At 41.4% G+C, this 60,948-nt stretch overlaps 2 protein-coding genes across 6 annotated transcripts; one reads left to right on the top strand and one right to left on the bottom strand.

Annotated features, from left to right (window-relative positions):
• Nucleotides 1–9,063: 9,063 nt before the first annotated feature.
• Nucleotides 9,064–44,643, bottom strand: LOC133140657 (uncharacterized). Of its 4 annotated transcripts, XM_061260752.1 has the most exons (16): nucleotides 44,454–44,643; nucleotides 42,428–42,775; nucleotides 41,786–41,908; nucleotides 36,597–36,692; nucleotides 34,608–34,694; nucleotides 33,486–33,560; nucleotides 26,928–27,026; nucleotides 25,681–25,764; nucleotides 25,141–25,233; nucleotides 23,870–23,953; nucleotides 23,468–23,560; nucleotides 18,463–18,478; nucleotides 18,084–18,162; nucleotides 16,508–16,567; nucleotides 14,249–14,315; nucleotides 9,064–13,700 (listed from the first exon to the last, which is right to left on the bottom strand). In XM_061260752.1, exons 1-16 carry the CDS (start codon nucleotides 44,518–44,520, stop codon nucleotides 13,693–13,695), a joined length of 1,479 nt encoding a protein of 492 aa, XP_061116736.1. In that variant the 5' UTR covers nucleotides 44,521–44,643; the 3' UTR covers nucleotides 9,064–13,692. The 4 variants fall into 4 exon arrangements, 1 of the variants encoding a protein (XP_061116736.1); XR_009710022.1 differs by having other exon boundaries at nucleotides 14,249–16,567; XR_009710021.1 differs by having other exon boundaries at nucleotides 14,249–16,567; nucleotides 18,463–18,737.
• Nucleotides 44,644–50,424: 5,781 nt separating this feature from the next.
• Nucleotides 50,425–60,740, top strand: rchy1 (ring finger and CHY zinc finger domain containing 1). 2 transcript variants are annotated; one of them, XM_061260891.1, is made up of 9 exons: nucleotides 50,425–50,563; nucleotides 52,651–52,770; nucleotides 55,959–56,074; nucleotides 56,196–56,274; nucleotides 56,460–56,504; nucleotides 57,399–57,457; nucleotides 58,566–58,595; nucleotides 59,190–59,310; nucleotides 60,584–60,740. In XM_061260891.1, exons 2-9 carry the CDS (start codon nucleotides 52,714–52,716, stop codon nucleotides 60,719–60,721), a joined length of 645 nt encoding a protein of 214 aa, XP_061116875.1. In that variant the 5' UTR covers nucleotides 50,425–50,563; nucleotides 52,651–52,713; the 3' UTR covers nucleotides 60,722–60,740. The 2 variants fall into 2 exon arrangements, with proteins under 2 accessions (XP_061116875.1, XP_061116874.1); XM_061260890.1 differs by lacking the exon at nucleotides 50,425–50,563 and adding an exon at nucleotides 51,059–51,134.
• Nucleotides 60,741–60,948: the final 208 nt, after the last annotated feature.

A 60,948-nucleotide genomic window follows, 5' to 3' on the forward strand; every position in this document is an offset into this window, starting at 1 on the left:
ACAACACTTCAAGAAATGAGAGAATCAGTAGAGGTGAGAGTTGGGAGATTGTAAACATTTATTAGTGTTTTTCTTTTTTGTTCTTTCTTCTTTCTTTCTTTCTTTCTCTCATTTCCTTATTTACTTATTCTTGGATAAGAAACTAGAATATATGTATACTAATGCATTTGCACATATATACACATAATACATGTGTGTACACTGTGTACATGTATAATGTATATGAGTATAAGTAGTTAGGTGTGTGCACATTACATGTGCTGGTTTCTGTTTGTGGAGCTGTGATGGCAATAAGGCTCCTAACCACTGCTTCCTGTCCACTGCCCACTGCTTCCTGTTCTACCTATCTTTTAGGGGCTGGGGCTGGTTAGGGGGACATTCACTATTAGTGGTTTAGGCAGAAAGACTTTTGAAAGGTACTTCTGTTTTTTTACTTGTGGTTTTGCACTTTTTAACCCATATCTTCCTTCCTTGTAATCCATCTTGCTTATTATTCTGTTCACTGCCTTTCTTGTATCTCGTTAAATAAAGAGGTTCTCCGATGAGGGGTGGTGTGGTGTTGGGTTAAAAAAAGAAAAGCAGCTCTACACCGATAACTTCCAGCTCCACTTCCAGAACAGCCTGCCTGTGAGAGTAAGTGTATTCAGGAATGTTTAGAAATGTGGAGTTTGAGTTTTACTTCATTATAACATCGATGCCGGAATTGATAATCCCAGGAATTATGCTTGTAAACATAATTGTAATTATGCCTAAATAAAAATAAAAATAAAACAACATACAAAATAATCACAATTACATATGATTCTGCTGAAGAGAGAAGAGCTCTTCCTGTCCGCCTCGGACACTGCCTCTCCTTTCAGATCTTTTCCTCTGCCCCAGTGTTTACTGCTGCTGCAGGACAGCCTGTAGCCTACTGTTTACTGCTGCAGGACAGCCTGTAGTCTAGTGTTTACTGTTTCTGCAGGACAGCCTGTAGTCTCGTGTTTACTGCTGCTGCAGAACAGCCTGTAGCCTAGTGTTTACTGCTGCAGGACAGCCTGTAGTCTAGTGTTTACTGCTGCAGGACAGCCTGTAGTCTAGTGTTTACTGCTGCAGGACAGCCTGTAGTCTAGTGTTTACTGCTGCTGCAGGACAGCCTGTAGCCTAGTGTTTACTGCTGCAGGACAGCCTGTAGTCTAGTGTTTACTGCTGCAGGACAGCCTGTAGTCTAGTGTTTACTGCTGCAGGACAGCCTGTAGTCTAGTGTTTACTGCTGCTGCAGGACAGCATGTAGTCTAGTGTTTACTGCTACTGCAGGACAGCATATAGTCTAGTGTTTACTGCTGCTGCAGGACAGCCTGTAGTCTAGTGTTTACTGCTGCAGAACAGCCTGTAGTCTAGTGTTTACTGCTGCAGGACAGCCTGTAGTCTAGTGTTTACTGCTGCTGCAGAACAGCCTGTAGTCTAGTGTTTACTGCTGCAGGACAGCCTGTAGTCCAGTGTTTACTGCTGCTGCAGGACAGCCTGTAGTCTAGTGTTTACTGCTGCTGCAGAACAGCCTGTAGCCTAGTGTTTACTGCTGCTGCAGAATAGCCTGTAGCCTAGTGTTTACTGCTGCAGGACAGCCTGTAGTCTAGTGTTTACTGCTGCTGCAGGACAGCCTGTAGTCTTGTGTTTACTGCTGCAGGACAGCCTGTAGTCTAGTGTTTACTGCTGCAGAACAGCCTGTATTCTAGTGTTTACTGCTGCAGAACAGCCTGTATTCTAGTGTTTACTGCTGCAGGACAGCCTGTAGTCTAGTGTTTACTGCTGCAGGACAGCCTGTAGTCTAGTGTTTACTGCTGCTGCAGAACAGCCTGTAGTCTAGTGTTTACTGCTGCTGCAGGACAGCCTGTAGTCTAGTGTTTACTGCTGCAGGACAGCCTGTAGTCTAGTGTTTACTGCTGCTGCAGGACAGCTAAATACCTGGAATAAAATCCTACTACTTCTGCTACTGCTACTACTACTACTACTACTACTAATAATATTACTACCTCCTCAGGGAAAATGCAGTCTTTGTTTAAACAGAAATGCTGTTAATTTGATTGACTGATGTGAGAGCCATAGATGAAGGGTCTTGTCTTGAATAATAATAAAAACCTTTTCTGCCACAAAGTGAGCAAAGAATTAAGGATAAATGATACCTCTGTACTGTTTGGATGGCTGTACTCTGAAGGTGTTTTATTCTGTGCATTCATTTTATGAAACAGCGTAAGTAAGGTGGGACTACAGCAGCCGGAAGCTGAGGTCATTCTATAGTTGTATTTAGTGTGAATCCTTTCTTCTCACCTTCAGTCCTGCTGCTCTGTCTTTCATTGAGCAAACCACTGAGCCGTGATCCACAAACCCCCAAACCTCTCTCCTGGTAAGTGTTTTATCACATCATTGAATTTCATCTAAATTATGTTCTAATATATTTTGGTACAAGAATTTTAAACTTGGATCAAACTTAAAAAGAATGTTCATTTTCTGGTGAGAAATGATTGCTGTTTATTCCAGACAAATATCAGTGTATTTATGTAAGGTCTTCATTAAGGCCAGAGCATTAACTCACTGTGTGCTCTTGTGTAGCATCTGTTACAATGAGAATATAGAGAATACTCTGACAATGTACCAGCACAGTAACTCATTGTGTAGCATCTGCTACAATGAGAATATAGAGAATACTCAGTGTCGTTCTTTGCCATTTATTTTTACATTGTAAAGAAGAATAATATCTATATTTATATGAATATTTTCAGTCTGATGCAGCCATGGCCTTCAGCACCTTGTTGGTAACCCTCTTGACTGTGTCAGGTAAAATTATATGTTTTTGTTTTTTTCTTCTATTGGGTGCCAAATGTGACAAAACACTATCATTCCCCCCCGCCCCCCCACATTTAAGCAAAATGTAATTTCTTTCTCACATTTAACAAAAAAATCTTTGAAATGAGCTTTGAAATCACAGGTGCAAATGGTAAGTGTGCTATCCACAAATGATATAATGTGAGTTTAATTATTTAGTAGTCTTTATTATTTATCTCAATGTATGAAACATTGAGCGAAACGGTTATACATTTAGCTAAATAATAAAAGCTAAACAATTAAACATTATTATCAGAGAGGTATCCGATAGAATGTCTTTATTCAGTTCACAGCAGGTCAGGCAGGCAATGGTCAGATACAAGCAGGCGGGAATATCACAGGTAACCAAGTGTTGTGGTGATTAACACAGGTGAAGGTTTGAAACCGGGGGTTTCAGACACAGCAGAGATATTCCAAGACATAGTCAGAGTCACAGGCAAGAGTTTGTAAACAGGCAGGCAGTCAGATTGTCGAGGACCCGGCCCTAGGCCCCCCTGATGAGAGATTGACGGGGGATGGGTTAGGAAGGAATGCATTGTTAACCCCTCGAACACGCCATTGAGGTGGTAGCAAGAACGCCCGTAAGAGGAAAAATATGCGGTTCAGAGATAATGAGCAGCCCTACTTGTCAGCGGAGGAGTCTGAAGTCGGGGGACTTAGATTTAGAGTACTAAGGAGCAAGGTTAAAGTTCTGACTGAGGCCATGCATAGAATGAGTTCCAGCATAACCTTGGAGGAGATTCAACATGCTGAGCGAGCAGTCGGGGAATACCCCAACCCTACAGGGGAGGAGCACAATGCCTGGCTAAAGCAAAAAGATAAGGAAAACGGAAGGGATGTCAATACCGAAAGAATATTAAGAGGCTTTAAGGGCCTTCCTGATTATAATCTGATAATTTATTGGATAGATTCAAAGGACGGACTGTAGAGGAGTTGGGGGATGATTTACACTCAGCTATTAGCTGGATGTCCTTTGTAGATCCCTTAAGGAGCCGCGGAGAGGGGCACCTGAAGAGTGTGTTGAGATGGTGGAGGGCACTAACTTCTGGCTTGTATGAAGTCAAAGTTTGGAGAGAGTCCAAGGAGAGATTATGACAGGGAGACAAATACCAGTGATGAATAGGTTCATTGAAAAATTACATAAGAGCTAGTGTTTTTCCACTCGTATACTGAGATGGTGGAAACTCCCAACTGGAGGGGCACATGAGATAAAGTATTGGGGAAACTTCCTTTGAGGTATGAGAAAATGACAGTGAGACAAACAATAGTGATGAATATGTTCATTAAAAAAGTTGCATAAGAGATAAATGTCTTCCCACTCGGTATACTGGGGACATTTTCTATCAAAAAAAGGTACACTTTTATACGAGCGAAGGATATATAAGGAGTGAGCTTTTAGATGTTAAAAAAGCAGGAAAAGGAGAAGAAAGAAGCATCTTAGAATTTTGCTTCAGAAGATATCTAAGGGCTGTTGAGGAGAGAGCAACGCAAGACAGCTGTAGTCAAGCTGGAGTGGCGCGCTCCCTCTGCGCGCCACTCCAGGATATGGATATGGAGAACGGAGTGACGTACGCGGTGCAGACTTAGCCCAAGAGTTGTGGCAACAGGACTGATGTCGAAAGAGCAACGCAGAACAACTATAATCAAGCTTGAGTGGTAATTATAATCTATATTACTTGTAGAAGTAGGAAAAGTAGCACATAGAAGTTCAACGTTATAAGTTTCCTTTTATTTTTATGTCTTTTATTTTTCATTAAGGTACTATATAAGGTAGAAAAATGTAGAGAAGTTTTTAGAGTTTAGATAAACATAATATTCTAGGAATAGTTTCTTTTAAATGTCCAGAGCTATAGGATAAGGCTAAGGCCAAAGAGGATGGGTATTTCAGGGGTGTACCTTGAATTTTAACATCATGGTGGAAAGGTAAATTAGAAAGAGCTAAAGGGGTATATGTAACTTGCATGTGATCAGCAAACTGAAAGATGATATATATCCTGTAAGCTGTATAACTCTATTCTTTTGATTGATTATAATAAAGTATATCTTACTATAATCATATGTGATAAAGGTTCTTTTAGAGGAATACAGTGAATACAGGACATCGTATACCAGATTTGCATCACACCCTTCACTTCGAGACTGGGCTGGAAGTTCAGTAGAACTTACCAGGGCTCCAAGACGTTCGGAGTACTTAAAGAAAAAGAGAGTTTGTCCCTGAGACACCTCCTGGTGAGGTACTGCTCGTGGGAACGTGAGGTCTGAGCTCGGCAAGGGGTCCGTGGCTCATGACAAGATCTAATGCAAAACAAAATCCAGATGACAGTCCAACCCAAATCAGAAAACAACGGTTCCAACACAGAAAGAAGGGTAATCCAGAAGATGGTAGTCGGGTAAAACAAAACAAACTGCTGCAATAAATGGCGGAAGCATATTACAATCAGGCAATGAACAGAAGACGGAAGTGGGTTAAAATAGACAGATAACAAGGAGTAATGACAAACAGGTGGGCAGAATCAGGAAACAATGAACAGGTGACACGAATAATGACAGAAAACAGAACTACAGAAAGCAAAGTGGGATAGTAAAAGGTGAAAAACACAGATCATTACAGTTCAGTTCAGTTCAGTTCAGTTTATTCTTTGTCCCAAATGGGCAATTTGTTTGCAGCAGGACCACACACATACCACACAACAATAGGCATAACACAATACAGACAGACAGACAGATTCTGCACAAGAAGCATAATAAATAGTTCAGTTGTGATAAATATTGGCAGTGCATTAAAAACTGAGTCATTTAAAATCAAGATACAGTTTCAATAAATATAAGGTAGATATAAAAAGAGGTAGTGGATTGGGGTATGGACAAGGCTATCTTATTCTGTTGTGTGCATTCAGTGCTTCGATAGAAAGAGGGATAAAGGAATTTTTGTACCACTGTTTTAAAGCAATGGGAGTTTAAAATCTTAAGCCAGCTGGCAACAACATGTATTCTGTCAGAGGATGACTTGTGTCTTGATAGATATTAATGGCTTTGTTAAACAGCTGCTTGTTGAAATACTCAGTAAGACTATTGAACTTCACTCCCACTATCTTATTGGCCACATTCACAATTTTAGAAAGTGCATTCTTGTCTTTGATAGTGACGTTTCCATACCAGCAGATAATGGAGAACGTCAGGACAGACTCAATAAAAGCTCTATTGAACAGTGTCATCAATGTTTTATCCACCTGAAACTTAGCAGGTTTCCTGAGAGCAGAGAGTCTTTGTTGTCCTCTCTTGCACACAGAAGTTGTGTTCAAGTCAAACTTAAGCCAGTCATCAATCAAGGTGCCCAGATACTTATAACATGATACCATATCAACATCCTGCCCCTTGATTACACTATGCACTGGAGCAGGGGGGATGCGTCTGAAGTCTATAGACATGTCCTTAGTTTTACTGATGTTAAGATGCAAAAAGGTATCTTCACACCAGGACACAAAGTCATCAATGACAGGGCCATGCTCATTCTTATGAGTATTCAACAAACTGAGTCATCATTTTATAATGTACCTGTTGTCATGTTGGCTAAGGCAGTCATTGGTATACAGAATGTACAACACGGGGGAGAGGACACACCCCTGAGGTGAGCCGGTGGACGATGTTAGAGCACTGGACAGCACATTATTCACCCTCACCCTCTGAACTCTCTGCGTAAGGAAGTCAAGTAGCCAACCAGTAAGGCTTGGATCAAAGCTAAAGTTGCTCAGTAATTGCTCAGTTAGCAGGTGGGGTTGGATGGTATTAAATGCTGAGGAGAAATCAACAAAGAGCAACCTAGCATGATTCCCACTCTTCTCCAGATGTTTATAGAGAAGATTAAGTAGAGTGATGGTAGCATTCTGCACCCTCCTCTTGGCCCTATAGGCAAACTGAAAAGGATCCAAGAGGGGTTCCACCTTAACTAGGAGCTCAGCTTTAATCAACTTCTCAAAGGATTTTGCAACAAGGGATGTGAGGGCAACCGCCCTGAAATCATTAAGGGTTTGGGGGCGACTGACCTTGGCAACAGGCACCACTACAGACTACTTCCATAGAGATGGCACCCTCTGCTGGAAGAGTGACAAACTGAATATGTGATGAAAGATAGGGCCTAACTGTTCAGCACACATTTTTAGCGTGCGGCCACTGATGTTATCTGGATAGCACATTTACACCTGTCATTTCAAAGATCATACATGAAGGACATATTTAAATTATTTGAGTTAAATGTGAGAAAAAAGGGATATTTTGCCTGAAATGGGGCGACATTGGCTCAGTGGGTAAGTCGGAGGGTTACCGGTTCAATCCCGCCCTGGGTGTGTCGAAGTGCCTAAAATGCTCCTGACGAGCTGGTTGGTGCCTTGCATCGCAGCTGATCGCCATTGGCTTTAGGCAAAGGCGCTATATATATACCAACCATTTTGTCACGTTTCAGGTCTGTCTTGCCATGTTTTATGTTTATTCATTTTGTCTTAGTCACGTATTGTCTTATCATGTATTATGTTAGTCTAGGTTCGTCATGTTGTTTAGTCTATTTCTTGTTACGATTTATTTTCTCGTCATGTCTAGTTATGTTTCGTTACGATTATATTACCTTGTTATTTTGAGTTTAACGGTTTAATTCAGAGGAGTAGGTAGGAATGTTACAGCCAGACGCCATCTTGAATATCTGTTACGCCCCACCCCCTTTTATAGTCCATGATCTGTTAAAATGATTATAATTCCATTCCTGGTACACTGGTTCTTGGAGTGATTCTGTGATGTATGACTCAGGTCTGGGGGACATCAGAGTGGGTGTGGAAAGCAAGGGGTTGTGTGGCCACTCAGATGTAGGGGCAGTCGTTAGGTGGTTGGTATAACCCTGCTACACACACACTCCTATAACACCATTACACACAGTATAACCCTGCTACACACACCCTCCTATAACACCATTACACATAGTATAACCCTGCTACACACACGCTCTTATAACACCATTACACACAGTATAACCCTGCTACACACACACTCCTATAACACTGTTACACACAGTATAACCCTGCTACACACACCCTCCTATAACACCATTACACACAGTATAACCCTGCTGCACACACACTCCTATAACACCATTACACACAGTATAACCCTGCTACACACACTCCTATAACACCATTACACACAGTATAAACCTACTACACACACACTCCTATAACACTGTTACAGACAGTATAACCCTGCTACACACACACTCCTATAACACCATTACACACAGTATAACCCTGCTACACACACATATAACTCATGTACATGTTCTCTCTCATTGTAGGGGAAGCTGTTCTGTGTAAGCGCATCTGCTAAATGAATGCAATGTGCTGAATATGATGTAGGCACTGCGTAGTTTAGGCTGTGGCATGGTTCACATGTAATGAGTTCCTCCCTCTATTACGGAGTCCATTTTTGCAGTTTCTGTCTGGGATTAACAATTTGACATGATGCATCATTTTATGTGCTCTCTTTACATATACAAATATCCTTTTATTATATGTACTGAAGTATTATAGTTTATTTTAGCATCTTTTTACACACTGTTTCGAGTATTCATTTTACATTGCTTTGTTTTATTGACTCAGATTTGACCAATTTGAGAATCTTTTTATTTTTAATCTTTAAATATGTTGCTTGATTGTGCATATTGATGAATTATGGTTTAAGCATTGTAAAGAACTGTAAACCTCTGGTCTCTATGAATAAAGTACATTCATAAAGAACATTATAAAGCCTTCATGTTTTGCCAGCAAAAAACCCCCCCCTTTCACTTCACATGTAGTTCGGCTCCATGGAACGTGAAAGAGACAGTTCATAATACATAATACTGAAACAAACAGCTCAAGATTTCAAAACTGCTGGTAGCTGGTTGACCAGTTCAGGCTTGCTCCCAGTTTGACATGGTTTGACCAGCTCAAGCTATGTTTTGAAAGAAAAAGACAAGTGTTCAGACAAGCTACGTACCATATCAGTCAGACGCTATGCTTAGAGGAGGCTTGCCAGCTTGGAGGGTAATAATTGGTGAATACATTCTAATGGGAGTGAAAGTATCAAAAAGCACAGTGGCCAAATAAATCCACACAATCCGTCTGAAGAAAATGTTTGGAATTCCACTAAGTAGTGACATCACAATGATACACACAGTCATCAGACATTACACAGCATTTTATTAGGTTAACCTGTAAATCAGCAAATATCTAATCAGCAAATCATCTGGAAGCAACGTTGTGCATAAAAGCATGCAGACATGGTCAAGAGGTTCAGTTGTTCATACCAAACCCGCACAACAGTCACTAGAGTTTGCAGAGTGTGGTGCCAGAAAACAAAAAGATCCAATGAGCAGCAGTCCTGTGAGCTTAAACACCTTGTTATTGAAAGAGGTCAGAGGAGAAAGGCCAGATGATTTCAAGTCAACAGGAAAGGTGACTGTAACACAAGTAACTGCACATCACAACAGTGGCATGCAGAAGAGCATCTCTGAACACACAAGGCATCGTAACTCTAAGTGGATAGACAACATCTGCAGAAGACCAATTCCTCTAAAAATAAGTCTAATAAATACCGAATAAAGTGCTCAATGAGTGTATGTTGATGTATTTTACAAATACATCTCTATGAATAAAGTTATGATTTTTTTTATTGTAGGACCTTCATGTTTTGCCTGCATCACATCTTCCATTCATGTAGTTCATTTCTGTGAAATGTGAAAGATGCAATAAATAATACAGCACTGTACAATAAGTCATATGCAGTAAAAGCGGTCATCCTGAAATGTGGAAAACTGTTTTTGTGAACAAAGAGCCATGCAGCAGCCAAAGCTAAACCCAAGTTTGAAACATTCACATGAACATCAGCCACAGGAGCAGTGCTGCATCACCGGAGCGGAACTACACATTACACTGACTACTCTGTGGAGAAGTGTGGGTCTTTTAACTTCCTCTGTAGTCTGTGGTCAGGTGCCACTTATCTCAAATGAAGCCTCCACCCACAGCCACACAGAGCACAGCAGAGCCCCTCACTGCACCCCACTCACTGGGCACAAGAGTACTATCACCTAATATAAAACATGCACCCTGCTCTCACTCAGACACAGAGCCCAGCAGAGCCCCTCACTGCACCCCACTCACTGGGCACAAGAGTACGGTGGCCCACAAGGACAGTCCTCACTCTCTCAAAACTGTCCGCACCAGGGATGGGTGAACAGTAAGGGCAAAACCATGACTTTGTGGCAACTTCTGCTCTTAGTTATTAGTTACTTATTTAACCAGCTCAATCATACAGCATCTTGCTCATTTGTATAAGCACCAGCTACAGCCACAGACTGCAGGTGTATCCTAAAGATTTACAGGAGTGAACCAATGTAAGCTATAGAGCTGTCAGAAAACTAAAATGAAAGTAATTGTTAGTTTTGCTCCCCAGTCAACACGCAGTGAAAAGCAGCTCTACACCGAGAACAGCCTGCCTGTGAGATTAAATGTATTCAGGAATGTTTACAAATGTAAAGTTTGAGTTTGAGTTTGACTTTGATCTATGCTGGAATTGATAACCCCAGGAATTATACTTGTGAACATAATTGTAATTATGCTTATTTGATCAATTAAATAAACACAATTACATCTGAGTCTTAGCTTTGATTTGATATTGCTTGTGAGCAATTGTAGGCGATTTAAATAGGCGTGTCAGAGCGACGCGTATATTAAAGTCAGTAAGTGCATTGTAAAACCCCACGCTAACCCAACGACGGAATTTAGCGAGGGCTGAAGGTATCAGCGTGCTCGTCCTTCTGGTGTTGCTGAAAGAATACTAATAGGGTTAAAGATTAGTGGCCCCTATGCGGAGAGTCTAGATCAGCCAATAAATAAACCATGATACAAAGACAGGAGTACCACTCTGCCTTCCGCTCTTTACTGGTCCGGGCTGACCAAGAATCTCCACAATAGGGCCAATAGATTCACCTTTGTTTATCTGACTCCATTTTAGAATAATAATTTAGATTAGTTATCCACATTAGGTAGATTTCTTATTTGTTGCTTTGTCCAAAATCACATTCTCACCAGCTGTTATGCCTGTGTTACTTATCCAGTCACTTCATGTTATTCTTCTTCTCAGATTGAAACAAGCCTGTAAAATGGTATTATGCTGGTGTACCACAGCAGGGATTGCTCTACACCTTGTAGCTTGTTCTGCAGAACACAGTCAATGACTTTAATGGCCTTAAATATTGTCAAACAACATCTAATTGTCTTATGGTAACAATATATGATGTAATGTATGATATCCTATGTCATTCAGATTAGTCAGAATTGGTGCAATTTTGAGGCTCTGTGTGCTAAAATCTGAGTCTACACATACATTCCATTCCATATTCCATATGCTTAGCCCTTATTCCATGACACATTTTTACCACACTGCCTGTTTTAGTGCACAGCGCACTAAAGTAAGGGCCTCAATTGTGCCCTTTGTGTTAACTTAGAGGAAGAAAAAAACCAAGGGTTTGCATAATGCATTTTTGTTTGGTGGCTTGCTTAGAGCATTTGTCTACTGAATAGCCTTAACTTTTGCAAGTGAGCTCAGAGAAGGGTCTTGATGACAAAAGTGACAACAGCCTATTTATTTCTCATTGTTAATGCCATCCTGTATATTTGCTTATCATTACATTACATTACATTATTGGCATTTGGCAGATGCTCTTATCCAGAGCGACATACAGTTGATTAGACTACGCAGGAGACAGTCCTCCCCTGGTGCAATGCAGGTTTAAGGGCCTTGCTCAAGGGCCCTGCTCAAGGGCCCAATGGCTGCATGATCATATTGTGGCTAGACCGGGATTAGAACCACCGACCTCACGTGTCCCAGTCATTTACCTTAACCACTACGCTACAGGCCGCTGCATAGCCTATATCCTATTCATTAACCTATAGCCTATTCATTTATGTTTAGCCTTAGTAGACTAGTAATGCATAGTATTTATCTTATTTTATTTTTTTGCACGTGAAACAATAAAATAAAAAAACATAAATAACCCCACAAATAATTTGTGCGTGCAAAGCCAGGAGATATGGCTAGAACCTTCCGCACGCGATAACGTTGTGGAACATAACGGCCTCATGTCCATTCAAATTATCCTCATTCATAGCATTAGCATTGTGTCTCCCCATGTTAAGTCTATGAATAATTCATCCTAGAAAGTTAGAATTTTGAGGTCTCATTAAAATTCAATCAATTGTAAAGTCATGAAATTAGAAAAATTATAATTCTCAATTTGACCACAAAACCGGTCATAAAATCTTAACGTAATAGGAGGGTTAAAAGTCCAGAGCCTTCTCTTACAAGGACTCCTATTTTATGGAATAATGTCGCAGGCATATTCCGGCACCCTGTTCCCCTGGTACATCCCCATGCGGTACCCTCCAGCCCTCTCAACTGCATACTTTATATCCCTTCATGTAGACTCTCTGCTAGTTTAAGAGGCGACCTCAACTGTGACCAACTCAACTTATCGGCCAGTGGAGGACGGGCACCCCCCGGTAGCCGGGTTCCTCTTGAGATTTCTCCCATCGGGGAGTTTTTTTTCTTGCCACTGTTTGGGGGTTTGAGAGCTATGGGGGAGATTTTGTAAGAATCGCTTCTGTAATTAGGCCAAATGTAGAAAGAGGAAAATTGGTAATAATATTCAAAAATTGCCGCCAATTCAAGATGGAGGTGACCCTTGGTACACACATACAGCAGCTATAGAACAAATCAAATGCTTTTTGGAAATCTGTACACCTACTTATTCATGTGAGTATCTAATCAGCCAATCGTGTGGCAGCAGTGCAATGCATACAATCAGGCAGATACGGGACAGGAGCTTCAGTTAATGTTCACATCAACCATCAGAAAGGGGAAAAAAATATGATCTAAGTGACCTTGACCGTGGAATGATTGTTAGTGCCAGACAGGGTGGTTTGAGTATCTCAAACTGTTGATCTGCAGTCTCTAAAGTTTACAGAGAATGGTGCGAAAAACAAAAAAAACATCTCTGATGCCTGTATAAAGTGGATAGGCTACAGCAGCAGAAGACTTAAGTCTAAAATAAAAGTGAATACATACCTAGTGCTCACTGAGTGTATAATGCCCTAAACCCTGCTAACATCAAAACACTTGGTGGCCTGCTCAAACAATGCCAAAAGGTTTGTCAGGCATGGCCTATGATAATTAATAATCTCTAATGATGATCCAAACTTGCATCGTAACTTCTGTACTAATCTCAGAGCCGAACATAATGTCAGATTTGCTTTGCTTTTGCCACCACCCAGTATCAACCTTCACCGTCTAAAACCCCTACAAATACATTCAAGCAACATTCATTTATTTTTTAAAGTATTCTATTTCATTTTTTGTAGCAAATTCTTTTTTTTAATCACGCAATACAAATACAAAACAAGTAACATCAATTTATTAACATAACTCTGTCATAATGCACCATTCAAGTGCAGCTTTCCTCTCAGCTGACTTTATGAGCTCTGTAAAACAGAAAGAAGCAGTAGAAATACAAGCATCCATGATAACCCTGGCTTCAAACAAAGCAGGAACATGTTTTCGGCATGGAGCAGTATTAGCAAGGAAAGGGAGAACTGATATTTTATGAATGATGTCATAATTCAGTGTACCAATTAGAAAAGCACAATACTGCAAAGTGTACTGTGGGTCCTCGGAATTTGGCGGAAAAGTATGTCCTTATTTCGACAAGAAAGGATCCTTTACACCTCACTGAGACACCCATCTTCATATTCCCTATAAAACTACATAGATAAAAAAAAAAAACAGTTATAAAACAATAACACAGATGATGAAATTATGTGATGTGCATAAACAGGATGACAATATGTGAGTGTGGTGTGAACTCATTCCAACATTGGTGGGTTTAGAGTTCAGTCTGATCAGGGCTATTGAGCTACAGTGCACTGAACAGTTAAATAATCACTGTTAATTAACTCTAACAGGCTTATATGAGTCCACACAATAATATTCTCAGAGTTAATTTAACACTCAATTCTTGTTGTTTGCTGTGCACATATAATAATAACACATTGAATAATAATTCTAAATGTGTATAATGTGCACCACACAATTATTCATACTGTGTGAATGAATGAATGAATGAATGAATGAATTGTTTATTTCGGTCACACTTTATACTGTTGATGAAGATGAACAAGCTGATATAAAATAAATAACATGATTACTGAATTTCTCAGTATGCTTTTTTCAGTGTTTCTACACTAGAAATTTGCCATCTTGAGGACTGCAGTAATGCTCCCTTGTGGACAGACTGACTCATAGAAAATACCTCCTGTGTGTGTGATATTCTCTGCCGATGGAGAGAGGGGTACTGTCTCTTCAGCTTCCTGTGGTGTCTACACAGAGAAATTATGTTGAATTTATACATGAAACGCATCACTTAGAGTTGTGTTCAAATAAATTGCGGTGTATTTAAAAAAAGTGAATAAAGTGCAAATATTTTTTTATAGCATTTAGTTCCATATTTCAAATGTAGTGGAAACATTACACATTCAATTCCAAATCAAAGCATTACCAAATTTTATCAAGTCTGCGTTATTCTTTTACAGGAAGCAAAGAAAAGGAATATTAGTCAGTTCAAAAAAATGGCAGAGTTGACATTTTTCTCTTCAAACTCAAACACTTACTGTATAAACTGAAGACATTTTTCAAGATTTAACTTCACTTTAAATTACTGGACTAATATTTAGTTGAATAACCATTATTTTTGATAACTGTTGCGCATCTGCGTTGCATCAAGTCAACCAACTTCTGGCACCTAGAAACAGGTATTTCAGCCGAACTGCATTCCACAGTTCCTGTGAATTTTTGGGTTTTGCTTCAAAAACTGCATTTTTAATGTCACCCCAGAAGTTTTCAATGGGGTTGAGGCCAGGGGATTGAGTTGGCCACTTCATTACCTCAATCCTTTTAGTCTGGAACCAAGATGTTGCTCGCCTACTTGTGTGTTTGGGGTTGTTGCCTTGTTGAAACACCCATTTCAGGGTTATTTCCTCTTTGGCATACGGCAACATCATCTCTTCAAGTATTTTGATGTATTCAAACTGATCCATGATCCCTGGTATACGAACCCAACACTGTAGTATTAAAAACATCCCCATACCATGATTTTTGCGCCACCATGCTTTACGGTCTTCAGTGTACAGTGGCTTGAATTCAGTACCCGGGGGTCATCTGACGTACTGTCGATGACCACTAGACCCGAAAAGAACCATTTTACTCTCATCAGTGTACAGAATGTTACGCCATTTCTCTTTGGGCCAATCGATGTGTTCCTTGGCAAATTTGAACCGATTCTGGACATGCCGTTTTTTCAACAATGGTGCTTTATGGGGGCTTCTTGCTGATAGTTTAGCTTCGATCAAACATCTTCTGACTGTAACAGCATTTATGGGTAATTGTAGATGATCTTTGATATTTCTGGAGCTGGTGAATGGCTGAATCTTTGCCATTCTGACCGTTTTAACAGTAGTTGCTAATGTTGTTCTGCGTGTTTCGGGTTTTTGTTGCCATTTTAAAGCATTTGAGATCATTTTAGCTGAGCATCCTATAATAATGCTGCACTTCTTTATACGTTTCCCCCTCTCCAATCAACTTTTTAATCAAATGACGTTGTTCCTCCAAACAATGTTTGGAACGGTCCATTTCAATTCAGAAGGAAATATATAACAATGTGTGAAACATTTGTTTCCCTTCTTCCTTAATAAAGGACAATTAATGACACCTGTTTTTTCACAGAATGAATTCATTCTCTAATTAATTCACACTGCTATTATTTTGAACACGCCCTTTTCAATGAATGAATCAATTACTCAGAACAAGCAGCATGCATGTCATGACAGTTGGGTCTGTTGTTTTTCTATTACACTACTACATCTACAAGTAAATGTTTGCCATGCAGAAATATCACTAATAACAGTGGTTCATCAGGTTACTGATGTTGTACTGCTATTTTTTTTTAACAGAACTGTACATGTGAGAACTTCATTTTGGAAACCTACACGTGAAGTTACTACGGAATATCTGAACATTCAAAGAGATGCACACATGTACACTTTGATTTGACTTATTTTCATTCCCAGATTTCAAACATATTCAAATTTTAGTAGTTTAATAAACAAAATCCACCAACACTCAATTTTCAAATGTATTGCCCAAGGAATAAGTGCTGTTAATATTCACACTTTTTCTCAGTACTTTTCGGACCATGGCTTCATAAGGATAACACTAATGAGTCTCTACTGCAGTATGAGATGGTTATGGGATGATTATGAGATGGTTATGAGATGGTTATGAGATTGTTAAATATACTGTATGGGGGGAATTTTTCCCCACAGAATCTTTCAAGATCCTTCAGTATTGAACTTTGTGTATTGAACAATAACATCTGATCTTTGTACTCTATTTCCCATTATGTTTTGCAAATGTATCTTCTTCACTGTTTTCTACACTAGAAACTGTGCAAGTTGCCATCTTTAGGACTGCAGAAAATGCCCCCTTGTGGACAGACTGACTCATAGATAAATACCTCCTGTCTGTGTGCTGTACTCTGCTCAGGTGGAGAGAGAGGGTCCACCTCTACAGCTTCCTGTAGAAACAATATTGAAATTACACACAATTAACATCACTTAAACGGGAGAACTTAAAGGTACAGTAGGTAAAACTTTTGGGTTAAAATATTGCTACAACACCTTTTTAAATTCCTTCCTATCATTGAAAAAGGCTCACTGACATGTTGACTTACCCACTGCCTGTGTTGATAGTCCTTAAATCTGGGTTTCAAAATATACAGTTGACAGACCGGAACTCTGCACAACATAGCTGTAGCTGTACCCCTCTCTACTGCCCCCTGTCTGTAACCCTCTCTACTGCCCCCTGTCTGTAACCCTCTCTACTGCAGTAACTAGGCATAGGTAATTTGTAAGAAATATAAATTATAGGGGATGCCTAAATAATAATTCCTTAAAGAATTACACCAGCAAACACAATTTGTACTATTCAAGATTTACACACACAAGAACAAATTTTTTTAAAGGATTAATATAGGCTAGAACATCCAAGAGCTGAACTTTTTATAGGGGAAGCATATTAGCCTTATTAAAAAGCTGCCCCCTTGTTTTATAATCACCCTGAAAGGGATTGGAAATACAATTTATGAGGGCAAGTTATTCTGTGGATTTAAAAGGCTAACAAGGTTTTGAAGAATTCAGAAGGTGTTGTTACAAATGACTGTATCCTTCATGAATTAATTACTCTGACCTTCGATGAATCTACCTTCCTTTCCTCATTGTAAATGTACAGACTGACTGTGGCAGATAGATCATCCTGATCCATTATGTTTAATGCTGCTTTAGTATGTGGCAGAGAATAACGGGACAAAACGTAAAGATGATGTGTTTCAAATGCTTGACTGGACTTGAACCTGCAACAGCGCAAGCAGCAGCAGCATCGAGCATGCATCACAGCCCACAGCAGGGGGGCGGTCTGCGTACTGGCTTTTGTTCCATCCAATTGCCTTGCTTTTAATTTGCTGACCCTGGTTCAAGCCTGTACTTTGGGCACAGTAAAGTCATCAGGATACACTTGCAGTCTACAACTGTAGCCAGTACTCATACACATGTCAGATAAGATGTGATTGAGTTCATTAAATAATTAAGAGCAGAAGTTGGCACAAAATCCTGAAATGGATCGGCCCTTGTTGTGCACCTCTGGCCAATGGAGAGTGGCTCCATTGGCCATCATTTTGTGCAACTTTAACACACAGCCTACTCACAATTGTCTTATCCTAAATCAGCAAACAGAATTTGGTAGGATAAAAAACTGTTCACACACCCCTTGCGTGTGAACATGAGTAATTCTCATGTTCTTTCCTGACACTGCATGAGTTTAGGAATGCTCCGTCGACACAACCTAGTCACTACGGTTTTGGGGAAGTAGGTTGGTAGTTTCTCTTCTGATCCATCATAATACAGTGGTTACACGGTGACTTTCATTGTTGTTCGGGAAAGGCACCCCTGGTCAGTCAGAAACTTCAGTGACATTAAGAGATTGTACAGTCATATTAAGAAATATAAACACTCCATCCCTCTCTAATCATAACACACCTGATTTTGCTGAGATGATGCTGGACATCGGAGTTGCTTTTTGCAGCTCTGGAAAAGTTGACTCAGCTGTTCTGTTATTCTAAGTAAAAACCAAATTATATTACAACCAACAGTGAATTTAGGAATTTAGAGATCAAGACACAATTAATACTAATTTGGCTTTTACATTATTTAACTTCATTTCATACATCTAGGCTTAAAAATATACAAAGAACAGTCCATAGAAACATTGTTACAATTTTGACACATTTTTATACTAGCAGATTCTGAAATACTGGAATAACAAAAAAGGTTAAAAGAATATGTTTAAAAGGATTTATAACAGATAAACATGTCATCATCTAGGCAAATGTATTTACGACAGGTAGTTTCTACTTACTTTTTATCCTGCACACCTGTATTCCAGAAAGTAACAGAGAAGGTCATAATTTAGCAAATTGTAACAAAATTGCATCAACACATGCATAATGTTCCTTTCAATTTTAAGGGATGATGTGAGTACCATGGATATTTGAAATGTACTAAGTCTTAGTAATGTTTCCAAGAGATACTTACAGAAGGCATACACCTGTAAACAAAGCCAAAAGGCCAAAAATAAAGATTCAAGAGGCAAGACGATCACTCGAAGATCTTCCACAGTTCGCTTCCCATTTTCTGTAAGTACATATTTACAAAAACCCTTACAGAGAATCCCACAGTTGAGCCTTGTGATTAGATTAGATTGAGTTAACACATGTACAATACATTTCTCTGAGTTGGTCACATTCAAAATTAGCATTTAATACCTATGAACTGGTAGTACCCAAATCCCTCTGTAACCCAACATTATCCCACATTGAAACTCTCTGCAATCATAACCTGGATGAAACGGCTTCCGCAAACTCAACGGCGACAAAATGGACGTCCTCCTCACTGGTTCAGAATCCACATGAAACAAGTCGGCCCAAATACCATTCACCACTGATGTTGTTGCTGTCTCCCCCCTCACCCCGAGACTGTAACCTTGGAATCATCCTGGTTCCGACCCTCTTGGTCGCAACATTGTGCCAAGACCTCATTTTTCCATCTGCAAAATATTTCCAAGCTTCCCTGTCTCCCAGGCCCTTCCACTGAAACACTCATTCATTCATTCATTTATTCATTCACAGTCAGCTAGACTATTGCAAAGCTCTTCTGTCTGGCATTAGCTTCAAATCCCTCTACAAACTGCAAACAGTCAAAGATTCTGCTACATGTCTCCTCCCCAATACCACGTCCTAGAATCACATTGCCCCCATTCTCTGTGACATTCACTGGCTCCCCATAGAACAATGGATGTACAATAAAACAAAATCCTCCTGTTGACTTTCCTACACAATCTCTCCACGCTACCTAAACTCCTCCATCCCTACCAACCTCCCCGTTCCATCAGGTCATCCACTGAAACTATCCTCGCCCCCCCATTGTCCAGCCTCCACAGTGTTGGTGACAGAAAAGCACTCAGGCTATGGATCTGACTGCCCCCATCCATCTGAGACTCTGACTCACCCCCCTTTTCACCTCCTGTCTCAAAACCCATCTATTCAATAATGCTTATCACTAATCCCCCTCATATCTCCCAGACCACCCCCCCACACACACACACAAACTTCCACACAACCATACCAACAGTTGTGTTCAAGAAAATAGCAGTACAACATCAGTAACCTGATGAACCACTGTTGTGTAGTAGTAATATTTCTTCATGGCAAATACTTTACTTGTAGATGTAGTAGTGCAATAGGAAAACAACAGACCCAACTGTTATGACATGCACGCTGCTTGCTCTGAGTAATTGACTCATTCATTGAAAAGGGCATGTTCAAAATTAGAGAATTTTTATAAGAGTTTAATTAGAGAATTCATTAATTCTGTGAAAAAACAGGTATCATTAATTGTCCTTTATTAAGGAAGAAGAGAAACAAATGTTTCACACATTGTTATAAAATATATTTCCTTCTGAATTGCTAAGTAAAACGGGCTGTTCCAAACATTGTTCGAAGGAACAACGTCATTTGATTAAAAGTTGATTGGAGAGGGGAAAACATAGAAAGAAGTGCAGCAAATTATAGGATGCTCAGCTAAAATTATCTTAGATGCTTTAAAATGGCACCAAAAACCAGAAACAAGAGGAAGAAAACGATTGACTACTTTTAAAATGGATCAAAGAATAGTCATAATGGCAAAGATTCAGCTATTCATCAGCTCCAGAAAGATCGAAGATGATCTACAATTACCTCTAAGTGCTGTTACAGTCAGAAAATGTTTAATCGAAGCTAAGCTATCAGCAAGAAGCCCCCGTAAAGCACCACTGTTGAAAAAACTGCATGTGCAGAATCGGTTAAAATCTGCTCAGGAACACATCGATTGGCCCAAAGAGAAATGGCGTAACATTCTGTGGACTGATGACAGTAAAATTGTTCTTTTCAGGTCTAGTGGTTGTCGACAGTATGTCAGACAATGGTTATGCAACTAAATATTAGTTCAGTAATTTAGTAAATTAGTAAGTTAAATCTTGAAAAATGTCTTCAGAAGAGAACTTGAACAGATTAATATTCCTTTTCTTTGCTTCCTGTAAAATAATAACGCAGACTTGATAAAATTTGCTGATGCTTTGATTTGGAATTGAATCTGTAATGTTTCCACGACATTTGAAATATTGAACTAAAAGCTATTAAATGTATTTGCACATTTTTTAACGGACTGCTATTTATTTGAACACAACACTGTGTGTGCATACACATTCACTGAGCACTTTATTAGGTATTTACAAAACTTATTTTTTAGACTTATTGATCTTCTGCTGCTGTAGACTATCCACTTCAGAGGTTCTGAACCACTGTTGTAATGTGTGGTTATTTGTGTTACTGCCTCCTTCCTGTAAGTCTGGCCATTCTCTTCTGACATCTGTAAAACCCCACTCTAACCCAACGACGGAATTTAGCAAGGGCTGAAGGTATCAGCGTGCTCGTCCTTCTGGTGTTGCTGAAAGAATACTAATAGGGTTAAAAATTAGTGGCCCCTATGCAGAGATTCTAGATCAGCCAATAAATAAACCACGATACAAAGGCAGTAGTACCACTCTGCCTTCCGCCCTTTACTGGCCCGGGCTGACCGAGAATCTCCACAATAGGGCCAATAGATTCACCTTAGTTTATCTGACTCCATTTTAGAATAATTATTTAGATTAGTTATCCACATTAGGTGGATTTCTTATTGATAATTTTGACTTGATCGCTACAGGAATCCTGTACTGAGATTTACTCTCCGAACAGTCCTCTGCTGGTACCGCCGCATGTCACATTGCGCGTTATGTGCACGTCTCACGAACTGACTAGATATCTATAGTCATCACAGAGGTCGCAGGAATAGCTACTCTTGGGTATATCTGTTTACAGCCTAGGGACCCAAGCAGACCAACCTAGCTACGGCTGTGTACCATCATAGGTCTACGGGTGCTATACGCCGTGATACATTAAGCGTAAATATTCATCCTCCCTAGACCAGTTTGAGGGGGCAAACCAAGCATTCCCTGTATAACTTTGAGTGTCAGTAAGCGAAACCACACAGATCAAGTTGTAACAATTTATTTTACCAGGCAGGTTACATACGTAATTACACACGAGTTCCAAATCAAAAAACATTACAATGGAAACCAAATTACGGAGTCTTAAAAGTCATACCTGGTAATCCGTTTCAAGGCCCTAGTGTTGGCATTTCAGGCTGCTAAGGGGACTGCCCCACCTTACATACAATCCCTGATCACTCCCTACTCCCCAGCTAGACCACTCCGGTCTGCCAGCTCTGGTCGCCTTACGGTTCCCTCTTTACGTGCACCTGGCGGTCGAGCTGCACGTTCACGCCTGTTTTCCGTTCTGGTTCCTCAGTGGTGGAATGACCTGCCTACCACTGTCAGAACAGCAGAATCCCTCCCCCTATTTCGACGCAGACTCAAAACCCACCTTTTCAAACTCTACCTTAGTCCTCCCTCCTGATTTCCCCTGCCCCTCCTTTCTGATATCCCTATCCTTGTCTAACCCCCCCCCCCCCAAAAAAAAAAAAAAAAAAACTTCTGATGACAACTATGTTTAGAACAGCATTTCCTGTGTATTTTGCTAGTTTCTGGATGTGATGCTCTGACTTATGGTAGAACCTATGCACTTGTAAGTCGCTTTGGATTAAAAGCGTCTGCCAAATGACTAAAATGTAAATGTAAATGTAATAAAAGCTACATACGGGAGTCTGGCTTCAGACACCCTGTACGTAGAAATGACGTGCACTGTGTGCACGGGAGGCTGATTGCATTCTCCCAGATGGCTTAGTTTACTGTCCTTAAATCCAAAATCTGGCCTTTGATGTTAACCCTAAAAATGGGTCACCCATCTGTAATTTGGAGCCACGCCTCCCCAGGAAACACAGGGGGGTTGAGGCAAATGGCTTTCACTGGGGTAGAGCTCCACACAGTTTTGCCTGGTTCCTGGTTGGTTATGATGTCCAGGGTTTGCTGTTGCAGAAATAAAACCATTGCACCAGTCGCACTGAAACAATCAGAATAATACCAAACATGAATATTATCTAAACTGACTTTGTCATGAAACATCCAATGCTGTACACATCATTTAGTGACTGAGTAAAGAGGGAGAGAGCAATAAAGGGGGGTTCAGGAGAAGGTCAGGGCCTAGCAGGAAGTATTTCCTCCCAACCTCTCTGTGCCGTAAAGAATGTTGCCCCGTCGTAACGAGTTTCACGGCTGGAGGCCTGAGTCTTCCCCCACAGGCTCCGGCCCGTATGGGTGCGGAGATAGTGGGGGTTAATGATGCATGCTCCTGGCTTAAATTACTTTACAGCCACATATTCCTCAATACCAGAGGAAGCCAGCAAGCTGACCAGCCCTGAGTGACAATGCCAGATATTAATAATTTCCGCCTTACACATCTCTCATTAACTGCAGAACTGCTGCTCACTGGATGTTTTTTGTTTTTCACGTGATACTTCCAGGACATTAGCAGTTTCTGAGATATTCAAACCACACTGCCTGGCACCAACAATCATTCCACAGTCAATGCCATATGATCATATTTCTTCCCCATTCTGTTATTCGGTCTGTAAAATAGCTGAACCTCTTGACTATGCCTGCATACTTTTTTTGCTGCCAAATGATTGGCTAATTAAATATTTGCATTAACAAGATGGTGTAAAGGTCTACCTAATAAATTGATCACTGAGTGAATTATATATATATATATATATATATATATATATATAGAAAAGTGTCTTTGGGTTGGGAAAAGTGGTAATAGTGCAAAATACAACATAAATTAGGAAGTGCAATATTCTCATTGAGAAAATGTTTTTACTGTACTCACCTGCTTTCAGAAACACTTCTGTTGCTAGAGCAACTGAATTAAGGACACTTAGGACAGCAGAACCAAACACGTACACTAGGATATGAGCTATATCTGAAAAGCAATGAGGGCAGTTTTAGTAAGTATGTCAGATTAAGCTAAAAATACCTGCAATGCTTGAGAAAAAAATACATTATTTTTTACTTGCATGAAAATGTTCATTACAGACATGTATTTATTAAATGTAGATGTAATTTTGAATTATTTGTCATTTTCCAGTTTTTATGTTTTTATTCTTCTTTTTCTGTTCTTACAGTTACTCCTGAAACAAATATATTTGTTTTTTGAATGACAACCAGTTCATGGTCTACTAAAGCACCATAACCGATGATAAAATGCATGGATGTAATGATGATACTGTACCAGGTAGATTAATCCTGTGATTAAAACGCACTACTGCATTCAGGATGGAGAGGAACGCCACCAAACACACCAGTGCACGTTGTTCTGCAGTAACACATGTCACTTCATTCACGTTGTGCACAAAATATTTCATCATGGACAAAAGCATTGGCAAGCGTTACCATACAAGATATCAAAGCACTAATTTACTTACTTCTCCCAGGGCTGCACATGTGGGTTGTTAATGTCAAATATTTTATTAACTGCAGTCTGTAATGATTAATAATGTAATAATGCCAGTAGTGTGCTTAGTCTTCAGCAAAATATACATCCTGAGTTAGTGAGGGCTGGATCCCCAGCTGTCACCCTCCCTCTGTCTGTTACCCTCTCTGCATCCTCCCTGTCTGAATAATTACATAGAAAATAGATGGGCCCCATGGTCTGGTATCTGTTAAGGCTCTGTTCTAGTGCATGGATGGGGCCCCTGGTCTGGTATCTGTTAAGGCCCTGTTCTAGTGCATGGATGGGCCCCATGGTGTGGGACTGAATCTTTACATTTTTGTCATTTGGCAGACGCTTTTAATCCAAAGCGACTTACAAGTGTATAGGTTCTTCCACAGGTTACAGGGAGGGTTAGGGAGGGTTCAGTCAGCCAGGATCCAATCCCGGTTCTCTAGTGACCCCTGCTGACTAAAGCTGCACATGAAGGGTCTTCCTCTGACTCATGTCTGTGCAGCTTGGCTGATGGGCTGTGGTGTGAACAGAAGCTGTGGGTGATATTGTGTGCTTCAGAGGACTGTGCATGTTTGTGTAGATTGTTTTGCATTGGCTCTGATGGCATAAGCACTCCTCCCAGTCCTGTACACATACCACCCTTCATTCGGAAATGATGTAATGTTCAGCCAATCTTAAGCTATGCACAACACATTATAGAAAACATGCAGATGAATAATTTTTTCAATGTGCTTTGCGAAAAGGAGCAGCTGATGACATTAAGTGCTTGTGCTCGTGTACACTCTCTGCCATTGGCTCTGGCAATGTCACATGATAATGCAAATGTAATAATGTGTAATAATAAATAAATAATTAATTTATATGAACTGATTTCCCCAGTATTTCTTCCTGTCTTATTATTATTTGTATTATTATTATAATTATGCATCTGCCTTATGTATTATGCAAAGGAATAAATTATGTAATGTTCAACACATCAGAGCAGAGTAAGCTTCACCACCCAAGAGGAGCACAAATCATTCAATTAATATTCATGTCAACAACAAAGAATTACATACGTTTATCCTTTTCTAAAAGGATGTGCAGAAATAGAAGGTAGAATATACTTCTAAGAATGTCCTTAAGCACTTCAATGACTTTCTCAATGAAATCTGAAAGAAATTAGATGGCATTACGTCATAAAAATATAATGTTATATTTATTACATTTATTATATTTTTATGGCCTTAAAGGTACAATAGGTAATTTCCAATTTCCTAACGGTCAAGAGAGGAATTGCAGCAACAAACACGCTCAAACCACAACACTGTTTATCCCTCCCCCTTCACTGTCAACGCGCTGACGTTGAAACGCCATTGGCTGTGGCAATGTGAACCAATTTGCAAAAAGTAAAATAAATAGATAAGGTATTATGGTTGAAATGACGGTCTCTGTAACCGTGCGTGGGATCCCCTACCCAGCTAAAGTGGGGTGAACCACTTAATGACCATTTAGTAGCACCCCTAGTGGTCACATATGTACACACATAAACACACAAACATAATGACTTGTACAGGTATGAGCCCACATGCCTTATATATGAAGCAAGTTATACTTACATCCATATTTTTTCCTGTTCAGATCTGACTGCCAAAAAGACAGTGTTCGCCTCACACTCGGGATCATCATCCATAACAGGAACACTGACAAACAAAAGGAAAGGAACACAATAAAGATGTTTTATTATAAACTGATCCTGGTGAATCCCTTTGATTTAATACATACATGTATTTAAAATATCAGTAATATAGTAATACACCTTAATGATTACTAGTGATACCAATGAAGGATTACTAAGTACACCAAGAATACCTATCCCATTTCCCATTTTCTTGTTCATGTTAAATTGTTACAAAAAACAACCATGGAATTTAGCTGATCTATTTTGAAGAGAACATGGTATTGAAAACAATACAAACCCTAACCTAAAATACAATATCACAAGTTATTTTGAAACACAGAGTGCTTTGGATGAATGCTAGTCACAGCAACCTTACTTTTTTGTTTTAAGGCAGCTTATATTCGCTATCTTTGTTCTTAAAGGTATGATAGGTAATTTTGGACTTCTAGTGGTCAAGAGAGGAATTACAGCAACAAATCTGCTGAAACCACAACACTGTTTATCCCACCCCTTCTCTGTGAACGTGCTGACGTTGAAATGCCATTGGCTGTGGCAATTAGAATCAATTTTCAACCAATGAGCTTGAATTATTGTACAGCTATACGATGTTTTGGTACACAGTGCCGGCCCGTCAACTGCATCTACAGTACTGTGCAAGTCTTAGGCACCTGTATAACATTCTGTACAGATAAGATTCTTTCAAAGATCATTCAATGAAAGGTCCTAAATAAACGTACTATACATTTACATTAAATTTTAGCAATTTGGCAATTTGAATCAAATCAATATTTTCTGTGACCACCCCACGGCGTTAAAACGGCATCACTTCGGAGATAGCCAACGCTGTCCTGCAGTTCTATAAGACAATCAGCAGGGAGGTTGTTCCAAGCATGTTGGAGAACTTGCCACAGTTCTTCTGCAGACTTTGGTAGGCTCCTTGCTTCTGATCTCAGACAGCCTTGATCAAAATTAAATCTTTGGGAAAATTAGTATTTGGAAATGTCAAATGTGTTCTTTTATACAAACACACTCAAATAAATAAACATATATATAATAAAGTCTAGGGTGCCTAAGACTTCTGCACGGTATGTGTGAGCTGTCCCTCATTCACCCAAGTGCTGACATTTCTGTGCACTACCTGTACATGCTTGGTATTGTTTAGCATTACTTATTCTAAAAACTTACCTGCTGTAAAACCGAATGTAGAAAGTGTGAAAAGCAGAAACAAAATTTCCAGTTGCAATAAAATAGATTGGTACTCATACCCCGAGGAATGCATGAACCCTGTAAGCACAGAAAAGGACAGTGTTTGAGACTTTTGGTTACTAACACATGTGGACACACATCTCAGTATTGCCCTTCTGCTGATCAAATTAAAGTCACAAAGATCAGATGCTGTACAAGAACACCAGGAGGGTGAATTGGTTGTGTGTAGTTATTGATATATTATTATATATATTATATATATTATATTATATGTCATTGACAGCCTGTATACAAAATAAGCACTTTACCTTCTGACCTGCCTCCTACGAAAGGGCCCCCTTTTTAGCTTATAAACAAATAATCCCCCATCCAACACCCCCTATCCCCCGACCCAATCTGCAATCCCAACACCTCCTATCCCCCGACCCAATCTGCAATCCCAACACCCCCTATCCTCCGACCCAATCTGCAATCCCAACACCCCCTATCCCCTCCCAGGGAAAAGAGGGGGGGCCCACAGAAAAGTTTGCTTGTGGCCCCCAAGATCCCAGGTGCCTCAACATGAGAAACAGATTAATATTAATTAGAAAAACAGGAATCCACTAATAATCAGAAAAAAACTACATCTCCACCGGTCAATGTATTAATTTAACGTCCTGACTGTCACATTTCATGCTTGTCACGTCATGTTTCATGTTTAATTATTGTCTTCATTATTTTATTGTCTGTCACGTATGTCACGTCTATTCATGTCTTGTCATGTCACGTTATATAGATTATTCATGTCACAGCTTTGCAAAGTTCTTACGTCACGATTTATGTTTGTTTCATGTTATGTTGTTTCGTTCATTGATTAGCATACACTTTTTTGTGTCTTTCCGCAAACATGCGTTCATGCTTTCTCTCTCTCCCTTGCTGTCGCTCACGCTTCCCTAATTGTTTCATTTTCCCGTGTCTACTTACTAAACTGCTAATGTTAGATCAGGATTGGGTAATACTAACATTCTAACCATGTTTACCTTATGTTTCTCGTGCATGTCATTTACTAATTTACTAAGGCTAGGTCAGGATAGGTTTATTACTAACGATTACAAATTATGTTGTTAACTTGTCAATCCTCCACACCAGATTTCCATTCACATGCTGCTCTCAAACTAATTGTCTGCACCTGTCTACACCTGCATATAAGCTCAGTGTTCATGTCATGTCTTTGTGAAATTGTTGCCTCCTGTTTATCAGTGCTCGGTTGAGTGGTTTTCCAAGCCATTGTCTACCTATTACGATACAAGCCTGTTTTCCCCAAGTAATTGACTTCTGCCTGCCTGTACCACGACCTCTTGCCTGCTGTCTTTGTGCATTTGCCCCGCGGAGCGGGCTTCGGTCTCAACTCTTGCACCCCCTTCGACCCCGAGCCTGCCTATCGTCTGTCTGCACTACTGCCCCGCTGACAGCTTTCCTGGTGACTGGACTTATTGCATGGTGTACCGATTACGAGACTACCTTCTCCCTCGGTACTGTACTGTGGTTTTGGCTGGATTAACTGTGTATGAACTTTGCTTGTTTTTGACTACGCTTTGGACAATCCCTTATTAAAGCCCTGACGGGACTTTGTTTGTCTGAGTCGTGCATTTTGGGTCCAACCCCCACACACCCGTCTCATTGACAAGCAAACTGAAGAAAAAAAACTTGACAAAAAACACTGTGCACTGTGCAACACAATTAATTAACATTAATTAATCCCTATAGTCTCACATGTATAATAGTTTCTGACTCAGAGAAACGTTGATAGAATGTCCATTGTTTCTGGAGGAATTATCATTGTTGTCCGTTTCGCCGTTGTATACTTCTACAAAGGTACTTGTAGATAGGAATTATATTATCTGTGTTTTGTAAAGGCTCTCTCAAACACACTGAGCCCAAGTACAACTGTCTCTGACCAGTATCTGGATCTTGACTGACACACCCCCGGGCAGCGGTTCTCTTCCTATTACGGCACATATTGATCCATCCATTATCTTAACTTCTTATCCTGAACAATTTAGACTCTCCAATCAGCCTAACCTGCATGTCTTTGGACTGTGGGAAGAAACCGGAGTACCCGGAGGAAACCCACACAAACACGGGGAGAACATGCAAACTCCACACAGAGAGGCCCCGGCCGACTGGGATTCAAGCCCAGGACCTCCTTGCTGTGAGGCAGCAGTGCTCAGGACCTCCTTGCTGTGAGGCGCAGGACCTCCTTGCTGTGAGGCGGCAGTGCTCAGGACCTCCTTGCTGTGAGGCGGCAGTGCTCAGGACCTCCTTGCTGTGAGGCGGCAGTGCTCAGGACCTCCTTGCTGTGAGGCGGCAGTGCTACCCACTGCACCCCCCCCCCCCCCCCCCCCCGCGCGCTGCACCATCCATGCTGCCCTACGGCACATACCGATTCACTAAATGACCGAAGTAAAAATTCCACTTTTCCAGTGTGACAACACATATTTTCCGGCTGGAAAATAGAGCCCACATGTACATTCTTACTGTAATATCTATTTATGCATGACTGTATGTTTGCATTGCAGTGAAATAGATTTTTTGCTTTTGATTTTACACATACAACATTTATAAACTTTCATTATTTACGGTGAGTTAAGCACTGTTACAGAATGCTGCAGTATATGCCACTGGACATCTGCAGCCAAACACTGATTGCACACACAGTGTATGTGTAGTGTGTATTTTATCATACTGTAATGACAGTCTTACCTGAAGAACAAACGGCTGAGAAACTGCACAGTAGCACACTTCCAAAAAATAATCCATTTAATAGAATTGTTCCTGCATCTGCGGCAGGGTATGTCAAAAACTCCTGCAGAACAACTTGATTTGAAGATAATTGAGAGAGAATTAAATTATTCAGACACACGCAAAAATTTTCAAAACAATTCCTACCTTATGCACTATTACCAGTTAAATGGTCAGTAACAAAAGAAAATAGTGAAGAAATCACACCTTTTTGAAGTGCATGGTTTATAGTAGATAATTGTATGTATTGAATAAAATGATGCATGTAACAATACATTCATAACACATTTGTAATATGCCCTAAATTCTTCATTACATTGCCTTTTTTAAAAATCTGACACATTTGTCCAAAGTGACGAATGATGATGAAACTAAGATGATGAAACTATGCATCCCCCTGATACAATGTGGGGTTAAGGGCCTTGCTCAAGGGCCCAACAGCCATACTGATTTTATTGTGGCTACACTGGGACTTGAAACACCAACCTTCCAGGTCCTAGTCAAGCACCTTATCCAGTTATGACTTTTGTTTGAAAGTTTCCAGTATTCATACATTTACAATATTCACTGATACTTTTTCGGAAATAAAAAGGAAAATGGACGCACTACCTAAGCTTCTTTTTTTTCCGAATACAAGCAGCACCGTACAGATTTTTATTCAATCAACATTGCATGCATTTGGACATGCTCAAACATGAGAACTACATGTAAACAGTATTCTCACATACAGTCCCCTCCAGAAGTATTGGAACAGCAATGGCAATTCCTTTGTTTTAGCCATACATTGAATACACTTGGAGCTGAGATAAAAAGATGAGCTTGAGACAAGAGTTCTGAATTTCAGCTTTTATTTCCTGTTTTTTTAAACTACTTTGCATATTTTGGTATCAGACCAAAGTAAATAACACTTAATATTTGGTAACATGTCCCTTGCTTGCAATAACTGCATCAAGCCTCTTTCAGTTTGTTTGTTTTTGGGGGGTTTTTTTCCCTTCAATCTCCTCTTCAGGAGGTGAAATGCATCAATTTGGTTAAGGTCTGGTGATTGATTGTCCAGTCATTGTCTTGCTGCATGATGAAGTTCCTCCCAATTAGTTTGTTAGCATTTCTCTGTAAGTTGGCAGATAATGTTTTTGTAGACTTCAAAATTAATTGTCATGCAAGCCCAAGCCATGACAATTCCTCCACTGTGCTTCACAGATAAGCTTGTATGTTTTGGATCATGAGCAGATCCCTTCTTTTTCTGTACTTGCCTTTCCATCACTTTGGTAAAGGTAAAACTTGGTCTCATCAGTCCATAAAACTTTGTTCCAGAACTTCTGTGGCTCATCTCTGTACTTCTTTGAAATTGTAATCTCACCTTCCGATTGCTACTACTGATGAGTGGTTTTCATCTTGTGGTGTAGTCTCTATGTTGCTGCTCTCTAAGTCTTCTTCAAATGGTTGATTGAGATACCTTCATCCCTGCCCTTTGGAGATTGTTTGTGACGTCACTGACTGATGCTTTGGGCTTTTTCTTCACAGTTCTCACAATGTTTCTGCTGTTGTTTTCCTTGGTCGACCTGTCCAATGTCTGTTGCTCAGCATGCCAGCGGGTTCTTTCTCAACTATACATTTTTATTTATAATGCTTAATAACGTCATTATTTTTTAACAGTGTCCTACTGCTGGGGGAATGGGGATAGATATGGGTGTGGGCCCCAGATTTAGTGAAATCTCTGTTGTAGGTTTTCCCTCCTTACATGTGTGCGTCCTGGGTTTCACCGTGGCTGCTGCAGTGTTTGCAGTTGTAAGCAGCATTCCTGCTGTTTGCTGCATAAAAAAAGCACAAAAATAAAAACGAAAGAAAGGTAGGTGTTTATAGTGTCACTATTATTTAACACTTTATTTCACACCAGGGTTCAAAGTCCTACTGTAAATGTAAATGTGTGTGAACTGCTATGTATTAGCTCCATAATTGAAATTATTGACCCTTTATAGCCCAGTGAGGCCACTGCTCAAGAACTTTTAGCTGTTCCTTCTTCAAGGCTAAAAAACAGATGTGACCGTGCCTTCGCAGTTCTAGCCCCCACTCTGTTATTTTTATTTCTCCTGATACATTCCTTCTTGCTATATAATTATTATTATCATTTTATCTGCGTATGTTTGTATGTTTTCTCATGATGTGAAGCACTTGGTAAACACTGTTTTGAAAAGTGCTATACAGTCCCCTCCAAAGGTATTGGAACAGCAATGTCAATTCCTTTGTTTTTGCAATACACTGAAGAGAATTGAGTTTGTTCATAGATGTTCATATTTGGTTTTAGCCTTGGGTTTTGCCTGTGAATACTGCATTTTTCAACAACAACGTGACGACCAGAGAGCTGTCTTTGGGAGAAAAGCAAGCCATTTTGAAGATTTGAAAAGAAATCGATCAGAGCCATTGCACAAACATTGGGAATAGCTTGTACAACAAATGTCCTGAAAAAGAAGAGTTTCTGGGCAGGTCTTGCCTCGGGACATCTGCAGGGTAACTTACGAAGCGGTGGAGACCGGTCCACCGGTCCTTCCGTCTGGTCTTGGGCCAGACCTCTTTGTGAACATCTACCAGTACCATAAGGGGCGACATGGCTCAGGCAGTAAGACCAGTCGTCTGGCAGTCGGAGGGTTGCCGGTTTGATCCCCCGCTCGGGCTGTGTCGAAGTGTCCCTGAGCAAGACACCTAACCCCTAAATGCTCCTGACGAGCTGGTCGGGGCCTTGCATGGCAGTAACTTGCACTATTTGATAGGTGTAGAGCCAGTGTTCCCGCTCCTTGCTGACACCACACTGCTTAACTGAACACAACTTGCATATTAAATAGTTAAACTGAAATATTTCTTGCATCTCTGTTATGTGTACATGCATTCATATATGCAGCGCATTCATAACGCATCTGTCCTTCCCTGAAATTGCGACACACGGGGCGGCATTAGCTCAGGAGGTAAGAGCGCTTGTCTGCCGGTTCGATTCCCTGCCCTGGCTGTGTCGAAGCGTCCCTGAGCAAGACACCTAACCCCCATTACACCCTACGAGTTGGTTGGTACCTGGCATGGCAGTTTATCACTGTTGGTACAACTGAGTGTGTGTGTGTGTGTGTGTGTGTGTGTGCAACTGAGTGTGTGTGTGTATGTGTGCAACTGAGTGTGTGTGTGTGTGTGTGTGTGTGTGTGCAACTGAGTGTGTGTGTGTGTATATGTGTGCAACTGAGTGTGTGTGTATATGTGTGCAACTGAGTGTGTGTGTGTGTGTATATGTGTGCAACTGAGTGTGTGTGTGTGTGTGTGCAACTGAGTGTGTGTGTGTGTGTGTGTGTGTGCAACTGAGTGTATGTGTGTGTATGTGTGCAACTGAGTGTGTGTGTGTGTGTGTGTGTGTGCAACTGAGTGTGTGTGTGTGTGTGTATGTGTGCAACTGAGTGTGTGTGCGTGTGTGTGTGTGTGCAACTGAGTGTGTGTGTGTGTGTGTGTGTGTGTGTGTGCAACTGAGTGTGTGTGTGTGTGTGTGTGTGTGTATGTGTGCAACTGAGTGTGTGTGTGTGTGTGTGTGTGTGCAACTGAGTGTGTGTGTGTGTATGTGTGTGTGTGTGTGCAACTGAGTGTGTGTGTGTGTGTGTGTGTGTGTGCATGAGAGGCATCAATTGTAAAGCACTAAAAGTGCTATATAAATGCAGTCCATTTGCCATTTACTATGCTGATGCAAACCAACCTGGTACAGGCAACAAATATTCAGTCACTTACCAGAATTTATCCCTATTATAATGAGAAACGACTCCAAAGGCAGTGCCATGTTTGTTAATCTCTCATAACGTGTACCTGTAGAAAGAAACCAGTCATTTTAACAGTAGTATCCAATGCTCATGATGTTGCTGTATTTCCCTGGTTGGAGAAATCCCGGGTCTGACACAGAGCCCTCCTAACACCACCAGAGAGCTTCCTAAAGTTTATTCGGCCTCTAGGAAGGTTTTAGCCACAGAAAAATGGCCAGCCACCAAACCCTGACTAACTAATAGTTTTGTTCAAAAATATTTAAGGGGAAACTCAGCCTAAGAAATATTTCTAAGTGCTAGCATCAACAAAACAATGTGTCATTATATTGAAAATACTATATACATTTAATTCATGTAATGGCTTGATTTATAATTGGAAAAATAATTTGGATGTCAATTTGGATGAGACGAGTGACTGCTACTTGACTATTATGTTCTTAATAGCTAATTCCCCACCAGCAGCCGCTACAATTTATTATTTATTCATTTGGCAGACAGTTCTAACCAAAGAATACTCTCTACTTAGGGAGTAATGGGTGGTCACTGGGGCAGGATCATTCACAGCTAGGTAAGCAAGGGTGAGAGGTCTGCACTGAAGACAGGGAGTGTCTGGGTGCCAGCAAAGGGTGTACAAGAGTGGCTTAGCATGTGTGAATGCAGGCACGTTGAAGACCAGGTGACCAGTTGCAGTGTCGAGATGGCACAGGGCAATATACTGGCCAGGAAACCAGACAAGAGATTTACAAGAGATTGGTGTGTGTAACTAAGTGAGTAAAGGGAGTACCTGCAGTGACATGAAAATATATTAATGGCAAAAATAACTGTCAGATGATTACCTTGCTCAGAGCTGAACAAGAATGCACTGAATGTACGGATTTTAGGATTTTTCTTTTTGTCACACCCATTTTTACAAAAATAATTTTGTTACATGAAGATATTGCAATTGATAAAGCATTTAGATTAAATTCACCAATTTTAAACAAATATTAATGAAAAATATTTCTTGTTATAAGTGATTTTTTTATGAAAATGCTGGTGCCAACGTTAAGTTTACTTTGTATAGATTAAGGATTAATATAAAATGAAAACATACCAGGAAGTACATATGGAGCCACCTTAAATATCACTAGGATCCTCACAAAGTGTATAATACTGCAAACATAGGCCTCTCCAACAGAGCCTGCAAAACAAAAATATAAAAATATTTTAAAAAAACATAAAATATAAGCAGTGACAGATGTGTTGCTATTTGTTGTTCCCCCTCATTTTATCATAAATTTAGAATGACTAATAAACTAATCATCTTTTTAAAATGATTAAAACCAACTTATAACTATCTGCAATAGGTTCAAGCAGTTGGTTCCATTATTTTAAGGAAATATCCAGCACACCAAGATGGCATGACACACCCACACTGTATCTTCTCTGTGAAATAAAGACAATTTTAAATATGAAGTAAGGATTGCTGGGTGGCTCATTGGGTTACAGCACTGTTCTGGAGCACCCAGGGACCAGGCCGGTACACAAAATAGCCGATTGCATCAGTTAGGGGTCCCTGTTTCATTGCTCTCGGTAGGGTTGGGTATCAAGAACCGGTTCTGAGTTGGAATCAGTTACACATTTTCAAGAACCAGGAATCTAGGAAATGTGAGTCTTGAATTGTCTTATTGGATCTTGAAGATGTATTTTCAGTTGCATTCAAAAAATGAGTGAAATGCATTTAGCATTAAAAAAGTCTGCCAGGGCCTGCTGTTCTAATATCCACATCCCTGGTTACCTTGTACGTTATCACAGAACGTTACCTTGTAACGTTATTACAACCTGGCTGATATTCTAAATGTTCTTAAGTGTGGGTGAGCTTCATTCGAGAAAGCAGGAATATAGATACAGCCAAAAGGTTGTATCAATGCTGTAAATGAATTTCATATAAGGAAGTACCTCCAGTATCTCGAAACATTTACAGCATTGTGTAGACTTCAGCATTTCACCTTTTTTGATGGTGCACACACAGTCTCAGTAACAGCCCAGATCAGTTCACACTAGTGCCTTGCACATACGTACCATACAATGCACAAAACAGCATATATCCAACCATTATATTATACATTCAGTGAGCACTTTATTAGGTAGACCAGCTTGTTAATTAAAATATTTACTCAGCCAATTATGTGGCAGTAACTAAATTCATACAAGCATACAGATGTGGTCAAGAGGTTCAGCTCTTCAAAATTCAAAATTGGGAATAAATCTGAATAGGGAATAAATGTGATGTAAGTGACTTTGACCGTGGAATGATTGTTGGTGTCAGACAGGGTGGTTTGAGTATTTCAGAAATTGCTGATCTCCTGGGATTTTCATGCACAACAGACTCTAGAGTTAGTGTGAAAATAGTGTGAAAAACAAAAAACATCCAGTGAGTAGCAGTTCTGCAAAAATATGTTGTTAATGAGAGAGGTCAGAGGAGAATGGCCAGACTGGTCGAAGTTGACAGGAAGGTGGCAGTAATGCAAATAACCACACATTACAACAATGCTGTACAGAAAATTATCTCTGAACACACAACGTGTCAAACTTGGATAGGCTACATCAGCAGAAGACGAATAAGTAAAATACCTAATAAATACCTAATAAAGTACTCACTGAATGTATGTTATATTATATTTTAATTATATGTTTCACTCAGTGAGCTAACAGAGCAGCATCACCCCTCCTGCAGTTAATCCTCAAAGGGAAACACCATCATTTTTCTTTTGCTTTTGAAACATTTTGGTTTCATTTCTTCTTCAAAAGTAGGCAATGCATCAGAACCAGGATTCAATAAGAACCAGATTTGATAAGCAGAATCGCAATCAGAATCAGAATTGATGAAATCCAAACAATATCGAACCCTCCTGTAGCCCCCACTGCTTGATTGGCAGGCAAGACCACGTGTTTCAGAGGAGAACTCTACACTCTGTGTCTACACTCTCCCAAATACGCAGTAGGGATTGCAGGCACCATGAACAAGACTGTAAATAGCTAATACCATATTCACATTTAAGAATGGAACTGGACATGGAAAAAGTAAAGGAGACAGACTTACTTTCAATTTTACCCCATATGGCAAAGGCGATGGTTAACAAGATGCATGGAATGGAAACTTGAAGGTGATATAGCAACACAACCCCCTTGCTTTTAACTAAGGAACAAAGAAAAGCAGTAAAGTAAGTCAAATGTATATACAATCCCCTGTAAAAGTATTGGAACAGCAAAGTCAATTCCTTTGTTTTTGCAATACACTGAAAACAATTGAGTTTGAGGTCAAAAGATGTTCATGACAGACATGTTCATGACATGACAGATCCGACTTTCAGCTTTTATGTCCTGGTATTTTTATCAAGATTTGACAAGAAATATCACCTATTGTATAAGACCACCCAATATTTAGGTAATTAAGTATTGGAATGGTGACTGGGTTTCTTGTTGTCCAGATGTGTCCTGTTAGATCGATTCATTAAACAATAAATAGTTGGTTTGCGCCTTGGGGTTTGCTTGTGAAATGCATTTGTCAACCACAACATGAAGACCAGAGAGCTGTCTTTGGGAGAAAAGCAAGCCATTTGAAGTTTTGAAAAGAAGGGAAATCGATCAGAGCCATTGCACAAGCATTGGGGATAGCGTGAGCAACAAATGTCCTGAAACAAAGGTCAACCAAGGAAAACAACAGCAGTTGATGACAGAAACATTGTGAGAGCTGTGGAGAAAACCCCGAAAACATCAGTCAGAGACAAAAACAATGTGTACACAAACAATCTCTGTAGTAACAATCAGAAGGCAAGACTAAAATTAGAAAAAAAATGAACAGCTATGAGCCACAAAAGTTTGGAAAAAGGTTTTACGGACTGATGAGACCAAGATTAACCACTCCCAATGGAAAGGGGAATCTCCTCACTGAAGAACTCAGCACGCCCTCTGGAAAGGGCAGAGTGAGGAGAAAGAAGGGATCTGCGCATTATCCAAAATATACAAGCTCATATGTGAAGCACTGTGGAGGCTTGTGTCATGGCTTGGGCTTGAATGGCTGCTTCTTGAATGCCCCCCCCCCCGCGGCGTGGGCCTCCACAGCGTCGGAACCCCTCGAACCTCAGCTACCCCCCGCTGACCCCCTGTGAGGACTTTGCTGTCACAGGGGGACTATGGAACTGCCAGTCTACCACTCAGAAGGCTGACTTCATCCCTGCATATGCCTCCCTCCAGTCCCTACAATTCCTTGCCCTCACAGAGACCTGGATCACACCTGACAACACCGCCACTCCCGCTGCCCTCTCATCCTCCTTCTCCTTCTCGCACACTCCCCGGCCTTCCGGCCGTGGCGGTGGTACTGGTCTTTTAATTTCCCCCTCATGGAAATTCTCTGTTCTCCCCCTCTCTGACCTGTCCATATCCACTTTTGAATTCCATTCTGTTGCAGTATCCTACCCTACTAACCTTTTCATTGCAGTTATCTACCGTCCTCCAGGGCCCCTGGGAAACTTCCTTGATGAGCTAGACACCCTTCTCAGCTCCTTCCCTGAGGATGGCACCCCATTGATTCTCCTTGGAGACTTCAACATCCACCTTGAAGCCTCCCAGGCTGCTGCCTTCCTACCGCTAATCCACTCCTTCGGCCTCTCCCTGCAACACTCTCCTCCAACCCACAAGGCAGGCAATGTCCTAGACCTTGTGAGGAACTGCTCATGCTCCGATTTCACGGTTACCCCTCTGCATACATCTGATCACCACTTCATCTCATTCTCCCTCCCTCTTCCTCCCCATCCTCCTCCCCCTCCTCCCACCCACACTTCCTCAGCCCGCCGTAACCTCCACTCCCTCTCACCCTCTTCCTTTGCCAGCACTGTCACCGCCTCACTCCCCCCTCTCAAATCCTTCTTTGAACTCCCCACTGACTCTGCATCTGCCACCCTCCTTTCATCTCTCTCCTCCGCCTTTGACTCTCTCTGTCCCCCTGTCTCAAAGCCACCTCGCACATCCCCTCCCAGTCCTTGGATATCTGACACCCTCCGTACCTCCAGGAGCAGCCTCCGCGCAGCCGAGAGGAAATGGGGAAAATCCAGAGACCCTTCAGACCTCACAATTTACCAGTCTGTCCTGGCGGCATTCTCTTCTGCTGTCACTGCCGCCAAAACAAAATACTATCAGACACAAATTCAGAACTCCGCTTCTAACCCCCGGAAACTGTTCTCTATTTTCTCCTCTCTCCTCAGCACGCCGTCTCCTCCACCTCACTCCTCCTTCACTGCTGATGACTTTGCTGAGTTTTTCGATGAGAAGGTCACAGTCATCCACAGATCCTTTACAACCACCGCCCCCCTTACTGTGCCCTTCCCCCCCTCTAGGCCCATCCCTTCCTTTTCCACTTTCTCCCCCCTTACAGACTCTGATGTTTCTCAACTCCTGCTCTCCCACCGCCCTACAACCTGTGCCCTTGACCCTATCCCCTCTTCTCTTCTCCAGACTATCACACCAGACATTCTCCCATTTGTCACCTCCCTTGTCAACTCCTCCCTGTGTTCCGGCTGTTTTCCAGCATCCTTCAAGAGGGCCCACATCACTCCATTGCTAAAAAAGCCTACCCTGGATCCCTCCATCATCCTGAACTACCGCCCGGTATCTCTTCTTCCTTTCCTTTCTAAAACTATAGAACGAGCTGCTTCTACTCAACTTTCTTCTTTCTTTTCTAACAAAAACCTGCTAGATCCCCATCAGTCTGGCTTCAGATCAGGCCACTCGACAGAGACCGTGCTCCGCGCTCCTCTCCGTCCTCTCCGAGTCGCTCCATGCCGCACAAGCAGCCTCCCTCTCCTCTGTCCTCATTCTTCTAGATCTCTCTGCTGCCTTCAACACTGTGGATCACTCCGTCCTCCTGTCCGCCCTGTCAGCAACGGGCATCTGTGGCACAACCCTGGACTGGATTGAGTCCTACCTCTTTGGTCGCTCCTTCCAGGTTGCCTGGGCTGGTACGGTATCGACACCTCGGCCCCTTGCCACAGGAGTTCCCCAGGGCTCAGTCCTAGGCCCGCTTCTTTTTTCTCTTTACACTCGTTCCCTTAGCCCTGTGATCACTGCACATGGGCTATCCTACCACTGCTATGCGGATGATACCCAACTCTTCATCTCGTTCCCACCATCTGATACACAGGTTTCTGCCCGTATCTCTGCTTGCCTGAGTGACATCCAGAGCTGGATGGATAACCACTATCTAAAGCTTAACCCAGGCAAGACTGAAATGATATTAATTCCTGCTAATACCTCTCCCCACCTGGATCTCTCCATTTCCCTTGGGGATACCACACTCACGCCATCACCCCGTGCAAGGAACCTCGGCGTGGTGATGGACAGCAAACTGTCCCTTTTCGAGAACATTGCGGCGGTGACCCGGTCATGCAGATTCTTCCTATACAACATACGGAGAATCCGCCCCTTTCTCACCCCCTACTCAACCCAGCTCCTGGTCCAAGCGATGGTTCTGTCCCGCCTGGACTACTGCAATTCCCTCTTGGCTGGCCTCCCAGCATCCGCCATCAGACCCCTCCAACTTATCCAGAATGCAGCAGCTTGTCTGGTCTTCAACCTTCCCAAATACTCACACGTCACCCCCCTGCTTACTTCCTTCCACTGGCTGCCTGTCATGGCTCGCATCAAATTCAAAACATTGGTGCTAGCCTTCCAAGCAGTTAAGGGGTCTTCCCCAGCTTACCTACAAAAAATCATCAGACCCTACACCCCTGCCAGACCCCTTCGTTCAGCCTCCACAGGCCGCTTGGCACCTCCCCCTCTCCGAACCTCCACCTCACGCTCAGGACTACTGTCTGTTCTGGCTCCACGGTGGTGGAATTAACTCCCCGTTGAGGTCAGAACTGTACAATCTCTCCCCACCTTCAAGCGCAAGCTGAAGACGCACCGCTTCAAGCAGCACCTCTCCCCATCCCTCCCTACCTCCCTGTGAACCTTAATTGTTGTCTTTGTGATTTACTTTGTGTTTTGGTATTTTTAGTTGGCTAGGTAAGCAGTATTTGGATAGTTAAGTGTGGTCACTTTTGCTTTGTTGTTTGTTCATTTGTTGTTTAAAAAAAAAAAAAAAAATAGGCCCTAGTCCTTATCTTTGTTGTACGGGTAGCAATTGAAATTGTACTTCCCTCTAGGGTCTTTCTGCGCACTTAGCCCTGGTTATGGGTATGCACTTTGTTGTACATCGCTCTGGACAAGAGCGTCTGCCAAATGCCAATAATGTAATGTAATGTAATGCTTCTGGAGTGGGCTCACTAATCTTTATAGATGATGTAACTCATGCTGGTAGCAGCAGGATTCATTCTGAGGACCACAATTTTGTCTTATTTGAGAAATGTGTCCAAACTAATTGTGGAAAAAGTGGAAGGTTTTAGACAGGCCAAGTCAATCACCAGACCTTAACCAAATTGAGCATGCATTTGGAGAATGAAGGGAAAAACCCCACTGAAACAAACAACAACTGAAAAAGGCTGCAGTAAAAACCTGGAAAAGCATAACAAAAGAAGAAGGCAACAGTTTGGTGATGTCAATGGGTCGCAGGGTTGATACAGTTATTGCAAGCAAGGGATATGCTACCAAATATTAACGGTTATTTACTTTCATTTACTTTCATTTACTTAACACACTATATTCCAATACCTTTGCTCACCTAAAAATTGGGTGGTCTGACATCAATGGTGCTATGTTCTAAGTAGTCAAACACATCTAGGTGTAAATACCAGGAAATAAAAGCTGAAATTCTGAACTCTTGTCTCGTGTTCATCTTTTTATCTCAACCCTAAATGTATTCAGTGTATTGCAAAAGCAAAGTAATTGGCATCGCTGTTCCAATACTTTTTGAGGGGACTATATAGCACTTTTCAAAACATACAGTTTACAAAGTGTTTCACATCATGAGAAAACATACACAAACATACACACATAAAATGATAATAATAATTATATAGCAAGAAGGAATGTATCAAGAGAAATAAAAATAACAGAGTGGGGGCTAGAACTGCGAAGGCACGGTCACATCTGTTTTTTAGCCTTGAAGAAGGAACAGCTAAAAGTTCTTGAGCAGTGGCCTCACTGGGCTATAAGGGGTCAATAATTCAATTATGGGGCTAATACATAGCAGTTCACACACATTTACATTTACAGTAGGACTTTGAACCCTGGTGTGAAGCAGTGTTAAATAATAGTGAATTGGAACAGGAGAAAACGTGCACTATAAACACCTACCTTCCTTTCGTTTTTCTTTTTGTGCTTTTTTTATGCAGCAAACAGCAGGAATGCTGCTTACAACTGCAAACACTGCAGCAGCCATGGTGAAACCCAGGACGCACACATGTGAGGAGGGAAAACCTGCAACAGAGATTTCACTAAATCTGGGGCCCAGCAGTTGGACACTGTTAAGAAATAATGAAGTTATTAAGCATAATTCATCATTGTTAATCAATAATAAATATGCTACCACTGAATTATCCTCTTAGAAAGAGAAGCACTCAATGTGCTTTGTCTAGAATGGAACTCTGGTATTTGGAGTGTGAATACCAGTCACCACAGGTGTCGCCAAATCCACCGAAACTGAAAAATGAATGACCAACTTTAAGTTAAGAAAGCCACCATGCATGCTGAAGAGCCCTGAATGGTCTGTTAGACTGTAATGTTAGACATTAATTACAAAATATATTGGATGATAAAATGCAAAGCATTTTCAAAGTATAAATATATCATTTTGAAAACATCCGTATTTCACTATTAAAACACGATATGCTCTGTGCTTTACCGTTTTCGGGTGAATTTAAATTTGTGTGTAAGACACCAAACCATTTATTTTAGGATGATTGCGAACAGTATGTGACCATGCTACTTCATGCTTACCCTGTTTTTGTAGCCAAGCCGTTGCATTGACTGATTTTCTGTCTGTATGGACTCTGCACATGAATTCCCCTCTGTCTTCAGTTTTTACATCCCTCAGTTTCAGAGAGAAGTTGCCTTTGGGAATCTCCTCACTGAAGAACTCAGCACGCCCTCTGAATCTCTCAGGCTGTGACTCCGCTCTGTACCGCCCCTCCATAAACAGCAGCACCTGGATTTCTTCATTTGTCTTTATCCACTCGACTTCTAACTCTCCGAGAGGAACATGGGTGTCCACTGAGCAGTTCAGAATCACATCTTCACCCAAATATGCAAATACGGGCACGTCTGCACCAGTCACCGCCAGCTGTTCTGAAAAACACAAGTAACTTTTTCATTTGCATTTAATTTTTAATAGTGTCGCAAATCCTACTCCTTTTATTGCTCCTTTGTACATGTAAGCTAATACGTCCTGTTAATTTTAGTTATTTTTCAGCAAAATGGCAAATTCAGTTTGTTGTCCAATAAATTGAACGCAACATTGAAATCGGTAGCCTGTAGCCTAGTAGCTAAGCTACGTGACTGGGCCCTGGAAGGCAGGTGGTTCAAGCCCTTATGTAGCCACAATAAGATCCATGCAGCTGTTGGCTGTTTGAGCAAGGCCCTAACCACGCAGTGCTCCAGGGGGCATTGTCCTCTGCTTAGTCAACTGTGAGTTGCTTTGGATAAAAGTGACAGCTAAATAAGAAATTATTATTATAATAAAGTGCTTCTAAAAATGTCCCCTCATCCACTGCACCTCCAGCTCACGCAGAGGTAGTGGGGTATCCACAGAGCAGGGCAACGTCACAGACGCCCCCAGCTGGACAAGTAGTGGCATCACAGGACCTCGCACTGAGACCAGAACAGATCACTTTGAAAATCCGTCAGGATACGCGCACAAACCTACAAATCCCTCGGTGTCTGTTTTATTTCATGAGCTCGTTAAGAAACTGAACACACTAGAATATACATGGAGTAGCATAGAAATTAAATCTTTCTGCTAATCGAGGAATAAACAAACAGGAACATAATGAAAATGAATTATTTCTGAAAGAAAGGTGTAGCAGGCGGCACAGATGGTGCAGTGGGTAGCACTGCCGCCTCACAGCAAGGAGGTCCTGGGTTTGAATCCCCGTCGGCCTGGGCCTCTCTGGGCCTCTCTGGGCCTCTCTCTCTCTCTTGCATGTTCTCCCTGTATTCATGTGGGCTTCCTCCCACAGTCCAATGACATGCAGGTTAGGCTAATTGGAGAGTCTAAATTGCCCATGGGTATGACTGTGTGAGTGAATGGTGTGTGTGCCCTGCGATGGACTGGCGACCGATCCAGGGTGTATTCCTGCCTTTCACCCAATGTATGCTGGGATAGGCTCCAGCCCCCCTGTGACCCTGTTCAGGATAAGCGGGTTCAGATAATGGATGGATGATGTAGCAATCAAAACGTTTTTAAATCCGTAGGTTGATAGTGTGTCGACATACAGAGATGATTAATTCCAGAAAATCCAAAATATTTATTTGTGTGTGTTAGTAAAAAAGAATACATTTGAGATTTTCAAATATTCATTTTCCAAAAGATTAAATTTTACAGAGACATTTTTGTATTTAATTTTAAAAAGTAACATATTACTGTAAGCAACTGACTACTTTTTACCTAAAAACTTGATCAAGGATGTAAGGAGCAACCTCCCTGCTGATTGTCTTATAGAACTGCAGGACAGCGTTGCCTAACTCCGAGAAGTGATGCAGTTTTAACGCCGTAGGGTGGTCACAGAAAATATTGATTTGATTCAGTTTTTAACTATTCTGCCAAAGTGCTGAAATGTAATGTAAAATGTATAGTACGTTTATTTAGGACCTTTCATAGAACATAGCACCATTGATATCAGACCACCCAATTTTGCAAGAATCTTATCTGTACAGAATGTTAAACAGGTGTCTAAGACTTTTGCACAGCATAAGCACAGTATAAAACGCCAGTTATCGCATGTATAACATATATGACGTCAATTACCTTCGGTCCTGATAACGCAGATCAACGACAGAAACAAACAGAGAACTCTCATCTTGACCTTCATCATAAGTCTACATAAGTCTACATAAGAGGACGTGAAAACTCGAAAGTAATTAAGCTAGGCTACTAAAAGTGAATTAGGCTAAGAAAAGCTGTTTACTTATAACAAATCAAGATAAAAAGTATTCGTTGTATAACTTTTACTTTCGTTTTCACTTACGTCACATGTAGCCGACAACGCCCTCAAAATTACAGGAAAATACTTGCATGCAAAATTATCAATTTAACACAGACGTCTGAATGTCAGTTATATCAATTATATTAATCATAAAAAAATGTTTGCACTTGCTGAAAACCTCAAAAGACTGTAAATTAAATTGATCAGCCCTAACGCAGCCTGCTCAACGCCGAGATGTATCAGCACAGATCTGACAGTCTACTGTACGGCAGATTGATTAAGATTAAAACCTCTCAAAAAATTAATAATCTTAGAGTAGGCTAGTGCACTGTGCAGTGTATTGTGAAGTCTACTTATTTTGCAGTTTTCTAAACATTTTTTCCAACATGCCCTTGAAAGAATGTGTATTTACATAATAATATTGTTCCCACTGTGTAGGCTCTGGTACCTAATTCTTACAGTATTTACACATTTTGTGTGACACGTTGATGCAAGTACTCAAGACAATAATTAATTCATATAGTTTACAAAAGCTCTTTAAAATGTTATTAGAAAATGTAAATATTCTTCTCATGTGGGCGACATGGCTCAGGCAGTAAGAGCAGTCGTCTGGCAGTCAGAGGGTTGCCGGTTTGATCCCCTGCTCGGGCTGTGACGGATTTTCAAAGTGATCTGTTCTGGTCTCAGGTTTGTCAGTGCGAGGTCCTGTGATGCCACTACTTGTCCATTATCTTAACCCGCTTATCCTGAACAGGGTCGCAGGGGGGCTGGAGCCTATCCCAGCATACATTGGGCAAAAGGCAGGAATACACCCTGGACAGGTCACCAGCCCATCGCAGGGCACACACACCATTCACTCACACACTCATACCCACGGCCAATTTAGACTCTCCAATCAGCCTAACCTGGGAGAACATACAAACAGGCCCCAGCCGACTGGGATTCAAACCCAGGACCTCCTTGCTGTGAGGCGGCAGTGCTGCCCACTGCACCATCCGTGCCGCCCACTCCTGGTTTATATGTCCGTTAAAATGAATCTGTATGTGCATGTGAAAAAATGTTTTATTACGTGATCACGATTAAACTACCACCTCTGCCTCATTTTGAGTCCTGAAATTGATCAACTAAATACAAACAGTACATTTGAGTATTGATTATTTTGCAGTTTACTGCACTTTTAAGCACATTTAAGGTTTTAGTTTCCCAGAGTGAAAGTGCTGTGTATGTTACTTACTGCATCCTGCATCTCCTCTTCAGTGTCACCCTGCTGTTCCTCTGGTGTTACCTCCAGGCTCTCTGTGGATTTCCTGAGGTCCTCTTCAGTGTCACCCTGCTGCTCCTCTGGTGTTACCTCCAGGGTCTCTGTGGACCCAGTGAGGGCCTCTTCAGTGTCACCCTGCTGCTCCTCTAGTGTTACCTCCAGGCTCTCTGTGGACCCACTGAGGTCCTCTTCAGTGTCACCCTGCTGTTCCTCTGGTGTTACCTCCAGGCTCTCTGTGGACCCACTGAGGTCCTCTTCAGTGTCACCCTGCTGTTCCTCTGGTGTTACCTCCAGGCTCTCTGTGGACCCACTGAGGGCCTCTTCAGTGTCACCCTGCTGTTCCTCTGGTGTTACCTCCAGGCTCTCTGTGGACCCACTGAGGGCCTCTTCAGTGTCACCCTGCTGTTCCTCTGGTGTTACCTCCAGGCTCTCTGTGGACCCACTGAGGTCCTCTTCTCCTGGCTCCATCACTGCCATGCCAGGGACAACAGGCTCCACAGGGGAGAGCTGGCTGGAGGCTTCAGTGTCTGCCGTGGTGATGGTGGAGGTGCCCTGGGTCTCCTGTAGGCCGGTCACATGATCACTTTAGTCATTTAGCCGGTTCTACAGAGCGACTTCAACACACTTTACAAACATGCTATAATTGCAGATATCTAATGAAGCAGTACAGATTAAGGACCTTACTCAAGGGTATAAGAGCAGAATTTCACCTGGGATACAAAGCTGCATTGTTTCTGTTACAAGCCCAGGTTCAACCATTACACTATACATACCACTCGCCTGAATATTCAACTGTAATGTTCACCCTTAAAAAGCAATTAGATGCCATAATGTTGGTGCATTTGTCTCCACTTGGTTGTTGCTGTGTACTTTATCTGGGTCACACTACACTACACTTCCATGGAGAATACTGAAACACACTCAATCATTATGAAATGAATGAAATGAAGATGAAAGCACAGTGTACAGTACTTACTCCATCCTGCATCTCCATCACAGCCACCTGTGGATCTGCAGTACCCAAATCGCCCAGCAGGGGTCCTGCTGCTTTATCCTCCTCATCTTCCGGTTTCACTTCTTCTGACCTCCCGGTGATGGCCTCATCTCTAATCGGTGCCGGTGTCACACTAGGGCTGGAGAAGGCTTGTGTGTCCTGGCGGAGCTGTTTGACAGCAGCAGTGACCGCTGTAGCAATGGCAGCGATGGTGTTGGCTTCTTTGCTGCACAGCGCCCCCTTCAGGGCCTGAGGGGAGCCCACATTGCTCTGCAGCTCGGTGTGAATGAACACCACCATTCTGTCCCTGGTAGCCCGTGAGAACTCCACCGTCTGGCTGAAATCGGCACGGACCGCGTGCAGCACAGACACCACGGTGCCGACAGCCATGCTGCTCAGCAGCCTCGTGTCCGTCTCGTCTCTGGCCCCGTCTCGGGCACCACCCTCGTCCATTATCACCTGGAACAGGCTAGACACCACGTCCACCACCACGTCTGGCAGCGGCTGTGGACGTGAGGCGGGCTGGTATGCCAGCTCGTGCAGGATGTCCTTCAACGGCGCGGGCGCCAAAAATGCCAGACTCGTAACGGGAGGAGAGTGAGCTGGGCGGTAAAACACCGCCGTTCGGTGACTGCCTGCAGGGTGAGAGAGAGAAAGCATGCTGAACCACGGTCACAGAATAAGAACAGGGCAAGTTGTGATCAGGCAAATTAAAGACCTGACCAGTAAATAAGTAATTTTGCTGGCTCATAAAATGCTAATTGCTTAAAGACTGATATAAGACAAAGATAAAAACTCTCAAGTACCATGATCCACTCAGGTACTTAGTTACTATACATGTCATTTTCATTGATTACAGTAGAGTTAATCCACCGCACCAACATTACCAACCAAAATGACTGAGTGGGCCCTCAGCAACATTTCATCTCCAGGTTCCTCTGTGATGCACAGGAGAAGAATAGTTGTACATGCGCATGGACATGCGTGTGCGCAGGGCTTACAGGTCAGTGAGAGTGGCCTGGTGAGGGGTCTGGTCACAGGCTAGACGTGGGCTGAGGGGCCCCAGTCCCTGGTTCCCACAGACCTGTCTGCAGCCCCTCTCCATCTCCTGCAGCTTCAGCCGGATGTTCACCTCCCAGGTCTGTGTTCAGGAGGCATCATAAGCCCAAAATCAGTCAGTGAGAGAACCATGAATTTACCGTTACTGCCCCTGTGTGTTAATGTTATTAACCTCTTTCTGTCCATACTCTGGTTACTGGTGATTCCACCATGGTCTGTGAGGTGTCCACAGGACCTACTTGGCAAGGTGCTATTTAAAGAGCATTTATAATTTGTCTTAATGCTATTAACCTCTTCTCACAAATTTGGAACACCCAATCATGGTCACCCTGCAACGCTTATTGATATTGTCGAGAGTATGAGCATGTGCAGGAATTGCCAGGGACGTCACAAAAGACTTTCTTGCAGCCTTTTTACATTTGAATATGGTATGTGCTCAGCCCAGGTTCTTTACCAGGTAAACCAGGCCATCCTCCCTGCCTGAATCTTCCATCTGGAATCTGAACACAAACAAAGTCCTCCGTGTTAATTCTCATCCCTGCACGGCCCCAGCACAAACACTGTCGGACTGAAGTGAACTGAGCACAAAGTTTCCTGATATAAACAAGTCTTAATCCCACGATAAAACTGCATTTTGTGGTGACAGTAACACATTTGTGACACAACATACATTTTAACAGAAGACCCACGGTGAAAACCAGCCTAAAGCTCATGCTATTCCCACATTTGATGATGCAGGTGTCAGTTGCCTGAGGGGAGGGGGGTGCTCCATAATGATTTCTACACTAAGCTCAGGGCTAAATGCGGGATCACTGTTTCACAATGGGCAACATTATTTTCAAACCCCACTGAGCATTCTGAAAGTGTTAGTGGTCCAAACCTTTCCTTGACGATATCTTGGTCTTCGGAAATTATCCAAGCCTTCATGTCTCCGATCGTAACATACCAAGGGATCAGACCACTCTCCCCCGTAGGTTCATGAAATCAGTCACAACCTCTTTCTGCAAACCACAATCACCCGTTGTGAACACAGCAACTTTCTGATTTCATTCAGCGTTGCTGTGAACACAACAGTTCACTACTCTAGCAGGTTAAATTACTAAAAGGTTCAATTTTAAGGTTTCATTTCATTTTAAACTAAGTGACGTCGCCGCCTCTGACATTCTTCATTTCCCAAAATTTCTTTTTAAAATCAAGCTCACCATAGACGCTCTTCTGCATGCCACTGCTGTAACACGTGGTTCTGAAATTCTGAAATGCACTCTAAAGCATGTACTGTGACGTCAAATGCTGAGCTTGATTTTAAAAATAAATTCTGGGGAAATTAAGAATGTCAGAGGCGGCGACGTCACTTCGTTTCAAATGAAATTAAACCTCAAAATTGAACCTTTTAGTAATTTAACCTGCTAGAGTAGTTGTTTCACCAGATAGGCCTACTTTTCACAGGATGCAAATTCTTCGGATGGATAGGCCTACTCTTACTGGAATACACTTTCATGAAAATAACACAACCCACCTCTTTGCAGTAGCATCAGCTCAAGCAAATATGACCCAGAAGCAAGAATCCGAAAACCCTTACTTATAAAAAACAATTTAGGACTCACACGGATCAGATTATTAAATGAGTGGTTTTGAATAACAACATTCCTTATGGAAAATGGCCTCATGTATGCTAGGGTACAGTAAACAGTTTTACAGCATCTCTAGAAATGAAAATGTAGGCTATTTAATGTGCACAGAAAATTATTCCCGTCAGATACAAAAAAAGCTTGGTGAACATTACTTAACTTTGAAATTAGCCCATTATATATTAAATATTAACTTAGGCATAGATATAAATACCAGTACAGTAGCCTGTTTCTTAAGCCAGGGATCGGCAACTAGTGTGTAGTAGCCTTTGCAGATTTTTTGCTGCCACCAGTTCCCCTGGCTCAATCAGCAATTAGCCATATGCACCATGTAGCATTCACTCGTAAATTAGACTACAATAAAATTCTACAATACAAGAACATTTATCAGCTGCTGTTTATGACAGAATGTGGCTAAAAACACACTTTGTAAAACATTGCGCTAATTAAATTATTAAGAGCATTTGAAGTTAGTCTAAAATCCAGATACGGCCATCCTTGCCCATCCCTGCGCTTTATCGCTTGGTTACACCGTCGATTATCTGCCCACATAACGAGCACTGTTTTCCGATACAACACAACAAGAACAATGTGAACATGGGACTTTTTATTGTCCTTAAATTCAGGTTTCAAAATCTGTTGACGGCCGGACACTCAACAAAAACATTGTATAACTGTACAATAATTCAAGCACATTGGTCGAATTGCCAAATTGGTTTTAATTGCCACAGCCAATGGAGTTTCAATGTCAGCACACTTACAGAGAAGGGGGAGGGATAAACAGTATTGTGGTTTGTACAGTTAAGGCTGGATAGAATAAACAACATGGGTAATGATCTATGGATCATTATGTTCAAACATATGGGAAAACTATCAACTTTTATTTCAATACATTTACTCTCATGTTTCAATGTTTGTTTGGTAGTGCCCTACCTGTGATGTGACACCTTTGCTGAGCGGCCTTATAAGTTTGTTCTCAAATCGTGTGAGGTAAAATCACGTCTTGATTCTTCTTCTTATATGTATTTTGGGTATAACTGGGTTAAAAAAAGCTACTGTAGCCCCCTGAGTTTGGTAGAATAAGGCAGGGATTGTTTGCATTATCGCCTATGGGGAAATTGAGAGTTATGGTGTACTGGACGCCATATTAGTTTCAGCAATTCTGGCTCCTTCTGCCTCTCCAGTTCTTATACACTCTGGGAGTTGATTTCACTGACGTGAAATGAGGATGGGCGCTGTGTGAAAAGGATATTGATTGGTGCGGAACGGAAAAATTGACAGACATTTGATCGACATACATGCCCACTGGTACACGGTGATGTAAATATGAAAATTCTCGTTTCCCCGGAAGTGGAATTACAATTGTATATAATAACGTATATAGTTTCAGGCGTGTTTGTATGGTTATGAAGAACTGTCTGAAATGAGGAAAAGGTTCATTCTGAGCCTGCCTTTAAACGCCCGTTTCATTTCCGCGGAAACATTTTCATGCAACACCAGTTTGAAAATGGCTGCTTCTGAGACTGGATGTGACCATTACGTGCGTAGCTGTTTGCTAAAAGTAAGACATATACTGCCTTTATTTTGTTTAAAAAATGCGTTCTGGAAAATAGATGGGAAGTTAAGTGGCTGCTGTAGGCATATGGCCAACTTAGGTTGTGTGTAGTGAAGTAGTTGACTGTGGTAACGTTATGTATCTAATGCTAACTACGTAGCTGGTGAGGCAGTCATAAACATAATTCATGAATGTTCACGTTAACCCAGTGTGTTGCGCAATGAGTTTATTGTCGTTAGCTAGCTAGCTAGTAGGTAGACAACCTGCGGTGAGCGAGGTACTTGGCGTAATTACGTTAACCTGTTAAAAGGGAAATGGCTAAGTTGATCGCTAACGTTACTTTAGAATTCGGTTAATTTTGAATGACGTGCTACCAGCTTCAAAAATATATAGCATGTAAAACTGGATAAAGCTGCCAGAGCTACGCCTTGCCAAGGTAATTTTGAGGAGATTGTACCTAGCACGGTAGCTAGCTAGAATTTTGCGGCCTATTGTCTGGGTCAAATGCAACATTTGTCACTTCCACTGGCCTACAGGGACAATAATTAGCAAATTAGATTTTTTTTCCGGCACTTCAGCCCTCATACAAAGGCAGTGTAGCGGGATAAATAGCAAGTTAACCTAAGCTAACGGACCCAATGTTTTGAACAGCTTGAATGGCGAGGCTGCATTTTGTTTTGGCACACGATCAAAATATGATGTGTGGTTGTATGCGTCCTCTGATCTTTTCTTAACATTTCTTTGGGAGAATACATTTTCAGAAATTGTCTTGCTGAACAGTGTTCGTACTTGACATGTGTGCATGTAGGCTACTACCCAGTAGCTTAGATTTAGGAGATGACTTTGAATCGTGGTTGACAGTGCAGTTCTACCACTTTAGAATGAAGATGTAAAATGTAATTTATAACGAATAACATTAGAGCTACTTGTCTTCTGAAATATTCTGTCCCAAAGGGCTCCATTTTAGGCCTGGAATGCAAAATTAAATTTTGTACAATTAAGGTCCAGAACTATCATATTTTATTCGGGTGATATAGCATTTCTCTGGAAATAACATGTATCAATCAAAATTTTAAGGTTACTAAAGTATTCCCCCCTTCTGAATTTCTAAATGATTGAATATTTGTCTTGTGAATGGTTTCAGATCTCTTTCTGTATTTATTTGAGCCCAACGCTGTGGCTGGAACTGAATGGAATACACCATTCAGAAACCTACCAATTCACTTTAAAGGGGCTACTACAGGGGTGATAACAAGGGGAGCTTCTTGATTATCCAACTATATCAGCCTATTTTAACATCATTGAATGAATGGTATCAAACTCATGTTGCATAGAGAAGTCCATGCAGACTGTTTCTTCTTGGTCTAGCGAAGGAGAGAAATCCACAATTTAGGCTACATTGTTGAAGTGAGGTTCCCCGGTATTGAGACTTTCAAACATTTATTTTTGTTCAGTCCACCAAGCAGTCATTAATTTATGTTGAAGCGGTTCTGAGCCTATGTTTTCTTCCGCCATGTTAAAGGCTCCATGTTGTGGGAAGTTCTACGTCTGTCGACTGTGCCACGATGCTGAAGAAAACCATCAGATGGATCGCTTCCAGGTTAAAGAGGTGAAATGCTCTGTGTGTAACACAGTCCAAAAGGTAAGGTCCAGCAGCCTCCTCGCATATATCCTAAGAAATATGTTTGCTGCAAAATATTATTGATCTTATCAAGGTGTGGGAGTTGACCTCTTGAGAACATCCAAAACATTGGCCTCGTTGGATTTGTCTTTTGAGAGATATCGCCTCTTACATAAGAGGTGGGTGGCACCCAATGATTTTGGAGCACCATATATTTGCCATTAAAGCAGGAAAAAACCTGACACAATTTTCTGTTTGGAACTATTTTTTCAAATTCCCAGATTATGATCATTTTCATAGTACTGCTCGGATAAAAAGGTGTGGTTGTCCATAAATGCTAAATCATGTCACTTGGCAATTTTCTTTAAATATTTGATGGCTTACAAAGAGCACCACTTGGTGTATATGACTTCCAGACTTGTAAGACTAGTAGATATTTTGGTTAAGAATAGCCACAAGGAAAATTAAGTCAATTGAAGTTTCCTATCAAAATTAAACTTTATGTAGTTCAGTTGGTATAATTGGCCTGCATATGCAGTGATGTGACTTGTACGTATGTTCCTGTAAATTGAGGTCCTGTTTCAACTGATCAAAACATGCAAATGCATGACAGTACCAACTAAATTTCTTGTACATATGAAGAATGTAAAATTTCATATTGATTGAAAACTTTCTACCTTACTGTCTACTTGTTTGAACATCTAACACTTTTTGGTCATTGTCTGGCCCGACCCAACTTTAAATTTGACTTCATTTTGTTTATGGTTATTCTTAACCAACATATTTATTAGAATTTCAAGTCTGGATACAATACACAAAGTGGCACTGATGCATCAAAGTATGTTTTATTGTGAATTGTGAATCTTTGAAATGATCACAATATGCCAAGACTTAGCAGGAACAACTCCATATTTTGTACACAAGTAGGTCTATTATACCTAGTACTCCGTTCCATTTTGATCAGAAACTGTCCACATTACCAACTACTTGGTTGAGTATCTAACATTTTCACATTTCCTGCCCAGACCCAACTTTAGCATTGTGTATTTTTTTTAAGAATGTGTGTGGCTGTTCTTAACCAAAATATCTACTAGTCGTGGAAGTTTGGAGATCGTACACCAAGTGATGCTGATATAGTAGCCAAGCAGCGCAATTTGGCATTTTTTGAATAACTTGAATGTCTGAGTAGCGTTTTGAAAGTCGGAGTGCATAATCTGAAAATAGCCAGAAAAGTACACATTTATGGTTTTTCCCCGTTTTAAGGGGTACCTGTACCCAAAACGAGCATATGCCTATATCTGTTCAATATCTCATAAAAATAACTTTTCCCATTCTCGTAAGCTAAATAGTCAAGCATAACAACATATTTAATTAATGTTATTGGAGTATGTTGGTCCCGTAACTTCAGTTAGCAGACATATTGCTGAATACTTGACAAAGGTGTGATGTCAAGTCGTGAGCCAGGAGCCAATGCGTGTTTTGTGCGATCCTTGTGAGCTAGCGCTTGTGCTGGAGGTCCCATAATGTCATCTGAATTGTCGCTTTCTCCACCTGAGCACACTAAATGGGGATAAATCCCTCTTCAGTGGTTCACACAAATAACCAGTTGAAGTTTCTGAATAATTTTGACCTAGATTAAAAAAAACACTGGTTTGAGCTGTCAAAGACTTGACATCACTCCTTCATCAAGTATTAGGCAATATCAATGTCATATCACTGCAAGGTTACAGCACCAGTGTAGTCCAGTAAAATAAATTAAATACACTCACCAAGCACTTTATTAGGTCTTTATTAGACTTTTTTTTTTTTTTACTTGTAGCCTATCCACTTAGTTATGATGTGTTGTGTGTTCAGAGATGCTCTTGTGCATACTTTCGTTACTGTCACCTTTCTGTCAGCTTTCTGGCCATTCTATTGGTATACGAGCCAAACACCGTAGTATGAAAAACATCCCCATACCATGATTTTTGCACCACCATTCTTCACTGTCTTCACAGTGTACTGTGACTTGAATTCAGTACACAGGGGGGTAATCTGACGTACTGTCAACAACCACTAGACCCGAAAAGAACAATTTTACTCTCATCAGTCCACAGAATGTTACACCATTTCTCTTTTGGCCAATCGATGTGTTCCTTTCGAAATATTAACTGATTCGGCACATGCCCTTTTTTCCAACAATGGTGCTTTACGGGGGCTTCTTACTGATAGCTTAGCTTCGATCAAACGTCATCTGACTGTAACAGCACTTACAGGTAATTTTAGATCATCTTTGATCTTACTGGAGCTGATGAATGGCTGAATCTTTGCCATTCTGACTTCTTCTATCCATTTTAACAGTAGATGCTCGTTTTCTTCCGCTTGTTTTGGGTTTTTGTTGCCATTTTAAAGCATTTGACATAATTTTAGCTGAGCATCCTAGAATTTGCTGCACCTTTCCAATCAACATTTTAATCAAATGACGTTCCTTGGAACAATGTTTGGAACGGCCCATTTTACTTAGCAATTCAGAAGGAAATATATTTTAGAACAATGTGTGAAACATTTACTTCCCTTCTTCCTTAATAAAGGACAATTAATGACACCTGTTTTTTTTGTTTTGTTTTTCACAGAATGACAAAACGTATGTCATTATGCGTTACTTATTTAGCTTACGAGAATGGGAAAGTTATTTAAATGCTATATTGAACACATCTAGGCATATGCTTATTTTGGGTTTAATGCCAGCGATATGACACTCCAAAGTCGACACAAATCCCAATTTCCAGGCTGCTGTTCTTTATTGAACACATAAAGAACATTCACACAAAGTTTGAGTGGTCAACTCCCACACTGCTGGTTGATTTTTATATGATTTGCTTTCATTATCTTAGTTCTTGGAGGATATTTGCTGTGTTTACAGGTCTGACCTCTTTGATGTGTAGCAAAGTTGTGGAGATATAAATACCACGAAGGCATAGTTGTGAACTGTAACTGGAAGCAGATTAGTCTTAATTCTTGTGGCTACAGGCAAGTTTTTATGGCACAATAACCCTTTTTGTGGAAAAACCTACAGTACAATGACTCAGACTAGCATGCATTGTGGGGGCCAGTTCTGTCCCTGCAGTATGTTGGATGTTGTTCGTGCCTGACCAACAGAATGACCTTGTGCCTAGTATTATGAAAATATCACATCAAAATTCTTGTTTCTTTTTCCTTTACCCACCCAGGCACAGCAAGTATGCAAGGAGTGCAATGTGAAATTCGGGGATTACTACTGTGATGTCTGTCACTTGTTTGACAAGGATAAGAAACAGTACCACTGTCAGCCTTGCGGGATATGTCGGTGAGCTTTTCCTGTGCACATCTAGCTAATTTGAGGGACAGCCAGAATAATTTTTAATGTATAGCTTACGAATTTTAGGCATCCAAACTGTATGTCAAATAACACTCCTTTTCCCTTTCAGGATTGGCCCCCGAGAGAAGTACTTCCATTGTACAAAGTGTAATCTATGCTTGGTTAGCGATCTTCAAGGGAATCACAAGGTAGTTTTCTGCTCATAATTTGTCATTATTTTCAGTGAATGGCAAACCAGGTTGTTAGCTCCTTTATGTCTTCATCTGCCATTATGATCATAAAACAAAAACAAAAAAGTAAGGTAACGGCTTTGATTTGAATAAAAATAAGTGTTCTTGATTGTTTGACAGAAATTATAATTTCTTGGTTTCAGTGTGTTGAAAATGTTTCACGACAGAACTGCCCTGTGTGCATGGAGGTAAGTGTTTGCAATCCTGTGTATTATACGTAGTTGACTGTATGTTTAAATGGCATGGGGTAATGTGATTAATGGTTATGTTGCCCTCCAAAAGTATTGCCATACTTTTATAATAAAAAAGAAAAAAAAGAAATGAGTAATTCTATTTCCCCAAAAGATAAGTGCAAAATTTGGCACCCCTACAGAGCTCTATGCTGTCATTGTTGAAAGACGTAGGAGCACTTCAATGCATCCCTATTAGTAGATATGCTCCAAAATTATTTTCCCACTTGCTCATATCGATTTTCACAACCAAATCACAACCTACTGCAGCATCTAGGTGTTTGCTCCAATCATTCCCTACACCACCTGATTTCACTAATGAACTTTCTGCCAGAACCAAAAAGCTATTTTTCAAGACTTTATCATGAGTGTAAATCATTTTGGAGGGCAATTTGTTTTTATTATGGGGGAATTTAATGTATTTCTAATAAGATGAAATACCTTGCACTGCTGTTACTGGGTTACTCAGATTTAGAAAATGCTGACAAACCTCATGTTTTAACAAGCACTGTGTATTCATACAGCCTATATGTGAGCTTGTGTAATCAGTAACTAGAAAATGCCTTACCAGCTTGCACAGCAAGAATTGGAGTTTAGCCTAATTACCCAACAAACTGGACAGTGTAGCTATTTTTTCCCCTCATGAGGTACATTTTTAACAATGCTTTTCCAGTGTTGGAAGACAAGGAAATGTATTCTACTGTATATTAAGAAGACTTCTGTCAAGTCTGTGAGTTATTTAAAGCGGTTTGACTTATCCAGCAAGTGGGCATTCCTGCACCAGTTATTGGTGTCCGATAGTCTAACCTAAATATGTCTGTTTGTTTTTTGTTTCTTTATGTACAACTTAAGGATATTCACACCTCCCGGATAGGAGCTCATGTTCTTCGTTGTGGTCACCTTCTACACAAGTATGTTTTGGTGGTGCAGTATATTGTCAAATACAGTTCTTGTACAAGTCTTGTATAGTTGGATATTTTTACAGACAAAGTTGTATAATACGTTGTATTATTCTTAAGGATAAATATCTCAGTTTCAAAGATGTCAGTGCTTTCCAAACATCAGGTTTTGATATGAACGCCTGAAGTGGCCTTGTTCCAGCGCGCTTAATACACAATATTTGATGAGCGAGCTTACTTAGTTTGCAGAAATCTGCATGTGTGCAAGCTTTAAATCAAAATCAAAGTTTGATGCATGTATCCAAACTGCGAACTGGATTCAGAGTAAATTCCACTTTAGTTCAATGCAACAATACTAGAAAAAAAAAAAAAAATGCTGTGCAATGCGATATTATGCGTTTGACAAATTTTTTCTCAGTGCCACCAGAAGGCACACCTGTGCCAATACTTGTAGTTGACGGACGCACAATAATTCTAAAACAAACGACGCCTTGTAGTTCTTTTAACCAAATAAATGGCTCTTACAACCACCATTAAGCTTGCTAGGCGTTTACAGTGGAGTTATACAGAGCAACCTGCTTGACGTGGGAATAACCCAGATGCAGCAATTCCTTTGTAGATGCTGTTTAAGTGATGTATCTGTAAAAATGAAGTCACAACTTTGAAATGTCATAGATTGCAGTGTGTATAAATGCCGCAAAATGAATTTTACTATCTAATAAAAGGTAGTGTGGTGGGGCATCATTCTAAAAACACCAATGAGCATCATACATAATGTGTCAAAACTGAGGTGAATATCTTACTTTTCTTGGCAAGCCTGGCTGTTGCAGCATGTGAAACATCTCAAAGAACAGCCTTTTAATGATCTGCTTAATATTTTTACATTACATGGCATTTAGCAGAGGCTCTTATCCAGAGCGACGTACAACGAAGTGCAGATCAAACACAAGTACAAGTGCGAAGAGGACCTGAGAGGACAGTACAGTTCCGAGTCCTAGTGTAAACATACAGATAATCAGAACCCTTGAAGAATACAATCAACTTCCAAACTAGCATACCACAGTTGGAAGCTAGAATTCCCTGAGTTCCCTGAATATTTCTATATAAATTTCTTTTGCAGAACCTGTTTTGAAGACATGTGTAAAACTGGGTAAGAATGAACACTTTTTTACCGTTCTTTGGTGACTTGTTTCTTTATTAAAGTTTGTGCTTATTGTTTTTATTTTGGTGGACTAAAAAAGATTCAAGGTTTTGCTTCCTCCTTGAATAATGAGTTCCTCTATATACAGTAAGGGTTCTCCAACTCTAAATGATCAGTGTAATGCATACGGAAATGTGTAATATGTATCTAAATGAGGGTGAGTCACCTGTAAAAAGTGACTGCGTGCATAATAACCAGTGTTTTATTTGTGTAAGATAACATTATTTGTCTGTCACACCTGAGCAGGGTTTCAGTGCTGCAGGGTTGCAGTGTGGGGTCTGAGTGCAGTCAGCTGAGCAGGGTTGCAGTATGGGGTCTGAGTGCAGTCAGCTGAGCAGGGTTGCAGTACGGGGTCTGAGTGCAGTCAGCTGAGCAGGGTTGCAGTATGGGGTCTGAGTGCAGTCAGCTGAGCAGGGTTGCAGTATGGGGTCTGAGTGCAGTCAGCTGAGCAGGGTTGCAGTATGGGGTCTGAGTGCAGTCAGCTGAGCAGGGTTGCAGTATGGGGTCTGAGTGCAGCTGTTTTAACAGTATTTCCCTCTCCAGTGCGTACCGCTGCCCCCTCTGCATGCGCTCTGCTTGGAACATGGATGAATACTGGGGGGACATGGATAAAGAGATCTCTCAGACCCCCATGCCAAGCGAGTACCAGGATGCCACTGTCAAGGTAGTGCTCTGGGAAATCTGGGAGTTTGTTTCTGGAATAATGTTAGTAAAATAACAGTGGCCTGATTTGTATTGCAATGAGCCCTGAATTATTGTGCAGTGACATAGCCCAGTGATTTTCCAGCATTAAAGGAATATTTCACATTGATGAAAGTAATGTGTGTGTGCATAGCCTGAATTCAGTCCCTGTCCCTGTTGAATGTGTGTGTAGTGTGAATTCAGCCGTCCCTGTTCAATGTGTGTGTAGTGTGAATTCAGCTGTCCCTGTTGAATGTGCGTGTAATGTGAATTCAGCTGTCCCTGCTGAGTGTGTGTGTGTGTAGTGTGAATTCAGCTGTCCCTGCTGAGTGTAGTGGTTAAGGTACATGACTGGGGCAGCCTGTAGCGTAGTGGTTAAGGTACATGACTGGGGCAGCCTGTAGTGTAGTGGTTAAGGTACATGACTGGGGCAGCCTGTAGTGTAGTGGTTAAGGTACATGACTGGGGCGGCCTGTAGTGTAGTGGTTAAGGTACATGACTGGGTCAGTCTGTAGTGTAGTGGTTAAGGTACATGACTGGGGCAGCCTGTAGCGTAGTGGTTAAGGTACATGACTGGGGCAGCCTGTAGCGTAGTGTTTAAGGTACATGACTGGGGCAGCCTGTAGCGTAGTGGTTAAGGTACATGACTGGGGCAGCCTGTAGCGTAGTGGTTAAGGTACATGACTGGGGCAGCCTGTAGCGTAGTGGTTAAGGTAAATGACTGGGACACGCAAGGTCGGTGGTTCGATCCCTGGTTTAGCCACAGTAAGATCCGCACAGCCGTTGGGCCCTTGAGCAAGGCCCTTAACCCTGCATTGCTCCAGGGGAGGATTGTCTCCTGCTTAGTCTAATCAACTGTACATCACTCTGGATAAGAGTGTCTGCCAAAGTCCATTAACGTAATGTAATGTAATGAGACTGGCTCTAGCTGTATCGTGTGAGAATAACAGGACATATGTAATGTAGTGAGACTGGCTCTAGCTGTAGCGTGTGAGAATAACAGGACATATGTAATGTAGTGAGACTGGCTCTAGCTGTAGCGTGTGAGAATAACAGGGCATATGTAATGTAGTGAGACTGGCTGTATCGTGTGAGAATAACAGGACATATGTAATGTAATGAGACTGGCTGTAGCTGTATCGTGTGAGAATAACAGGACATTCCTGTACATTTTCCCTAACCCATTGCAAACAGTTTGCAGAATGATGTCATTTCAGCAGCGCTTGTTTAATGACACACTCTTTTGTGGCCCGCAGATCATTTGTAACGACTGCCAGTGTCACTGCACGGTGCCCTTCCATGTCCTCGGGATGAAATGCAGCAACTGCGGCTCCTACAACACCGCACAGGACGGGGGACTGGAGCCACCCCCGGCCCCCCCTGCCCCACAGTGACCCGAGCAGAGCACCCCCCCCCCCCAGCCCCATAGTGACCCGAGCAGAGCACCCCCCCCCCCCTGCCCCACAGTGACCCGAGCAGAGCACCCCCCCCCCCCCTGCCCCACAGTGACCCGAGCAGAGCACCCCCCCCCCCCTGCCCCACAGTGACCCGAGCAGAGCACCCCCCCCCCCCCTGCCCCACAGTGACCCGAGCAGAGCACCCCCCCCCCCCCTGCCCCACA

This window comes from Conger conger, chromosome 11 (genome assembly GCF_963514075.1).
Source record: "Conger conger chromosome 11, fConCon1.1, whole genome shotgun sequence".
Taxonomy (NCBI): domain Eukaryota; kingdom Metazoa; phylum Chordata; class Actinopteri; order Anguilliformes; family Congridae; genus Conger; species Conger conger.

Coding starts and splice junctions, on each gene's coding strand:
- LOC133140657 (XM_061260752.1), bottom strand. CDS start 44,520: ATGATGAAGGTCAAGATGAGAGTTCTCTGTTTGTTTCTGTCGTTGATC. Junction 27,027..33,485: donor TATAATAGGGATAAATTCTG/GTAAGTGACTGA, acceptor CTGTGCTTACAG/GGTTCATGCATTCCTCGGGG. Junction 25,765..26,927: donor TACATTCGGTTTTACAGCAG/GTAAGTTTTTAG, acceptor TTTGTTTGTCAG/TGTTCCTGTTATGGATGATG.
- rchy1 (XM_061260890.1), top strand. CDS start 51,081: ATGGCTGCTTCTGAGACTGGATGTGACCATTACGTGCGTAGCTGTTTG. Junction 58,596..59,189: donor GAAGACATGTGTAAAACTGG/GTAAGAATGAAC, acceptor TTCCCTCTCCAG/TGCGTACCGCTGCCCCCTCT. Junction 59,311..60,583: donor ACCAGGATGCCACTGTCAAG/GTAGTGCTCTGG, acceptor TGTGGCCCGCAG/ATCATTTGTAACGACTGCCA.